Source organism: Alosa pseudoharengus, unplaced genomic scaffold, assembly GCF_046254945.1.
Source record: "Alosa pseudoharengus isolate Yale_2024_CS ecotype anadromous, Long Island Sound unplaced genomic scaffold, YU_APseudo_1.1 YU_APseudo_1.1_scf_7, whole genome shotgun sequence".
NCBI classification, from domain to species: domain Eukaryota; kingdom Metazoa; phylum Chordata; class Actinopteri; order Clupeiformes; family Clupeidae; genus Alosa; species Alosa pseudoharengus.
In genome coordinates this window covers 5,597,939-5,670,027 of record NW_027468859.1, presented here as the reverse complement: position 1 = coordinate 5,670,027, position 72,089 = coordinate 5,597,939, and the positions used below count along the sequence as shown (strand labels likewise).

The window sequence follows — 72,089 nt, the reverse complement described above, 5'->3', positions numbered from 1 at the left end:
CACTGTTATACAAAATAAAATAAATGATAATCAAGAGTGATTTTTGTCATTTTATGTAATTGTAATTGTAAATGTAAGTGTTGCAACTATCCCTCAAGACTGTTGCAACCGTCACCTTGTGTGGGGGCAGTTGCAACGTTTCACTCTCTCAATTAAAATGTAATTTAGTTCAATATTATAATATTTACACATGTTGCATAATTATACATGGATAGGTGGCAGATGTGGGCTAAATACAAATTTGGCCTTTCTATTGAAAACAGTCTCTGAGATATACAAGGAAAGGTAAAAAGTGGAGCAACTGTCCCCACTCTCCCCTACTCGCGTTTAGCCTCCACTACATCCTAATTTGCGATCATAGGCCTATTTCCAGCTTCGTAACAGAAAGGTAATAGATAGCTATAGATATTTTATATCATATATAGCCTACACAACCAAGGGACGGAAGTTATCCTCTGAAAGCAGGGCATCTTCATATTTAGTGTTGCGTCGGAGTTGTGCAAAGAGGCGCAGAGCGTGCACCTGCGACGCAACACTAAATATGAAGATGTCCTGCTTTCAGAGGATACCTTCCGTCCCTTGGTTGTTTAGGCTATGATATAAAATATCTATAGCCTACATTTTATAGCTTACATTCAAATATTTCCTTTCTGTTACGAAGCTGGGAATAGGCCTATGAGCGCAAATTAGAATGTAGTGGAGGCTAAACGCGAGTAAACGCAGTTTATCCACCTCTGACATTTCAGAAATAGAGTTTAGGCCTACCCACCTCTTATTAGAGTTTATCCACCTCTCAAAAGAGTCTATTCACGTTACATTCAAAACTGTATTATCCAATACGATCCTATACTACTGCACAATAACTTCCACCATTATCAAACATGTTTGAATGCCTTTTTTAAAAATCCGATACCGCATGGCGCAGTCCACCTCACCGAGATTGCAGAATTCATAGTTCACCCACCTCTTATTTTACCACTACATCCCTGGCACGAATGTACTTTTCCTCTCCTAAACGAGGGCAATTGGACATTTTATGGTCAATATTAGATTGGTGAGAACACTAAATATACTAGATCACCTGTAAGAATGTTTCAATCATTCTATCGTAGGTCTTGGTGGTTTTTTTTTTTTTATATAGATATTATGAAATAAGTAAGCTATATGTTTTTCACTTTCTTAAGTGGGCTATAGTTCTCATTAGCAGTTTTATGCCAAACCATGAAACATTAAGCTGCGTCCAAAAACGTCTTTAAAAATCTTCTGATATTGATCATGCATAGGCTATGGCAAAGAAAGACATGAGATCGTTGGTCTTGGAATTTTGAAAATGCATCGCACTTAGACCTCAGATTACTTGCAGTACCCCACATTACCACAAGGAAATGGTTGTATGTCAAGTTTGAACCTGACGTGGAGATAAGCAGGGATGGATTACTGCACGGGCCTACCAAGCCCAGGGGCCCAAGGGGTCAGGGGGCCCTGAAGCCAGTGGCTTAACTATAGTAGGTGCAGCAAGTGCAGTCGCACCAGGGCCCGTCGCTACTCTCGCCCTGCCTCCTTTCTTTTTTTTTTTTTAGAGAGAGTGAAGCGTCACTTTGACGAACTATCGGAAGATGAGCGCTTAACCGATGCAGAGAGATACTTCAAAGTGCAGGTATTTAATGCAACTCTGGACATCATAATCAGTCAGCTCTCCCAAAGATTAGCAAGTATGGGGGAAACTTGTCATGTGTTTGAGTCTTTACGTCCTATGACCCTTCAACTCGCAGGTGATGATGAACTGCTTGAAAAGGCAAGACGTTTGTCAGAACATTATAGCATGGACATTGCACCGACATTCCCAACACAACTCCTCTCATTCAGGTCTTGCTTTAAAGCAGAGATTTCACAGAAGTCATCTATTTTTCAACTTGCCAAAATACTGGTGGTAGATTATGACAGTGTAACATCCACATTCGGGGAAGTGTGTACTGCTCTCATGTTGTTTCTGACATTGCCTGGTGACTGTGGCAACAGCTGAGCGATCTTTCTCCAAACTCAAACTTATTAAGACCTACCTAAGGAGCAGCATGGGGCAGGAGAGGCTCAGTGGGTTAGCTATCCTGTCCATTGAAAATACGAGCGCCAGAGCATTAAATATTGGGAACATCGTTGACGATTTTGCACAACGAAAGGCTAGATGGCCTAATTCACGCATATTGGGGATTGTATGCATATGAATGATTTTATTTGGTTTCTGCACGGTTAAATAAGTTAGGCTACATTAAGTTTTGTTTCTGCGAAGTACGAGATATAAGCAAGCAATCTACGCTTGCAGTTTCAGCAGAGGGTTGAAGAGGCGCATTGAGCGCATTTTGTGTTCCCATAATTCCATGCGAGTTGATGTTAATGCAGTAATATTAGATTACCCTGGCCTGCAGGCTGTTAATAAAATTATTTTTAATGTTTTCACATGTAATGGATCCTATGTAGTCGTGTGTTTTTTATTTGAAATTGTAATCTGTAACTACTAAACTACTTCGGTGCCTCAGGCCCTTTGCATAAACAATTGAAGTCACCCTTAATGTGTATTGCATGTATCAGAGCTAATTCATCCTGGGCCACAGTGTGTCGGTATGGGGCCCTCGCATAGGGGGCCCTCGTAGCACTCTCGCACCTGGGCCCACCATTGAGTTGTTACGCCACTGCCTGAAGCCAAAGCCTTGCATGGAATCATTGCCTCAATATCAACAAATCAGGATGTAGGCTATGAATCTGATTGAATGTAGTATATTGGCCATTCCCAAAATGCACCAGAAAACAGGAAATCACATCAAACTAATCAAAAAAATTCTGAGGGAGGACCCCCAAACCCCCCCTCCCACATATACGACAATTAGTGGGGGGGCCTTAATACATCTGGGCCCAGGGGCCTAAAAGTTCATAATCAGCCGATGCACATAGTTTAATACAATATATGCATTATAAACCACACCAAAAACTGCAGATAATCACACACTCTGTTATCCTATTTTGCTACTCACATCCCTCTTCAGGGTCATACCATAATGAATAGGCTTTGAGTTCCTTCTTTTTATTTTAGTGTGGTAAACTACCTTGCACCTAACAAATTTATTGTTTGGTTCTGAGCACAAGTAAAACTTTTGAGGCGAGTGTTTTATTTTGCAAGAACTGTCAGACATTCTGTGAATGTAGTTTGACAATGGAGAAAAGGGTGGAAGGTTTCAAAAAATGTGTTTTAACAATTGTGGAAAACTGTAAGTGTTCCCTTACATTTTTTAAGCAGTATATTATGGCTATTATAATTCTCTTCCTTTCATTTCTGTGTGGTACAGTTAGCCATTACTGAATCCATACACATCTATTTACCCCAAATGCTCCCCAACAGAACACCTGGGGGTGGTGAAGGTTTTGTTTTGTGTACCAAAATACACCATTTGCAGTGTGGTCTGACACCAGTTGTGCCTCCAGGATGGAATTGGGCCTGATCTCAAGATCCACTCTAGAACACTATACCTCTGATCAGGTCCTTGCTGGATGATGCTCCTGCAGATATTTGTGTGTGGTGCAGTGCAGCTGCACTGTGCTACTTTCAGAGAAATCATAATCAGTTTTCAACAAGTTAAATGTAAGACTTTTTAAGAGCATTTTAAGACTTATGAATTAAATGTAACAGATTGTATACCCATACAGGGAACACAATTAGTTAAGTATTCTTTTTTTTGTCTGAAAATCTATATAAGCTAGTCTTTTTAAGATTTATGTGGAACTTAACTGACAATTTTATTATATCCGTACGTTATCAAAACAACTTCAATCAATGCATGCTAAAAAAAAGACCTCTGTTGAAGTCATGTAAAATTAATGACCATAATTGGTTAAGGTGTTTTGTCCAAAGTGACTTATATTATTATGACCACATTTGTTAAAAAAATAGTTGAAAAGCCTACATAGTAGTACAAACCAAAACTCTGTAAGAGAATGAAATAATTAGGTGCAAGGTGGAGCAGATGAGTTTAAAAGCACTTCTTGAAAATCTCCAAACTACCACAAGGATACTCATTCCACCACTGAGGAGTCTTGATTGTGACCAGAGCAATGTTCATTAGTACAAACTGATACTGTTGTGCTTGGTGCAGAGTGGAGCTGTCCAACCACTACTTTGCCACTTTAATTGTCTACACAGTAATGCCATGTAACGGCAAACCTATACTGACAAATGTAAAACCATAATATTGTTAGACTTAAGAATCCCTATGATTAGCAGATTTGGAATGCACATATTCTAAGTCAACCCTAATTAGTCAGACTAGATTTCTATACCCTATAAAATGTGCAATCGTATTAGATAAGCAGTTTGATTCCTAGGGCTTTTGCAGGGCCTTATAGTCCACAAATGTACAAGTCCGCATAAGAGACTCCATCATAAGTGTGCCAATCAAGCATGTACACACATAGATGACAATGCAAACTTCCTACCTTTTTTTTAAATTTCTTAATCCAACTTGCATCAGAGATACAAGCTATTTTTCAAAACAAGCTTCCACTTGGGTTAAGGGATACAAGCTACCAGGCTATAATCCAACTTGCACCTAAGATAAGCTATTTTTCAAAACAAGCTTCCAGTAATGGGTACAAGCAACCAGGCTTGTAAAAACTGCTATAGGCCTGTATGAAATTTAAGTCCATCAAGTTAAGCCTTTTCAGTGTAAATTGAAATCCCCACAAGCAGAAAGGACGATACAATTTGATTCCATACAGAAAAAAACAATCTATTTATTGAACAGAATGATTATTTCAGATCTCCTTTGTCGTCAACAATGAGGACATGAGGCAAGTATCCCAGGTTACTGCATCAATGACCCCACTCCAGACTCCAGATCTCTGCATTCAGTCCAGCTGAAAAAAGCACACACACAATTACTTCTCCACAAGGTACACAAACAAAGAGCCTATGTGAGCTAAAACACAGCTGCCTGTGAATGACTAATAAGTCTTTCACTTTTGTTTCACATCAGTCGCAATTTATTCAAACATGATTAAGAACATTAATGCATTAGGAAGCTTATTCCTTACCTTGACGAAGCCAATGTCCTTCGCATACTGCCTGAAGCACTGACGGCACATATTAAGACCGTATTTCCGGATCAAACCGTGCCTGTTCGAGCATACGCGGCTGCAAAGCAAAACATAACGTTACATTAGAATCGCCAGTCGGCACTTCTACAAAAGATAAGACAAGGAACTAGCCGCAATTTCCTTACAATTTAAGTAATTGGTAGCCGACAGTACTAAGTTACTACATCTCGAGGTCAAACATTCTTTGCATCCCTTTCGATTCCACCCTCCCGCTCTAACGTTGAGAACAACACTGCCAGACTAGCAATGGCCATAGTAATTTCTATTATTCTTTTTGAAAAATAAATAACATTAATACATAATTGGTTGCCGTTACTGGTATTACAATATTTTTTTCAAACATCATGCTTTGCATCTCATTCGAGCTCACCCTCCCGGTGCAATGCTAAGATTAACGTTATCTGACTAGCAAGTAGTCAAACGAAGCCCAACAATAACCGCGATCCAAGGCCACTGTTAGTTGACTTAACTTCTTAAAATATTTAGTTTAAATTAGTCAGCGTCAATTCTGACTACAACCCATAAGACAGTACCCAATGCGTTCAAGGCATTCCCGATCCACACGTTAAATCTAAAAGGCACGGACTTCACATCCGCCATGTTAACTAGCCTCATTCGCTCCATGTGGCCCGAGCCGAACACAAACTAAAATCTGACCCATTCGGGACGCTAAGCCAGAATTAAACATAGAAATAGAATAATACAACATTCTGCAACGAAAAGTGAAATACTGACCAGGAACGAGATCCCTGGCCGTATTTTCTTGGATGACTCCAATAGAGCTGCTGATGGCCCATCTTGTCTCTCTAGCTTAGGATATCGAAAAGGAAGGAAAAGTTGCACGCATGCGCAAATAAAACAGCTTCCTTACACTAAACGTGATAGATCGAGCAAAATGGTCGACTGACATCTACTGGTTTGGAAGAATTGTTGCGTACCTAACTCGGAGATGCACCTTTTTGAAATGACTAGGCCTGTAAAAATAAGAAGCAAGTTGTTAAAAAAAAAGCATTTTAATGCAATAACATATATGTTATATAGGCTACTTTTTTTCTTTCTATTGCACTTTTTTCGGTCGGCATGTTTAATTCAAATGTTCGCCCTACAATGGAGACACTGTATCTAAGGACAAACTTAATAGAAGCATTACATTTCATACATGAGCACGTCTTTCTTTGGCTTAGAATCAGACAAGTGAGTCTTTAGAGCATGCAAGTATAGCCTACGTTGCATCTGCCTTTGAGACAATTTTGCAATGATAGGTCTACAACACATTGACAAACGTAGAGGACTTAAAACATGATTTAGAAAAACGTGGATTTTTCTAAATCAAGGACATTACAATAGTCCTTGCACTGGCTTCTAATTCACAGCACTATCGTTTGTTTATAGCCTAAATAACTAAAATCAGACATAATTACCTAGATCATGCTTCAGCAGTAGCCTACACGTCCAGACCTCTCATGTCTCAGGAGAAATACTAAAAGCCTGTTGTCAGAACTGCAGCGAAATGTATATTTAGAAATGTATAAATATTTATTTGCTATTATTATTTGCTTTTGTTTAGCCTATGTAAAGAACATTGACTTATCCCTGTATATGCAATGTGCTATTTGAATAAACTTGCCTAGCCTTGCCTTCATACTAATTTTCATGCTGACTAACATTTTGGCTTCAATAAGTGGCTTGTCTGGTTTTTAGTCAGCCAAAAAAGTACAACTCTCTACTCTCAATTGGCTTCATATGTGATCAAAATTAAACTCAAATCCCTCCCTCTGGCCTACAAAGGCCCTTGGATCTGCATGTCATCTTAGTCTATGATCCAGCTTTATTCCCCATCTTGCCCACTACAGTCCTCTGATGAGTGTCTGCTGTATCAGCCTTCTGTCAACGCTGGAAGTCAGAGTCACGACTCTGTGATTCTTTGTTGGTGGAATGATGGTGGGATTTAAAGCACTATAGACGCTGTTTACCTTGGAGCTTACTAATTAATTCTCCTTATTTGTATGGTTATCAATTATTATTATGAAGATTTACAATTGTTATTATTCTGTTAAATTGGTCTATTACTATTTGCATTGTTTTAATTTAGGATATTTGACTTTGATTACTTTAAACTATGAAATGTCTGTAGTAGCCTAAGTCATTTGGACAAAAGCATCTGCAAATAACCAAGATAAACATATTGAAGAGGCACAAATTGTGGGCCTATTGAATATTTGCTTTGCATGTAACAAACAAAAAATTACAGTCTATCAAACATATTGACATAGTAAAATTAGTGAATATTCAACAAGACCCTGCCTACTTCTTCAGAGCGTTCTGCTCTGCCTCCACCTAGTGCAGGTTTACATTTTCACGAAGTGTTTGCAAGTGAGACAATATAACGGATATCGCTGAAACGATCACCAGTGTATGTCTAATACATGTCTGTTTAAGCATTATCCACACAAATATGATACATACTGAATGAATGGAAAAAAATAAAACTAGCGATCTAGCTGGGATTTGAACCATGCATGGACAAGAAAGTTGATCAGATAAGCTTCTACATCGTCTATACCAGTGGTTTTCAAAGTGGGGGCCGTGGGGGGGTGCCAGGGGGGCCTTAGCAAGTTGGAAGGAAAAATAAAAGCAACAAATAAATACATTTGAAAAATGGAAAATATACCTTTTACTATGAGGGTTGTTATACAATGCCATTATAATAATGTGAGGCATATCTGAACATTATATTTCCCATGATAATGACTGGGAATAATAGTAGAGTGATAGCTCTCATATAACAGAAAGCCCCAAATACAATTTTTACACACTGTATGCTCCATAGCGAAGTGCTTATGGCTAAAATAATTATTAGGAATAGCTTAATGTATTTTTACATTTGCCGTAGTATTGTCGATGGGTTTAATAACACATCAAGGGGGTCCTTGGCCAGAACCTAGTGGTATTTGGGGGGCCTTGTCGTGGAAAAGTTTGGGAACCCCTGGTCTATACCACTACACTACGAGCCGCTGAAATTGATGTCAGATTTCTATTGAACTTTTAGTCAAAGTTAACACAGGTTAACATATGTGAAAAATATACGCCCATGTTAACTGGTGCTATCACAATTTAGCATGGGCATATGCAAGCCTCAAAACAACAAAGTAGGTTCATCTTGGATGACTCCAATTCATGACTAATTGGATGACTAATTCACATACCAAAACTTAACTGATGTAGGCTACAACAAACTGTCATGTCCCCATGGGCAGATTATGAACTAACCCCTGGGCCCAGATGTATTAAGGCCCCCTCACTAATTGTCGTATATGTGGGAGGGGGGGTTTGGGGGCCCTTCCCCTAGAACATTTTTAATTAGTTTGATGTGATTTCCTGTATTCTGGTGCATTTTGGGGATGGCCAATATACTAAATTCAATCAGATTCATAGCCTACATCCTGATTTGTTGATATTGAGGCAATGATTCCATGCAAGGCTTGGGCTTCAGGGCCCCCTGACCCCTTGGGCCTCTGGGCCTGGGCCCGGTAGGCCCGTGCAGTAATCCATCCCTGCATGTCCCCACTAACACTTTATTCCGTTTTGGGGGTTAATAATAAGCGCTTTCAGACATACGTGTAAGACCGGAGGTTCTGCCGATGTTAAACGGTGGGGCCGTATATCTGAACGACATAACCGGTCATATGGAAGTCCGAATTCACCCGGTGTTTATACTACCCCCGACCTAGTATTTCCTCCGGACATTATGTAAATGTGCTGTGTCTGAACGAGGCGTAGAACATGCGGTTAAAATTCACACCTAGTGAGAGGGCGTGTTGGTGACGTTTCTTTCGTGCGTCCATGTGGTTAAATCTGACTTAAATGCCAGTGTTATGATGGAGTGGCATAGTGCTGTCCAGAAAATCTCCGACATGGAAAGATGCAGACATCACGGAGCTACTGTCCATGAGGGCATACAACATTTTGATAAAACACATGAAGGGAATGGCACGTTGTAGCCTACAACTGCATGGCAAGGCCAAACGAATTCAAAAGACTGAATCATCATAAGCAGAAGGCGCTGAAAAGGCAGTAGCACAGCGACGTCGTTGACGACAATAACAGGAGTATTTAATAAATTGTTAGCCAACACGGTTTTCTGTTCATTGATTGCCTTAGGCAGAATTAGACTACAGAAAAGAATACAGGATTTTTTTCTCTCCCGGCAGTAAAGACAGTAGATTCGTGTTTAAAATTAAATGAACACTAAAGGTAGGCTATAGGCTAATTATGCATATGACCATCCAGAGGAGGCTGGTGATCTGTCAAGAATGATGAAGATCACAGATGGTTTTATTGTTGCTGTCATTATTACCACAAACACGAATTGACAACGAAACCATGGCGATCGTGGGTTATATCTTGCCTGTTTATTAGGCCATGCACAGCCCTGTCAGAACTCCGTGTAGCATGCATACTGGCAGTTTTCATAAACCATCACCAGCTAGTTCGCACTTTGGATATATCGTTGGATTGTGAAAAGCCCAATTTCGAATAACTACAGTACAACAGATGAGGTAGGCTGCATCTTTTGCAATTAGAATTTCGTGTTGGTGAGACCTGCCTATCAGACATGTCATCTCGAGTTCCACGACAGCTTAGCTAGTGCCACCGAAATATGACACTGAAATCCTCTCACTATTGGAGTCGCTCAGATAGAAACAGCTGTAACGTGGTTAGGACACTTTTGCTGTGGAGTGGAGATGCCATAAGTTAGGTGTGGTTTTGACAATCAGAAAAGCAATATACTGAAATAGTTTAATGATGTAAAGTCAAGTGCTGGTCTGGTGTGTGTGCACGCAGTTTTTATTGATGAGTCGGAGTGGCAAGGGCATTATAAAACTTCTCGCTCTTAGGCCTACTCATACACCGCGTTGAAATGGCGTAGCTGTCTAAATTCAAATCATATCATGCTAGGGGAGAAATCGTGGGACATCCAGTATTTTGTTATTCAGCACCCATGGTCAAAAATATGTTTCCGCGCGCCTGCATTACGTTGAAAACAGATAAATGTGTTTACTCGAAGCACACATACAAATACTGTATGTGCGCACTTACGTGACTATCCTACTTCAAGTATTAGCCTACGCACAATAGATTTCTCTTCTTTAGCCTATAATACATAGGCTACACTTTGTAAACAAAAAGCAGCTGTGACAGGCAGCGGCTGCATATATTCTGCGTCATATATCTCGCATCTTGTGAACTCTGAGCCCCCACCCCTCACTCGACAACCACACGGAGATTCTGTAATGTGCGTGTCGTTCACACATACGTCCGTATAAGGTCAGTATTAGGTCCGCAGGTTAGGATCATATCTGAATCATCCGAAGGGTAGGACCTCCATTTGACAAACCTCCGCATGTACTCCGGAGGTTATATCTGAAAGCGCTTAATATGAAACACGTCAGTCATGTGCAAAAATTATCATAACTTAGTGTTATCTTAGTCTCGGTGAAGTTATGCAGTGAGCTGTCTAGTGATTTGAAGTGAACATATGAAACTTATTTTCTCTGAGTTAGACTTATAATTTGTTGGTCCTAATTTGACGACACAAAATGGTTATCATGGTAGCATATTTATGGATTAGACAACTTCGATGTAGCTAGAGAGTTTGATGACAGATGTTGCTGTTTCAGATTCCCACGTAGCCTAAATTAGTAAATATTTTAGCCTATTACTGCAGCCTTTTACTGCTCAGCAGCCTGTTGCAAAACATTCACGTAGCCTATGTTTGCTATAATGAATATCTTGATCGATTGACAAATAAGCTGTCACAAGACAACATAGACCTACACATTCGTTTAATTGGAACACCATGCTATTGTAGAGATACAAAATGACCAGTAGTGTAATTGGTTAAGCAGACATGCCTTATACATGAACTGGTGATTTCCGCGTGTTTTCGGCAAGATCTTGCTTCATATTCTGTCGCCACATAGCTTGTGGAAATGTGAATCTCCAGCACTGGAAGGGCGGGGGCAGAGCAAAGCATTGTTAACAAGTAGCCTAGGCAGGGTCTTGTTGAATATTCACGGATTTTATGCAAATATCACAAGTTGACCTGCTCACCATCTAAACTGGAACACCTGTTCTGTTCTGTTCTGTTCTGTTCCGGTTCTGCGGCTAACAGAAAATTAAAAATTGTAATGTTGATGCTATCCACGTCCAAATAAGCATCACATATGAATCATGGCGCGATGCCTTCAGCGATATGTGGATGGACCTCACTGATCTATCTAATTATTGTTTAGTAGCTACAGATAATCAGGCTGCAGGCTTTCTTAGTTGTTAGGCTACATCTTCTGAGAGAGTGCAAGAGATGGGAAGAGGATGGATGGAAGTTTCATTGTTTCTGACATCATGCCGATGGCTTTTATGTTTGCTGTACCCCTCCCCTTCCCCCCGCCCCCAGAGGTGTAGTGCATTGTGGGAAAGAGGTCGGCAGTGGTTCCAGAGCTGCTCCAGCATCATATATTAACTAGATACCGAAATAGTGCAAAGTAGAGACAAAATGAAGCTAAATGCATTTCTTATATTACAGCGTTGTTAAAGCTGGTGTCAAGAGCATTGCCACACGCCCACGACAGCGGTAAGTCATTTTGCAAGCTTTATTTTTCTTCTCCTGAACGAAATTATTGCGACACATCTTGCTGTCGATTATTATTTGTCAAGTATTAGCTATCGTGCACCGCTATGTCGTGATGATATCCACTCATTGATTAAGCTAACACTAGCCAGGAATGCACATAGCTAGCTAACGCTGTTTCTTTGCCGTAGCCTACACTAAGACTGTCTCATACCAGCCAATATAACGAACTGCAGGGCAACTGTTGTTAATGTCTATTTCACTGCTGCATGTCTTTACACACGCTATTCATAGATGTCTATTGAGCTAGCTGTCGTTCTGGAATACTCATAGTAATGTTTGTGGTGTAGTGTAGCCTAGTTGTGTAATGTAGCTATCATCATGGAGTAATTGTTTATCGTATGCTTGCGCTTGCTTGCTTGTGTCTGTGGGTGATAAATGACTTGTTAGCTGGTTGAAAATGCAAGTTAACCAAATTTTGCTTCGACTATTGGTGCTGTCGAACATTAAAGATTGGGTAAGATTGGGATCATCTGGACAACGTTGTCACTCATGAAAATCGACACAAGCGATTCGAGTAAAACGCGTCAACTCCCCAACATAGATTGTTGTTATTTAATTATTCACGTCTTTTTAACATCCGCCCAATGCACGAAGCTTTCAAGCTGTCACGGCTGGTAAGGCCCAGCAAAACATCAACAATATGCATTCAACTTCATTGTGGCAAAATTACAATTTAAATGATTCATGACCTTTTGTCGAAGACGGAAAAACCCATCCTAACCATATTTAGACAACCCTCTTATGAGTAAACAGGTTTTACGTAAATATTTGTGTTTCCATTGTACAACAAAAATACTATTTTCATGTTGTGAGTTGTTTAGGTTAGATTGTCAGAGTACTGGCATTTATTTTTGCTAGATATATATTGAATGCCATGTTCATGTGATGATGCAGCAATGATTGATGGCAGCAATTCTAGCTGTTCTAATGTTGTTTTAGTGGTGTGCTCTTGCTGGCATAATATAGCTCAATCCTAACCCTTAGTATGGTGATAATTTGGTTCATCTGGCATTATACTGTGTTTACAATATTTGATTAGGCTAATCCATCAATCTACATAGGTTGAGGCTGAGCAGTGTTGTGAATTGTGTTTGGTAGGACCGGACCAGACTGATAGTCCAGAGAGATGATTTTTCTTTTCTGTGTTGTTTTTCAGTGTGCAGAAGCCTCCTGTTGCCACAGAGTAACAGCAAAATGCCTTACTGGAGATTGGAGACTGGAAATCATCATTTGTGATACGCTAACAGTCCATGTTTACATTCCAAATGTGAAAGGAAACTTTTTTTAAGAAGAAAAATCAACAAAACAAGATTTCCATCCCAAAGCCTGCACACTGCACAGCAGACACCTTTAGGAAGCCAACCTGCCTAGCAACGCCTTCCTGTTTTTCTACCCTGGTCTTCTCTTCTCCCATCCTGTTGTGGGTGACTGCCTAACATGAGATTCCGAATCTACAAGAGGAAGGTGGTGATACTGACTCTGGTGGTGGTTGTGTGTGGCTTTGCTGTGTGGAGCAACGGGAGCAAGCAAAAGAAAGTGGCTGTCTTCCCCAAAGAGGCTGAGCCTGTGAAGAAAGGCAGCAGTAGTAGCAGCAGCAGCAGCAGCAGTAGTAGTAGTAGCAGCAGCAGCAGCAGCAGTAATAACAACAACAATCAGCCACAGCCACCAGTCCAGGTCCAGGTGCAGACCACGGTACCGGTGAGCCGAAAGCCGACCAACGAGACACACGTGGAGAAGGTGGCAAAGCCGGAGATCGACAACACCACGCTGGTGTACCGCAGCATCGTGTTCCAGCTCAACTTCGACCAGACCATCCGGAACGAGGAGAAGTTCCGGGCGGCGCGGCACAAGGACGACCTGGTGGTGGTGGTGCAGGTGCACAACCGGCCGGAGTATCTGCGCCTGCTGGTGGACAGTCTGAGGAAGGTGCGTGGTGTGGAGAGCATCCTGCTCATCTTCAGCCACGACTTCTGGTCGCCCGAGATCAACCAGGTGGTGGCCTCCATCGACTTCTGCTCCGTGCTCCAGATCTTCTTCCCCTTCAGCATGCAGCTCTACCCACAGGAGTTCCCGGGGAACGACCCCAAGGACTGCCCGCGGGACATCCCCAAGAAAGACGCCTTAAAGATGGGCTGCATTAACGCGGAGTACCCCGACTCCTTCGGCCACTACCGCGAGGCCAAGTTCTCCCAGACCAAGCACCACTGGTGGTGGAAGCTGCACTTTGTGTGGGACAGAGTCCGGGTCCTGAAGGACCACCAGGGGCTGGTCCTGCTCATCGAGGAGGACCACTATCTGGCCCCAGACTTCTACCACGTCCTAAAGATGATGGGTACTCTAAAGAGAGAGCAGTGTCCAGACTGCAACATCCTCTCGTTGGGCAGCTATGGACACATCGGCTACACCAGCAAGGCCAACCGTGTGGAGGTGAAGGCCTGGAAGTCTACCGAGCACAACATGGGCATGGCCCTCTACCGGCAGACCTACCAGCAGCTTATCCAATGCACGGACACCTTCTGCACCTACGATGACTACAACTGGGACTGGTCGCTGCAGCACCTGACCGTCACCTGCCTGCCTGCCTTCTGGAAGGTGATGGTGTGCGAGGCGCCGAGGATCTTCCATGCCGGCGACTGCGGCATGCACCACAAGAAGAGCACCTGCATGCCCTCCAGCCAGAAGACCAAGATCGATAACGTTCTCCAGAACAGTGGGAACCAGTTGTTCCCCAAGGGCCTGCTCATAACCAAGAGACTCCCGGCCAATGGAGCTGGCGCTGTGGCTCCCCATGTCAAGAACGGAGGCTGGGGAGACATCAGGGACCACGAACTCTGCAAGAGCTACTTGCGACTACAGTGACCTTATCTGACCTTTGGTTTGATTGTTTGTTTGTTTGTTTGTTTGTTTGACTGACTGTTTGTTTTTTGCATCCTCTTTAACAGAAAGCCTTTTAAAGAATCCTTTTATTCATATTGCCTGTTCCAAATAAAAAGTATGTGGGTTTGGGATGTTAGTCATGAATGTCTTTTAAAAGATCCAGTACTGATTGTCAGACTTGGCATGTCTCAATATAAGATCGTTGTGAGGGGCTTAACATAAGCCTGCTATAATCATCTATACTTGTCAAGAGTAACCTCAAGACACAGCAAAGACTTAAAAGTTTTGCACAGGTTCTGTAAATGTATTGAATTTGGTATCCTTGACACAAATGCAGATTTTGAGGATGAGCTTGGCAGGTCCCTCGGAATGATTGGGCTTAACATACACATCAATATTCCATTAAGAGTTGGGTCATTGGTTCAGTTAAAATTGCACAAGAATTGTACCAGGCCCCGTGGGAGAAGGCATATTTTTACATTTAAAATGAGCCCCTATCTCCTGTGAGGGCCTAGCGTGGGGCGTATAATTAATCCGGAGGTATTTAAATGACACAGATTTGCTGAGATCAAACATGCTCCACTGGGACGGTTGCTTTGGCCCGTTTGCACAAACGTGCTCTTGGTTCCGCAGTAGGTCCTCAATTCCTACAGTATCACACAGCAAGCAAGGAAGTGTGAAAAGGTAGGGGCCTGCCAATAAAAGTCCATTTAATTAGATGTAGACACTGTCGATACAAAGACTGTGTCAACCCTGCTGATCTCTGGTGTCAGAATGGAGTGGATCAGTAGTTTTTTAAACCCTTGTACATCTGAACACAGGGCTTCCCTTGACCACCATCCTGTGATGTGATGGTATCGATTCCCTTGTTTGTGGCTTTGTTTTTTCAAAGCAGATTGTAGCGCTGGGGTACATGTGCAGTTGGGGCCTTTCTATTGCCATTTGTTTATATACTATAGGCCATGCTGAATACATTTTTGATCATGTTATTCTAATTCAACATGGTTGAACGTTGTCACACACTGATATGACAGGTTGGCCCGTTTTCACACTTTCCTATACGCATGAGTGCCAGTGCATAATCTGCTCCTGACTGTGACAACTACTGTGACAAGTTAGTGTAAGATAATGCTATATTTTAAATCATTACCATATATCTCCATAAAATTGGCTAAGCTTGTATTAATAAGCTATGCAGCCATGTTTTCCTGTGTTTCACAGAAATCTCACAATCTTACTGAAGATGTCACATTGGTGAAAGAAGCGGTCCTGATTGAGTCAATAGGGGGACATTTCCTTCAAAGCCTTGTCTGGGGCTCTGTTCAACTCAGCTCTCTCTAAAACGTCTTAAGTGCATATGCCCTAGCCCTGCAGGCAGTTGGGTCCAGTGAAAGCTAGAGCAGGAGGAGGCATGTTATGGCCGAGGTATGCAGCGTTGGGAAATAATGGAATACAAAATAAGAGTCACTTTATTTACAATTGGAATAGGTGGTATGCAAAAGAGTATGCAACTCTAAAAATGTTAATATGTTTGTAACCAAATGAAGTATGCATCTCTTAGGTACCTCCCCCCCTCCCTCTGTGGTTATAGGTCTACTGGAAGCCTACATAAAACATCAAAGAATATCAATTTAGTTGCAGGCCTTTGCCAGCCACCATGTTTTTGGCCAGTCATAATAATAATGTTTCATAGCGCATACACAGCAATCTATCCCTACTGTAAGTCAGGGTGGTGGGTTGTTGTTGCCATTGGCTGTGGGTCTACGACCTCGCATAACCTGACATAACATTCATAGATAATAGAACAAGATAATGCTGATGTAATCCTAGTAGGCTATTCAGAATGCCTCACCAATCTATTCTATATATCTATATCTCAAAATACATTTTATGTGTATTCAGTAATGTATACATTTTAAAAGTAACCTCAACACTAGAGGTATGTTTAATGACTGACCCATAGATAGTAAAGGACTTCATGACTGGCCCCTTTAACCTGATTGATGGGCTGCGGTAGTTATGGTCACATGACCAACTTGTTGCCTAAACAAAATAGTTGTGCCTACAGACAAGTGTGATGACAAGCAGACTGTGCCTTCCTTGCACTGAGGTAAGAAAGTTGTTTCCTTTAGTTTTGATGATTTATAAATGTGTCAGCTGTGTGACACTTCATATGTGATACAGCCTGATATCTAAAAAATACAAATAAAACGCGCACATCCAGATTCAAACAGGTGCCGAATACTTCAGAAATAAAAAATGACGTTAGTCCGCACACTGAAAACTCCTTATAAAAAAAATTTAATCACCACATGTGACGTTTCGGGCTGAATGCCCTTCTTCAGATATGAAGACAGCAAGAAGACAAGGCACATACACACACCAATCAAAAAGTCACCTGACAAATCACCTGTTATTATCACAGGTTATTATCTTAAAGTGCAAAGTGTCCATTAAAGTGCAAGTGCAGACAAAGTCACATGACAATACTGTGTACTGTACATAGTGCCCCAGACAATCTTAAAGTGGTTATAAAATACAGGCACAGTTAAGCAAAAAAGCCACAGCTTATATCACAGTAACATGACCTAGTTTAAGAAGTCACAGTAACATGGCCTATCTTAACAGAGTAATGATAAAATACAAGTCCAGAAAAGCAAAAAACAAGCAAACAGGCCACAGCTTATACATCACAGTGATGTGACCTAGCTTAGGAAATCACAGTAACATGGCCTAGCTTGAGAGAGCAATGATCTGATACAGTTAGACACAATCAATGACATACAAACAATAAATAAATAAAACTACTACTAATAATAAAACAGCCTGATATCTAGCCTATAAACTTAGTAGGCTATAGTTTAGAATTTCCGTAGTTGTTTTCACAGCATGAAAATGTTGAATTATTTTCTGCATGGTAAACCCTATATAGGTAAGCTATTAAAATGACTATAATGTGACCCATCTGAAGAACCAATGGGTATTTTCACAATCAGGGTAAGAGTTTTGTCTCATGAGGCCTAAAAATTATCCTAAAACCTTCTTGAAATATTATGGGGGGTTTTTTCCTTCAATCTACATCCGTTGAAAGGTAAAACATGTTTCATGGCAATATCATTGACAATTCTTAAATATGCACTCCTAACACTCCCAAATGTGTGTTGGGGTGGACATCTGAAACAAATGCAGTTTTTCAGTAGCCTAGCTTACAAGCCTGTCTCCTCAGATCCTGGTGAACTTTTACCGCTGCACCATCCAGAGCAGGGGTTCCCAAACTTGTCCACGACAAGGCCCCCCAAATACCACTAGGTTCTGGCCAAGGCCCCCCAAATACCACTAGGTTCTGGCCAAGGACCCCCAAATACCACTAGGTTCTGGCCAAGGACCCCCAAATACCACTAGGTTCTGGCCAAGGACCCCCTTGATGTGTTATTAAACCCATCGACAATACTACGGCAAATGTAAAAATACATTAAGCTATTCCTAATAATTATTTTAGCCACAAGCACTTCGCTATGGAGCATACAGTGTGTAAAAATTGTATTTGGGGCTTTCTGTTATATGAGAGCTATCACTCTACTATTATTCCCAGTCATTATCATGGGAAATATAATGTTCAGATATGCCTCACATTATTATAATGGCATTGTATAACAACCCTCATAGTAAAAGGTATATTTTACATTTTCTTTGTTGCTTTTATTTTTCCTTCCAACTTGCTGAGGCCCCCCTGGCCCCCCCTCGCGGCCCCCACTTTGAAAACCTCTGATCCAGAGCATCCTCACCAACTGTGTCACAGGATACAAGGATACAAGGAAGTTTATTGTCACATGCATATAGTTACTGGAAGTAAGAAATGCAGTGAAATTATGTCTGGTGTCAGCCTATTTGTGCATTTATGGGGGTGGGGGTAAAAAGTGCAGTAGAAGAGGGGTTTAGTAGATTAAGTGGCAAGGGCTGCATAAGAAAGGTGGGGGAGGATTGGGATGGGGGGGGGGCACCAACAAGGAGCACCCAAGAGCAACAGGGGCAAGGAAAAACTCCCTTACCAAGGAAGAAACCTTGGGCAGATCCACGGCTCAAGGGGCTAACCCAACTGCCAGGTGTGTGTGTTGGGGGGATGACAGGGGAGATGGGATAGTGTGCTATGTGGGGAGAGGGCAGTGTGCAATATGTGTGTTGGAGAAGCTTCCTCATGAGACAATGTGCTGTGTATAGGCAATTGGGGGGGGGGGGGGGGGGGGGGGGGGGGGCAGTGTGCTGTAAGTATATTGGGGATATTCCTGATGAAATAATGTGCTGTGTATGTAGGGGAGAGGGGGGGCAGTGTACTGCAAGTATGGTGAAGGGACTTACTATTGCAAGCAGAGTCCTGTATGTATGATGTATGTGAGTGATGACAGTGAAGATGTGTGTGTGGGCGGGAGGGGAGTGGAGCAGTGACTGTGTGTGTGTGTGTGTAGTGTGTATTAGCATTGTACATTGTGTGTATCAGTATTGTATGGCAACTGCTCTGCCTCCGACCAGAAAGCACTGCAGAGGTTGGTGAAAACTGCCCAACGTATCACCGGTTCCTCACTCCCCTCTATTGAGGCCATCCAGGGCAAACAATGCTTGCGTAAGGCGCACAGCATCATCAAAGACTGTTCTCACCCCAACCACATACTTTTCACCCCACTCCCCTCCAAGAGGCATGACAGGTCTCTTCGCACCCGAACCAGCAGGTTCAGAGGAAGCTTCTTCCCTGCGGCTGCCACCCTACTGAATACTAGCTCTCCACTCTGATGACAACCAACCAACTAAGTGCCCTCCCCCCACATGCCTCCTTGCCTGTGCCTGCTGATGTGTCCACAACCATGGCAACCCTAACAGGGACAACAAGGAGCCATAAACCATACCACTTTCTTAACTATTGTCTACCCTGCACTATACATCTTTACTGTTTATACTGCACCACCTGTCTATACTGTGTATATCACATTGCACTTTTCTGCTTTTTTGCACTTCTGGTTAGACACAGACTGCATTTTGTTGTCTCTGCACAATGACAATAAAGTTGAAGCTACTCTAATATAATTAAATAAAGTGAAATATTTGCCTGCAATAGTTGTAGGCCTAGTATTTATTAATGTTCCTTGGGTTAACATCAGACAGCTAGTTGTATAATATAATGTACTTTTTATAGAATATTTATGTCAAATGTGTGTAGTTAAACTATATCAGTTTTTATGAATTGTATATATGTATTTTGTTGGTAGGCTGTTCCTTGGTTTGATGCATGGCCTAGTGAAATATTTCTTCTGCTAAATAAGTTCAAGTAGGTCAGCTATGTTTCTGTACTTATATTTAACAGAAATGTCCAATTTCCAATACCCGCCATTTACATTAACATTATGAAAATCCTCGATTTTCTTCAACATTACAATAAGGGCTGCATTATTTGGGGAAATATCTTGTTCTGTTTTTTTCTGACAGTATTGCGATTTGATTTGCTATAAAATATAGTCCCCTTAGAATTATAGGGTTCTATCTACGTTCTGAGTAGTTCTGAGATATTGAGCTTCAAAGTTTTAGAATTCCATAGAGTTATACTGCTAAGTGGAACAAACCTCTTCAAATATAATGTCCAAAAATGCATACAACTACAAGAAACACCTCACCTAATCTTCTTAAGGTGTCACAGAATAAGAATATGTCAATAACTCAATTTTGACAAAAATGTCAGATAGAACCTTATAATTCTAAGGGTACGATATTTGAAAATCAAGCTTAATTTCAGTTATTTCGATTTAAAGGTGCAGTCAGCGATTTGCCCAGCGTGTCGTGTTTGTTTATGTTTATATTTCAATTTCTTTGCAGTCACTTGTCCAAAACGACATACATTATATTTTAGCCAAGGATCAAACAAAACATACCAGAGAGGTAGCTCACCCTTCCCTTCAGTATCCCCAGAGAAACCCCACACAGGGCGTTGTTTTTGAGTCTGGACTGCCTTCAGAGACCAGGTTGGGGTTTTTTTTACAATGTGGGATGGGCAGCAAGCAGATTGTGAGGAGATGTCCACTGAATGTGACAAAAATATTTTGGACTTGAAATGGTGTACATTTGCTGACTGCACCTTTAACTTGGGGCAGTTCTGGTGAGCATGCTTAGTGTATGAGAAGCACAACACTCCTGTCAGGTGAGTTTCATTGTCCGTCACAGAAGGACAATTACATGAAAAAAAATTATATGTGACAAGATTTACCTTTGGGACTTGTTTGTGAGCTGCAAGATTAATTGCAACCTTTGTGATTAGCTAATTGTATTAGTTCAAATTGCAATTTAAATTAAAAAAAACAATTAATTATGCAGTCCTAATCATAATAACATATTACAATGATTTATCATTATAATATTTAATAGTATTATGTGTTGAAGTGGTGTTAAATGAAACATCCATTTGAGGATGAAAATCACTGAAATGTTACAAAATGTTACATTTGCAATTCTTTTTCAATTATCAAGGTGCACCTAAAAACAACATGCAGTTATCCAATATAACCACATTATTTTCAGGTATACAGAGATGTATGTGGAAAGTGTCAATCACTCACCCTAAACGTAAAACCACCCAAATAATAAACATTTAAATTACCTGTTATAGGCTAGTCCCAGACTGATCTTTGACAATTTTCAAACAAAAATCACCTTTTTTATTCTCAGTTTTAATTCTCTGATGTGATAGCCTATTTTTATTGTGTGGCAACTCGTCAACGAAATGGTATTCTGTGAGCACATCTGAGTTATGATTGGATAGACAAGGTGCTATACAAATTTAAATTGACTTGTTTTAGAACAATACTGATTTGTGAAAACAAATTAAGAGTCAAACAGTTCTTTTGTTTTACCTGTGCAGGTAAAATCCAAACAGAAAGACATTTCACTGAACTTTAAAACCAGGACTGAGAGAAGTCCCTCCAACAAGACAAGGCAAGGCCATTTTATTTGTATAGTGCATTTCTTACATCAAGCAGTTCAATGTGCTTTACAGAGAAGAGACAACAGTGTAGTTTATAGTAAAAAAGTACATGACAGCAATAAAAGACATTCAATAAAACCGCATATGTATTAAAAAAGAACAAAGAGAGAGAAAAAAGATAAAAAAATTAAATATTTAAAAAGATAAAAAATAAAATAAATATATACATACTAAAAGGAAACATTAGCAATGTTAATGATATGTATCACTGAAGAGCGTGGTCTTTAGTTTTGATTTAAAAATAGAAACTGTGGGAGCATTTTTAATCTCTTCTGGTAGTTTGTTCTATAGTTTAGCTGCATAAACACTAAAGGCTTACTCAGCACGTTTTGTTTTGGCAGTAGTTTGAACTAGTGCTGTCAAACAATTAACATTTTTAATCACGATTAATCGCTGAATTCCTATAGTTAATCACGATTAATCACAGATTTTATTATATGATTAAAATTCTATTATTTTGCATTTCTGAACTTTCCAGGAGTCCATATTAACAATAAAGTAATTCTTGTGTATCTTGATTGGGATTCAAATGAAAGCAAAGCAAGTTACTTTATTAACTGAACTTTAAGACGTAGGTCTATTTGATTATTTCAAATCAAATTTCAAAAGATGTGCAGCGGACCTGAGGCAACACAATATATTTTTCAGAAATAGCTGATATAAAATTAAATAAATGCTACCGCAGAAGTGCATGCACAAAATCTAGGCCTACACACATTATAAAGGGCATAACAAACAGAAAATATTATATTCATACTATATTCATTATCTTTGAGTTCAGTTGAAAATAAGGAACTTTTCAACATGAGTGCATTGCCAATTTATAGGCGTACAGTCTATAGTGCACTGTCACTTGCCACACACATCAACGGCGAAGTTTTTAACAGGCAAACACTGGATGAACAATGGATTTTATGAAGCAGCGTCGACCAAATATAACTGAATCGTGATTTACACGGCGGCAAAGTGTGATGCTGGTGTGCGGAGTTGTATTGAAAAGAATGGAATCTAATGTAAATGAATGTCGAAAGCAGAGTGCATCGCAAATAGTAGCAGCCAAATGTTGATAACAGAACAAGTGACGGTGAAAAAATCTTTGGTGGCACACAACTAATGCGTCAGCCTAGACTACTACTCTTTGACCAGCTCGTAAGCCCAACCAGAGCCCGTCTACGGTGTCTATTAGACATTCTCTGGCCCAACCAAGTGTGTGCAGCATGCCTTTAGCCTACTAACGGCGCATCATCATAAAGATACTGTAACGTTTAATGCACACGACACCAACGTTGTTCAATGGCAGCTTTATTGGCTCACAAACGAGGGCAGGGACTCAGACACAGATTACAATACACACAGGGCAAGTCAAGGAAACACACATACTACACCAACAGGGGAGGTCCAGCCCCCCACACGAAAAGGAACATACATGAGGGATAACTAAAAAGGGAAACAGGTTACGATAAAAACACCAACTTTACACTTCTAACTTAGGGGAATAACGACATAAACCCCCCGATTGTTCACCCTCGTGTCCCAGCATGCCTTTCGCTGGAGAACGCTAACACAGTCTTTATGCGCCGACGCTACATAGCTCCCCCAACAAGCCGTTGCCGTCCTCGGCAACGACCACGAGGTAGCCACATGCTAGCGTCGGCGCGCGTCGCCCGCCACTCAGTCCAGTGCGACAGTACCGCCAACTCACGTGGGGTGCACGCGCCGCAGGAGCTCACTCAACGGGGCGCCACGCTGCTAGCAATCCAGTTCGGGCGTGCTAGCAGCCACGTGGCCGACCCACTCGTCACCAGCTCCCTCTCAGCAGCCGCCCTCAGGCTGCACTTTCCGCGGCGTGTCACCACGGCACTCCTCCTCTCCAGACGGGGCCCTAGGTGGCCTTACAACTGTCGACACTGTACCAAGTACCGGGGTTCGAGGGGGGCCAGATGAAGCTGCACCAACGCCACTCCGCTCCGTCGAGTCGCCGACCGGGACAGACAGGCACCGACTCCACAGCAACCGGACCGCGCTGAGCTCTCCTGCTGCAGCTACCGTCTTCGGCGTCCCTCCTCGTGTTGCCATCTCGCAGAGCCGTACTGCTCTGTTCCCGGCCCGTTCCACTCCTTCGCGGCCTCGGCGAAGGCACGACCCCCGAGATGGTCGTGCTATCGAACTCCACACAACGAACTTTTTTCAAAAGGCGCCGGCCAACAGGCCAACTAGAACGGGCGCCCACACAGCACGGTGCCTCTCACACGCACCCAAAAGTTAAAATACACAAAAACAGTCACACTCTAGAGGGCCTTTCCGACGAAGCTGCCCCACCGACGTGAGTTCGCTGCCCTCAGCGGCTCCGCCAACCTTCCATCGTCTAGGAACCTCTTCCTCGCCGCACTCCCTCGGCTCTGCTCACGCGTCGCGGCTCGCAGTGGAGTCAGCGCCCAGGCCAGCGTTGTCTTCTCCGCGACCGCTTCTTCCGGCCAGATCTCCTCCCATGGCAGCAGGCAGGTCCCGGCGACAGCTCCTCTCCTCCGTCGGCGGTAACGATAGAAGGCCTCAAGCTCTTCAGTAGCCCTTACAAGGGCTCTCTCTGGATCCTCTTGCGTGGGCCTCCACCCAGTGGTATGGTCTTCCGCTCCCCACTTCTCTCGCTGGGCGGAGGCCATGTTCGAAAGTCGCTTCTGACACCAATGTAACATTTAACGCACACGACACCAACGATGTTCAATGGCAGCTTTATTGGCTCACGAACGAGGGCAGGGACTCAGACACATATTACAATACACACAGGGCAAGTCAAGGAAACACACATACTACACCAACAGGGGAGGTCCAGCCCCCCACACGAAAAGGAACATACATGAGGGATAACTAAAAAGGGAAACAGGTTACGATAAAAACACCAACTTTACACTTCTAACTTAGGGGAATAACGACATAAACCCCCCGATTGTTCACCCTCGTGTCCCAGCATGCCTTTCACTGGAGAACGCTAACACAGTCTTTATGCGCCGACGCTACAATACATTTAATCTGCATCACGCCCCATTTCAGCGGAAAACATATTAACATTATATCATGGGAAAGACAGCTAGTAATCACACGTTGACGTTACATCTAGTTATTAATTCACAGGACATTCAATCATTTTACTAACACGGCAGTTATGAAGAATTATGTTTATGGTACTTACTCATGTCGAAACGATGTACATTACCAACCTAATTCGTTTGCAATACCCCATGTATTGTACAAATTTAGCATGTAGCTACACTTACAATAATATCCCATGCAAAACGGTTTAGCTTGCTAGCTAGCTAACTGTGGAACTTCAATATAACATAGCCAATTATCTCAAGTAGTAGTAGGAAACGGGCTACGTTCATATTACAAGTGATAGAATGAATGTGTGACTTTTGTTTAGTTGATGTTATGACATGTAAAGTTAAGCTTGCTGAACTTAACTAGAAATGCAATTCCAAGGAATTACCAGTGCATGAAAATGCTAAAGTTGTGATGTAAAATATCATGTATAGTTAAAACAGATAATACAGAGATGGTTACTACGGTGATGCTAGGATAGACATGGTGGTTGCATAGCTTAATAAAAGTTGATAGTTTAAAAGTAGACTGTTTAAAAGCTGAATGTAGATAGTTTAAAAGTTGTTGATAGACAGTAGATAGTTTAAAAGTTGTTGATAGACAGCTAGTTTAATAGATAGTTTAATGATAGTTTAAAAGTAGACCGTTTAAAAGTTGAAGGTAAATAGTTTAAAAGTTACTGCTAGAAGTTATGCTAAGATTTTTAACTATGCTAACCATGCTACTTAGCTAATATTTTATAGCAGTGCTAGCAATGCTAACATGCTAACCATGCTACTTAGTTAACATTTTCTAGCAGTTTTGTAAACATACTAACAATAGTAACTATGCTAACCATGCTACTTAGCTAACTTAACTAATGTTTTGTAGCAGTTTTGTTAAACATGCTAACTATGTTAGCAATGCTAACCTGCTAACTATGTTAACCATGTGACTTAGCTAACTTAGCTTATCATTTTTAGTAGTTATGCTAACTATGCTAACTAACATGCTAACCATGTGACTTAGCTAACCTAACTAATCATTTTTAGTAGTTATGCTAACTATGCTAACTAACATGCTAACAATGCTAACCATGTGACTTAGCTAACCTAGCTAATCATTTTTAGTAGTTATGTTAACTATGCAAACTAGCATGCTAACAATGCTAACATGCTAACTATGCTAACCATTTGACTTAGCTAACCTAGCTAATCATCTTTAGTTGTTATGCTAACTATGCTAACTAGCATGCTAACCATGCTAACAATGCTAACCATGTGACTTAGCTAACCTAGCTAATCATTTTTATCAGTTTTGCTAAAAATGTTAACTATGTTAACCATTCTAACTAGCTACAGTGGGTAGGAGTCATAGTTGATGACAAGTGTTGACATAGTTGATGACAAGTTAAAAGTTGTTGATAGACAGCTAGTTTAATAGATAGTTTAATAATAGTTTAAAATTAGACTGTTTAAAAGTTGAATGTATATAGTTTAAAAGTTTAAAAGTTGAATGTAGATAGTTTAAAAGTTGTTGATAGACAGCTAGTTTAATAGATAGATAGTTTAATGATAGTTTAAAAGTAGACCGTTTAAAAGTTGAATGTAAAAAGTTCAGTAGTTTAATGGGTTACATTGTTTAACAGTGGATTATTGTAGTGAGGACTTTTATTTTGAAACAGTTTTGGGCAGAGGAAACAGTTGAATAGGATGTGTAGTCTTAATTGACCCAGATTGTATGCTTAAAGATGAACTGAACTGGAATTTGAAGTAAAGGTGATATAACAGATGTATTTTATTTCTTCTCATTGGTACAATGATTAAAATGGCTGAATTTATTAAAAGGGATAAAATTGTACGTTGAAAGTGGTGTTGTTGTTACACGGGCGCCGCCATGTTGGATTTCAACAATCGGCTACGTCACTGGCATGGTAAGCTACTCTGCACTAGCACTAGCAGCCATAGCAGATAATGAGTCTGAGGCTAGCTGACATGGCTGAGGAAACTAACATTAGGCCTAGCTGAGTTACATATTGGCCATAAGCCATTTATCATAGGCTAGCCTACATCACAAAATCTCATACAAAATGAAACCAAACTAGTGAAACAAAGGCGAACACTTTAACAGGGGAAATTAATTTGGCATGAATCATACTGAACGCTATTTTGTCAATGAGCAGAAACACACACGACATTCAAACTATTGATAAGATGTGCACTATGGAAACTGGTCTGTAACTTTGGACGAATAAATGCCATTGACTTGCCATATCCTGACTTAAAAAACCCTTTTCTTGCTTACTTTATCGCAAACTCGGTGGAACAGCTTGTAGTCTTTTTCAATTCATAGAAAGGCGAGCCCACAGTCTATGTGCCATGGAGCCTAAGTTTCAACTTCGGCTTCGTTCATTCAATGCAGTCACTGGTCGCAATTACAAAGTCTGGGAAGGTTCGTTCAATCGTTTAAAGTTTTAAGTGCAGTAGCCTATCTGTCTCCTTTGGAATAATATCTCAAAGTAGCCTCAGGTGAGGTCCAGTGTTAGATAGGCTACCATACGATCCAACCTAGGAAAGGGCTAGCAGCTAACACCTTGGAAACACTCTTATGTCAAACTCCACAAGCTAGCACTCCGACCATAGAGAGTAAACCATGACTCCGACGATATCACAGATCGATAATAATGCTTTTACTAGCTGGTAACTAAACCACAGCGGGTCTGTAAACAGAATCCAATGTCCCTTTCTACTCACCCTGAAGCCAGTTGTTCACCGTCTCAGGACAGATTGTTGATGCGAGGGAGTTTAACTCGCAGTACTGCTATCCAAGAGACTCGTGCAATATCAACATCCACAAGGTAAAAATCTGCAAACTCTCCACTAACGTTAGCCTAAAATAAACGGCAAACTCGTGTATCCTCCGTGTATCTGGGGTCAACTTGGGGTAACGAAGTTTTTAACAGTTTCAAGGGAGGGAGAGAGAGAGCCCGTGTGAGTTGCTGTTACTAGTGCCAGTAGTCCATACTGCGTTAGCCTACATTGACGTGACAATGCGTGTTATATAGCTTATTTGTATATGCACGTAGCCTTCGCATAGGCCTAATGTAGTGGTGGTGAGTGAGTATGCAGTTGTGTGGAGGATGTACAGTAGGCAATGTATGTGTGTGAGGGATGGAGGGAGACAGAGAGACAGCGTGCGTGTTGCTGTCTCAAGCGCCCCTCGTCCAGTTTTCTACATGACCTAGGCTAGGTCTACAGTAGCCTATGTTGTGCCGCACAAAATGTATCTATGTTGTACATTGCACAAAATGTATACCCCCCGAAATAAACACATACATAAATAAACACATTTTCCCCGTCACTTTGGCTTCCTTGAACATTTTCCCTACGTTTCGCCACTGCTTTGCAACAGATAGATTCCAGTGTCCATGCTCCGGCAGCGCCCACACAGTCATTTTCACCCAAATGATCCTACTGAAGGTTGAGCTGGAGCCTGAAACCCATCTAGTGGTAGTCAAGACACTACAGGCCTGTCCCTCACAGGCTCAAATTTGTAACCCATGCCATTAAAATTACAAATTTTCGTGTATACATAATATGCTGCAGCTGTTGCCTATAGAACTTCTCAGGTCCTACCATGCCAGTGACGTCATTGAACCTGGCAGCGTTCTAATACTAACAAACGCAATTTTGGTGTTGCTTAAAAAAGGCTACGTATTGATTTTTTTAAATTATTTTTTTAGTGTCATTTATTTTTAATTGTCATAATCAACACATTATCAATGTTGATTCTTTCAGTTCAGTTCATCTTTAAAGCCTGAGGCTGCAGGTGGCCTGAACACCTGCCATAGGATTCTAATTGCTTAAAGGCCGTATTATGATGTCATAATCGGCAATGTTAAGTCTATGGGGATTTTTAAAAAGTTTTTCTTTAATAGTTTAAAAAGTATAAAAGTTTCAAAGTACATAGCATCCCGATCTGTTTGAAGACCTACGTTACAAAGTTTGAATGAAGTTTCTAAGTTAAACTGTTCAAGAGAAATTGCGTATGGAAAAAGTGGTAAGCGGAATAATAATAAGAAGCCTAGGAAGAACAGTACAGTGCATTTTCATGCACTGTAATTATAGTCAGCCACGAGCAGTTTGACTGTGCCTATCAATACATTCATGACACTCCTGTTAGAAAACTGGAAATAGCAAAACATAGGAACATGGTCACATCCCATAAACACACAGATAACTCTTACACCAACCTTATTTTGTGCCTTTTATTCATGTTTGTTTCAAGATTTAGTAAGTTTACCTGTAAGCCCTTTTCGCTCCCCACTTTGATGCAGCAGCATAGATTTCCTTTATATCAGTCATCTTTCACCTAAAAGGGGGCGTGTACGTGCAGCACATACAACATTCCATTCGTCAGTGCATATTGTTTAGTTTCCGGTCTAGCTAGATCCAGTGTGGTTTTGTAGTTGTTTTGTAGTTGTTCTAACCATAGACTGTATATATAGAACTAGTGAAGTAATGCAACAGGGACAAGATCACTGTCACTGCCGAAGTCCGCACTGGTGCTGTTGGTGCTGCTACGGACACCATTTCAGTAGCAGAAGCTTTGGGTGCAAACAAAACCAGTAACGTGAGTAGCCCTAACACGATACCTAGCACTACAGTCATCAGTGACGACCCTGCGTTATGGCCAGACACCGTAAGAGATGCAGAGCGAGTTGAAATCGTTAAAAAAGGCCCCGTGCAAATTAATAACTTTGAATTCCCCAAAAATGCAGATAAACCACCCAGAAGATTCACGGTTGAACATTATTACATGACCATGAAAAATGGAGAAAAAATAAACAGAAAATGGCTAGTTTATTCGTGCATACGCTGTTTATTGTTTTGGATGTTGGCTTTTTGGAAGATCGAACACCTCATTTAGTTCGCACGCACACACTCACTCTCTCTCTCCCTCTCTTCTACACATAGCCTACACGGACAGACTCTCATACAGTACATAGCTACATAGAGTATATTTTACACACAGAGACGCCAAACCCCTAGCCTACACTTTCTCTCTCTCTCTGTCTTTCTCTCACACACACACACACAGACAGACACACACACCATTCATAGTAATACTTTCAAAGGTTTTTACTAATGTTTCTTGATTGTCATCTATGGCAAAAAAATATTTGTTGTATTTGAGTATGCCTCAGCGTCCCATTATTACAGAATAAAGTGTGTTTTAGTTTTAGGGTTGTGGTGTGTGTGTGTGTGTGTGGGGGGGGGGGATCGGAGGGGCCTCGGAATCCTTTGCCTTGGGCCTCAAAGTGTCCAGGTCCGCCCCTGGTTCTAACGTTACTAGTTGTTGCAACAGCATGTGAAAAAACTACAAAGTTTGTTACATCAAAAAGAACGTTAATCTCGCGATAAAAAAATTGACGCCGTTAAAATAGGTTTACGTTAACGCCGTTAATAATGCCAGCACTAGTTTGAACCAAAAGATTTTTGTTTTGAGACCTCAGTTATCTGGCTGGGATGTGCTGTATGAACATGTCATGTATATATTTTGGTCCAATGCCATTTAGTGCTTTAAAAACAAGAAGTAAAACTTTAAAATCAATTCTATAGATGACAGGAAGCCAGTGTAAGGACCTTAGGATGGGGGTGATGTGCTCATTTCTTTTAGTGCTAGTCCTCAACAGTAGAGAAGAGCACACGGGCATTATTTATGTTCCTGCTAATAATCTCAGAGAAAAAGGTCTCCCTTGCCTTGCAGATTTCATAATTATACAACCTTAGCATGTTTTTATAAATTTGGTGGTAAATGTGTAGTTTGGATTTGCGCCATTTTCTCTCGGCTTTCCTGCATTCCTTTTTTTTTGTTTAACCATTTTGTCTCCAAGAAGCACTTTGCTTGTTTATGACTTTTTTTTAACTTTTATTGGAGCAACGTCATATGATTTGTCTCATCCTTGATGTGAAATTGTTCATCAAGTCATCTACCGAGTCACAGATTTGAGGTAGGTTTCGGGAGAGTGCTTGTTAAAAAAGGGCAGTGGTGTTCTCATTTATGACTCTCTTTCCAACAGTCCTAGACACATTCTCTAAATAGGGTGACATGTACACATCAAAGAAAATGCAAAAGTGATCAGATACAGCCAAGTCCATAACATTAGTGGACACAGTGAGACCTTTGGTGATGACAAGGTCAAGATAGATAGATAGATAGATAGATAGATACTTTATTGATCCCCAAGGGGAAATTCAAGAGTATGACCATGCGAGTGTGTTGGCCCCTTTACATGCTGTGTTAAACTAAAAGTATCCATGAGCATAAGAAAATCCCTTGCATTGGTGTTCTCTGAATGATATATATGCAAGTTAAAGTCCCCTGCGATGATAATAGAGTCAAATTCTATGCAAATAGTTGACAGTAGTTCACAAAATTCTTCTAGAAATACTTTAACTGACTGTCTTGGAGGCCTGTAAATGGTTAATAGTAGAATGTTGGGAGAACACTTAATAAGTGAACATAGGTATTCAAAAGATGTAAAATGCCCAAAAAGTAATTGCTTGGACCTGAAAAGATGCTTTGTATATTGCAGCAATTCCACCCTCCCTCTTCATTTCACGGGTAGTGCTCATGAAATTAAAGTTTGGGAGAGCAGATTCAATCAGGGTAGGGGCTTAGCATGATCTAGCCATGTCTCAGTCAGTAGCATAAAATCAAGTGAGTGTGTGCAAATCAGATCATTAATTAGAAATGACTTATTTGAGAGTGATCTGACATTCAGCAGAGCTAGTTTTACAGTTGTAGCTGTGGGGATCCTTTCCACTGGTGTATCTAGAATTTGTTTTGGAACTGGTTTTAGGTTCGACTGGTTTACCCCACTGTGTAGTCGTCATCCTTTATGTTTTGTTGATATACAACTTATCAGTACATAAGTGATGGGGAATTTGGAGGTGGGTGATACCTGGACGGAACAGAAGGGGGGGGGGGCTACCGATATTGGCTGCCTTCTTGGCCGGATCCAGTTTGGCATCAGAAGCAGGAAACTCTGCTGCTGCATTCATTCAATCGTTTCTGAAACAGCATGGGGTCATCTGAACCGTGTATAGAATATTTGCTGCCAGCAGACGTGCACGCATACGGTTGGGTGAGTTCCGTCAGGCTTAAAAAGACTGTAGACAAGCCTAACATTTCAAAAGAAGTCGCTAAAACAATTAGAAATAGGATGTGGTTACATCAATGTAGTCTTTAATTGATACAAGATGTGTTTGTAAAAAACTCTACATAAGAAGAGAATAGCAATCAGCAGTCACAAAACAATGGTGTATTAATGACATTCAGGCAATATGATATTGCCGTCTACACACACCGGTCGCATGTCAAAACTATCACTCTTTTGCTTTCTCCACATTTTGCACACAAATGAAATGTGATCATTATGTCTGAGATACTTTAGATTTCGTATCGGGTATCTAAACTGAATATTTCTGTCATCCATGTCCTTTTGTGTCACTACGCAGGGTTCTGAAATAAATCACAGAACACATCATCACTCAATGAACAAATCTGGTTTTAAGTACATGTCAGTTTTCACAATAGAAGTAACTTCTCATCACGTTACACACTCAATATTGAGGAACCCCTCAATTCAGGTATGGAGAGAAAATGTGCACCAGAGAGCCTGCCCACCAAACACAGTTACGTTGTGGTTATGTACCGCTTTGGTCTCGGTTACGTCGTGGAATAACGTGATGGATATGTCATCTTGTGAATCGCCTATACGTCGTGACTACGTCTTTTTTATGACCAAAAGTTACATGCCCAGGACGTATCGGTGACCTATTTGCAACGTCTCTAATGGTCTTGTGTTCGTCATATACTTTTTTTTTACATTTAAATCTTATTTTGGGTCCCTCTACTGTTAGCCTAGAAATCAAGACGCGCCCCTAGCGGCCAGGGCTAGTCTAGCAACTCTCCGTTGGCTTGTAAGCTCCAGAAATCGAAATTCAATCAGGCCAATGAAATCGTGTATAGAGTCGTTAGGTGGGCTTAACATAATGATTGATGGCAGAGTTGCAACGGTTTGGGTTGAATTCCCTGCTACTTGAAAACAAATAAGATGGATGTTGCTGTTGGCGAACAGTGTGACACGAGTTAAGCTTTTATTAAGTTGACAAACGTTTGAACTAGCCAACTAGCTCCGCTGGTGGGAAACACATCATAGCGCTGCCGCTGTCCTATTGCGTGCAGAGGGAATTTGAAAGACAACTGATTATCCCGCCCCTCGGACTGAGCACTGTGAACGGTGAGTGCCCAGACCCTACATTTTAATGTGGGTCTGGCTCGTCAGGCTACTCTACTGTGTCTTTATGAGCAAAAAAACGAGGACAGGACAGTTAGATAGATAACTAATGTTTTAAAATGGTTTTGTACTTTGTTAGCAAGTGTGTTGTTCTCTGTAGAAACATGTTGCGACTGATCCTGCTCCATCTCCAAAAGTGGTTTCCTGATCAACCTGCTCAGCTTCGGCACATGAAATTCAAGTGGATGCCATCCATTCTGTGTTCTTGAACATACTGCCTCCATGGACAACCAGAGATGCCTCCTTTCTAGCATACATGTCACTCATTCTTGTACTGAGTTATGTTCTAGCACATTTCACAAATTTGCACCTTTGTAGCCAGCGGGTGTTGACCTAACCAGGAATTTCAGACTCATGTTATGTTCATTGCACATAGCACAGTGGTTGATGATTGGGGGCCGCGAGGGGGTGCCAGGGGGGCCTCAGCAAGTTGGAAGGAAAAATAAAAGCAATAAATAAATACATTTAAAAAAAAAATATATATACCTATTACTATGAGGGAAGGCTGTTATACAATGGCATTATAATAATTTGTCGCATATCTGAACATTATATTTTTCATGATAATGACTGGGAATAATAGTAGAGTGATAGCTCTCATATAGCAGAAAGCCCCAAATGCAATTTTTACACACTGTAAAAACTGCTCCATCGCGAAATGCTTGTGGCTAAAATAATTATTACTGTAGGATTAAGTATAGTATAAGTATAAGTATATATACTCTTTTGATCCCGTGAGGGAAATTTGGTCTCTGCATTTATCCCAATCCATGAATTAGTGAAGCACACTCAGCACACAGTGAGGTGAAGCACACACTAATCCCGGCGCAGTGAGCTGCCTGCAACAACAGCGGTGCTCGGGGAGCAGTGAGGGGTTAGGTGCCTTGCTCAAGGGCACTTCAGCCGTGCCTACTGGTCGGGGTTCGAACCGGCAACCCTCCGGTTACAAGTCCGAAGCGCTAACCAGTAGGCCAAGGCTGTCCCTATTTAGGATTAGGTTAATGTATTTTTACATTTGCCGTAGTATTGTGGATAGGTTTAATAACACATAAAGGGGGTCCTTGGCTAGAACCTAGTGGTATTTGGGGGGCCTTGTTGTGGAAAAGTTTGGGAACCCCTGCTGTAGCATATAGCTGTATTCATGTTCTTATTCTCTCTCATTTGTGTTTGATATTGTTATTGACTATTATTGAAACTGTTATTGAAATAGTACATAAATTGTATTTTAAATCAGTTACTCTGTTCTCTCTTGATTTAATGTTCATTCACCCAAGTAACATTTATTTTATGTCCATGGACTGTAATGTGCCAGCTAATTTTTAATTAAAAATGTGTAATGATCACTTTTCTAAACCTTGATGTTGATTATTTCAGGCACTTAAATGTTTCTACATATCATGTTCTGATGGCCATGTCTCCAGTATTCTTGTGAATGAAGTGATTATCAGTATATCAGAATAGGAAACTGGTCACCCACATGCAATGTCCTAGTTCATGTATGTATATATACTGCTCAAAAAAATTCAGGGAACACTTAGGTTTTCCACAATTGTTAAAACACATTTTTTGAAACCTTCCACCCTTTTCTCCATTCTCAAACTACATTCACAGAATGTGTGACAGTTCTTGCGAAATAAAACACTCGCCTCAAAAGTTTTACTTGTGCTCAGAACCAAACAGTGTCAGAGTACCGATCCACTGTATGATTGAAGTGTTCCCTTAAAAAATGTTTTGAACAGTATATATTACACATGCATATACACACACTGTTGCTCAATTATGAAGTTAAGTCGAGGCTGGTATCCTCAATTGTGCAAGCTCATATATTTTTTACTGTATCTGTTTGATGCAGAATGTTTGTAGATATATATATATATGTTGGGGAAATTCAAATTGCGCATATACAGTATGCATGTTTATTTAACAATTTTAATGTGAACTTGGGAATTTGCCTTTTTTTTGTCTCTTTAAAATTGCTTCACAAACGTGTTACACAATATCTTTAAGCAAATACAGTTTATTTAAGATTAGTGAGCATAGCCTATGCTTTCACCTGTAGCATCCATGTTTTCCACACATTCCAATGGTAAAGCACATAATGAACACTAGCAGTGGGGAAAACAACGGCATAACAGGTGGTGGGCAATTCCATGGAAAATTAAGCTTTTTGTAACATCCATAACGCCAATAAAATGTGATGGTATGGTATAATGTGAAAGATTACATGACATTTGAGCATTTGCTATTTTTGGCTGAAGAATGTCCATGATAAAAAATGCACAAAAAATGAATGTTATCATTCACATCATACAAATGCCAAAGCATTTCACTGGCGTTATGGATGTGACAAAAAGTCAATTTTCCGTGGAATTGCCCTGGTATAACAATATTCCCAGGTGGCATTAACGGACCTTATGAGTAGGACCAGGTGATGACGTAGCAGCTCAGTAATTCACGTTACGAACTGACAACGTAATCACGGGACAAGATAGCGACATCGTGACAACATAATTCACGGCACGAAATGGCAACATTGTCTCCACCATGTAACTGTCACGTAGCAACGACGGCGACGCCAAATGATAGTCTCGTCGCAGTGACCAAACCACGACCAACTAGATAGATAGATAGATAGATAGATACTTTATTGATCCCCAGGGGAAATTCAAGGTCTCAGCAGCATACATAACACACAACCACATTCTTTAACATCAGAAAGAGTAATAAAGTATATAATATAAAAACACAACTAAGCAATAAGGACATTAGAAGATAAAGAATGCTAAATATACTAAAAATACTAAAATACAAATTATATAACTAACACTTAATGCAATATATAAAAATATACTAAAATACAAATTACAAAAATACAAATTATACTAACTAACACTTAATCTAAGTCATTCTAGAGACAGTATCCACATAGTGGTGACTAATCAATCAGAGGCGCTTTCAATGACTGAGGCAGGGACTGAGCCTGTGATTCTTTGTGCATAGTTAAGATATGGTAAGGTGCTCTAAGGTGCTCTGTGCGAATGGGTGTCATGGTGGTAGTGCAATGGTGATAGTGGTAGTGGTCATGGTGATAGTGCAAATGGGTAAGTAAGTCCAACAGTGCAGCAGTGCAGAAGTAAAGTAAGGTAAAATCTATATATCTATATATTTAACTATTTAAGAAAATGTATAAGTGTGGCCACAGTTTGGCTGTGGCATAGAGGGGGGGGGGGGGTTATGCATATGTGCTAATGTGCTAATATAGCACGCAAACAGTGCGGCATAAAGACAGTGATACAAGTGGCTAGTGGACAGACAGTACCAAACATGGAGGGGGTGAAGAGGCAGACAGACTATGCAGAGAAGTCTATCTCTCCTCTTCCCTTAAGTGAGGCATTAAATAGTTCAATGGCCCTGGGGACAAATGACTTTCTCAGTCTGTCTGTTGTGCAAGGCAGTGACCGAAGTCTCCAGCTGATCAGGCTCTTCTGCTTAACAATGGTGCTGTGGAGTGGGTGACACTCATTGTCCAAGATGTTGATCAGTTTGTTCAGGGTCCTTTTGTCAGACATAGTTACGTAGTCACTACGTCCTGTGTTTGGAGGGTGCAAGCTAGCCCACATTTACCTCGCCCTCCGTTCGTCTTTTAAAGTTATTGCGCTATCAATATCTTGTATAACAAATGCAAAAGGGAAATCTATCTCAGTTCTCCATCACTGTATAAGGCCCAATTGGCCTGAACAAACACATCTTAACCGGGCTTAATTCAAAGACTTTTCGAGGACTCCTATCTCAGTCCTGTTGCCAAGCAACACAAAATGCCACTTGTCAGCCAAGTTCAGAAAAGCTACTGTATGTAGGCCTACACAATAATTTGTATACTTGCTTGTTTACATGTTACATGTTATATTGCACACTCACTTTACTCCATTTTGTTCTCACTCAATAATGACAAATGTTACTTTATGTAGTCGCTACTGAATGATTGAAATGTTCACCTTGAACCATTCAAAGCAAAGTGCGAAGTGATTAGTCCCAGTGAAGATGTCTTGGTATATCCCCACTTGTGGAATGCCTCTCGTCCAATCACATATTAATAAATAGTGTGGCCGGATGTAACTGTTGTAGGCTATAATGTAGGCCTAAACTGTGGTTCTAACTATTGTAGTGATTCTAAATACTGTATTGTGTTCAGTTAGAGCTAATTATTGTGTTTTAACAGAGCTAATTTATTTCAGTGATACAAAAACAAAATATGGCAATATTTTCTTTTGAATGTTGACGGATACTTCTCTCTGCACTTTATTTGAATTTGTATAAGTTTCCAGGTTTCATACAAATTCTATAGGGTAACTTCTGAAGCTTGGATGCTGAGGCTCCCCACTAAATTAGACAGAATGTTGGGCACATTTCTGAGATTATTACTAACTAGTGCAGTGCCCGTTCAAACATGCCATTCCTGAAGAAAACCTGTAGCTCAATTACATGCCCACAGGTATGTCTGCTTTAAAAATAGGATGATAGGGAAACATCATTCCAGCTAAGCATTTAATAATGAATACTGAATATTATATAATATATTAGCCTATAATTAATGTGGCCTCTAATACAGTACATGTGTAATACATTTAGGCATGGCTGCATGTGACATTTCTACAGATCAGAATTAATTAAGCCTAACAACTGTTTTGAGTTAAGTGTGTATAGCTTACTGAATAACTTCCTAATGCTATTCGAAGCATCAGTTTATTGCACATACTTTTATTTTGAGTGGTCACTACATCCCCGTGTTTGATGGTGTGATAAGTGCCGTTGCTCAGTCTGCAACTTGTCTAACGTTAGCTATGTGGCATTAGCCTATCGCTCGTTTCAATTTGGGACCTTGCAGTCGGAATTGTGGTTTGTTTAGTCAAAGTCTCAAGTCCAAAGTAGCCTGGGCTATTCGAAGCGTCAGTTTATTGCACATACTTTTATTATGAGTGGTCACTACATACCCCTGTTTGTTGGCGTGTTGTTGCAAAATCCGCATAATCATTTTATGCAAGCAAACTGCATACAGGGAGTCTTTATTGTTGAGGTCAGACATGATAATCATCTTGCATCTTAACCCACAAGCGGTTCCCGAGTAATCCGTTTAAATTGCGACTGACTATCATCAAAGTGAGACCTAGCAGAGCCCGTTCTCTGGACCTAGCAACTGTCAGTACACGATCCATGGGGTGGAGCTCCCCTGAAACTGGTCCCCTTGAAAATAGTGCAGTGGAGCAATAAACGTCCTACGTAAATAATAATTCAAAAATCGAGAGTGCACACCTTTGTGCCACGCGCGAGCAACATACAAAATCTTAGGTCAGTCTGACAAACGGTCAGCGAGATATGCGTGCCACAGACACACAAACACACAGACGCTTCTTGCTTTATAGATAGCCACTACCTTTTAGTTTATAAGACTCAATTTACCATTTAAAATTTCTAGGGCGAGAACTTCAATCGAGACACATGGCATTAAGACGAATCAGTGTACTTACTATAACATCTCATTGGAAAGACCCATTGTCCATTATGGCATACATTCTGTATCGTTTTTTCTTCATGGCTTTCCTGAAAACTATAGAAGGCTGGGCACTGGAAAGTCACCTGGGTTCCAGAAGGATAGACTTGCTCTTGGGTGTCGATTGCTTGTATGAAACTTTCCACTAGAGGTGGAACACATGAACCTTGAGACACTATTAAAAAAAATACAGAGGAAAGAAGGGTCAAAGGGAATACACAATTTGTGTGTGATTATTACATTTTCTTGTTTCTTGTTGTACTGTATATCATTACCTAAACTAAATTAGTAAAATAGAGAATAGAGAATACCTACCTACATTTAGTAAAATAGAGAACAGTCAAGGTACAATACTGTAAGTACTACCTTTTATAACAAATAGATTGACAGTTCAGAGACATGTTAATTCAGAGATAAGAGGGATAGACAGGTTTAAGAAGAAAAAAATACAGAGGAAAGAAGCGTCAAAGGGAATACACAATTTGTAAAGAATTATGAATGGTCAAAATATGTATTCAGTGTTGTTATTACATTTTCTAGCTTCTTGTTGTATATCGTTACCTAACATTTAGTAAAATAGAGAACAGTCAAGGTACAATACTGTAATAATAAGTACTACCTTTTATAACAAATAGATTGACAGTTCAGAGACATGTTAATTCAGGGATGTAGATAAGAGGGATAGACAGGTTAAAGAAGGATGTCATGGTAAGTGCAAGTTAGGTCTGTTGGAAGAGCTGGGTCTTCCAGAGACTTCTGAATACAGAGAGGGAGGCCCCTGCTCCGGCAGGAACTGGTAATTGGTGCTTCACCATCAGGGAACAAGAAATGAGAACAGTTTGGATTGTTGTGAGCTTGCAGGTGTCAGTGTCAGATGGTTTTCTTTGGAGGAGAGCAGTGGTAGCATATTGGAGCATTCAAGTAAGTGGGTGAGGAACCGGAAATCACTCTATAGGCCAGCATCAGTGATTTGATTTTATTGCCAGCAGCAGGGGCGTCACTAGACCTACAGTAGTCTGACCAACATTTTAAATTGTTCCCTGTTAAATTTAAGTATTATATTGTTTTGTATTTGTATGTCCTTTTGGACAAAAGCGTCTGCCAAATCTCATAACCATAACCATAGACCTACGGGGCACAAGCCCCAATAGGGCTGTGGGGGTATGCTCCCCGGAAGAAAACATTGTATATTTTAACGTTTAAATGCATCAATCTATTAGCCTGGGTGCCAGCCAAACTTAGTCCCGCCCACAACATTTGAGGTCGGAAGTTCGGTCTGGCCGTTGGGGAGCAACTATGCTCACCCTAGATCTGGCGGACCAATCAAATTGGGGTTTACGATGATGGACAGGTGAGTAACAGAGCCTCGCGTCATCTGAGCACGCTTAGATTAGGTCTATGTTTGCAACAAAAATGCTGTGGCTAGAAGGAGACATGGCTTTTAAGACCCCATATGGAAAATGCATATTATTTAATGAGGTTTTATCACTGAAAATGATTATTTCTGAAAACGTTGGCCAAAGTTGAGATGTGGGATAACTCATGGTTTCACTCTCTTCAAGGGAAAACAGCGTGTTGCATTGTGATATGTTCTTCCCTCGTTCGTTTGAAATATGATTGACCGCCTGTTCGAGGGATTTACAACAGCTTTTCCCAGCTGTTTATAACATGTTTGTAGCATATCAGTGTTTAACAGAATTATTTTTAAAAGCGGAGTGGATATAGGCTATCAGTTTTTTCCTAATAGCCTACCCTACTACGTTATCTCTTAGATTTCGCTAATGAGTGTTGTAGAGGATATTGACGGCACAATAACTTTTACGAAAGAACAGAAAACAAAGGCATTTGTGGAGAAGGATGGTTCGTGTGTTCTTCCTACACCTCACGGTAAGCTATTTCGTTGCTCTGATTGGTTAGGTCTATCCAATTGAGTGCAGCCCCCTGTATCGGTTTAAACACACCTCATAATTACAGCCCAATGGAGCAGTATCAGACTCATATTCTGACTAGAATTGAGTATGGCTACGTCAGGCTATCAATCTATTGCACTTTGAAAAGAAATTCAGAGGTTAGACTTGATTATTTTTATTTATGAATGGAAATATTTGTGCTGTAGCCTATACTATTTTGTGCTTCAATTTGAACCATGCACACACAAGTGGATTAGTTATGATGATACTGCAATGAGTTCACAACCACAAAGCGAGTTTCACAATTCAGAAATGGTCAAAAATAGCGTACATTTAAGCATTCCATGAAATTATGCAGTAGCCTAGTGGTCACCTGTGTTGTTCAGCTAATCTAAGACAAGCTAGTTATATTGGTCATTGAGTTATATTGGTCATTGTAATGTCCATCTATACAGTACATGCTATATCTTCCTTTTTCAGGACAGTCTGGGTTACCCATATCCAGTGTTGTAATGTAACGGAGTACAAATACTTCGTTACTGTACTTAAGTAGAAATTTCACGTATCTGTACTTTACGTCGCTATTTAAATTTATGTCAACTTTCACTTTTACTCCACTACATTTCCTAGATAAAATGTATACTTTTACTCCGTTATATTTCCACTAAGCATCTTCATTACTCGTTACTAAAACATAAAATTAGAAGAAATGTGTGCGACTGCAATAAGGGAGGTTTGGCGAATCACTGCTCCTAGATTGCATTACGCACGCTCCGCACGCTGTGCGCTCTATTTCAGCGCTTGTTTGTTGCTAAAGGAGGACGCACAACTGAAACCGTCATGGAAGCACGAGTACCTACTGGAGGACCTCCCGTTATCATAGACGACCACCCCGACGATAGTGGTGAACTTGGTGAACAGGGTAGTGGTGAAGATAACGTCATACACCCGTGGCCGTATTTGCAAGAAATGTTTCTGTACATTGGGAGCTTTCTGTGAAGCTGAACACTCCGCTACCTGCCTTAGCGGCCTGTGAAAGGCTATTTAGCATCGCAGGACTTGTCTTCAGTCCAAGAAGAGTAAGACTGAATCAGGCCCGGGGTGGGGAATCGTGAGAATTCCCGGTGGGCCGCTTCAGGTTTGGGCCGGTCGAGGAAAAAAATATTGACATTTGTCACGTTAGTCTATCTTTTCTTAAAGTAGGACACGTTCCGCATTATGTGCATGACACCAATGCAATGCCTCTGCATGGGTTGTAGCCTATGTGAGGAGTTCTCCCCTCTCAAAAAGAGTTGGTTGGGTCCATATAGCCCGTCTTTTCCAAAAAGTTTTCTCAGATACGGATAGCCGAGCCGGCCCTACAGTAGACAAGCGTCAGGAAGGATGGAGGGTAGAAAGAGGCCAGGAGAGACTGAGCAGCAGATCAACCAGTCGACCACTGAAAATGATGAGCCCGAAATTAGTGATGAGGAGGCCATGATTACAGGGACAAGTAGAGAGGATAAATTAAAGTTATTTAATTTAAGAAAGAGCAATTACCCACATGATAAACCTATATGCCTTGTTTGCTCAGAAGAGGGTGTAGTAAAGGAGTAGGCTAAATCACCAAACAACAATATAGCCTACCCATGCAAAAAACATGTAGCCTAAACATTAGTTCAATATGCCTCTTTGTGGAAGCGTGGGATAGGCTTTCTTTCTTTCTTTCTTTCTATCCAATTTCCACTACTATGGAAAATGTGGGCCGGTCTTGGGCCTGAAACTCCCGGGCACTAGCCTAGAAATCTAGACGCACCCTAGCGGCAGCAAATTACATTTTAATGTGGGTCTGGCTCGTCAGGCTACCCGGGCACTGAATTCTGGCAACTTTGAAAACCAGCTTCTTTTGAAGATGAACAGACACCTTTTCAGTTTCAACTAATAACTGGCATAGTAGCTGCTGGACATAGGTGGCCTGTGTGTGTGTGTGTGTGTGTGTGTGTGTGTGAGAGTGAGATGGTGACCTGGGGAGTAAGCCCTAGAAATGCTCATACCACATGACCAAAATGTTCTCCCTACCAGCAGGTCATTTTTTAAAAATAAATAAGTTATTTACTTTTCATTTTTTACCTGAAGTTCATACAAAAGTGAAATTTCTGTTTCTTTCTTTGAAATAAGATATGGGAACCCTGAATATGCTTTATGCTTTACTATAAGAAAGCCAAAATAAAGTTCACAATAAAAATTCTAAATAAAACCGCTTGCTTTTTACTTTTACTTCAAATACTTAAGTACATTAAATATCAGAAAATTACTTTTGATACTTAAGTACAGTATATATCAGATACTTTAAGACTTTTACTTAAGTACTATTCTAAAAGGTAACTTTCACTTCTACCAAAGTCTTTTTCTAGTACGATACTTGTACTTTCACTCAAGTATTGCTTTTTAGTACTTTCTACAACACTGCCCATATCTGGGAAGTATGATGTGATAATATTTGTCTTATGTAATATGTATGTCAGCCTTTATATCAAGAAAAAAATATTTGCAAATCATGATTTTTTTCTACATATTTTACGTGCCCCAGTAAAAAGGTCTAGTGACGCTCCTGATCCACCACAAACTATAGTTTTTGAAATTTTGCCAGAAATGTTATCATTCAAAATAACACACTTTCCATGAAATGAAAAATATAATCACTTAGAGTCTTAGACTATTTAATTTATTCCCACTTGACTGTGTTCAATGAGAGAGCACAAAACTGGAGGCACCACTAAGCATTATGTCGAGGTCAATTTGAACATACAGTACATTCATACAGTATACATCAGAGTTAGACCATCATACACCAGTAACATACATGCTTTCCCATAAAAATGTAATTGCAAAAACATAAACCAAATTACAACCATTTTGGAAGTTTTTATCAAGATAATTTCTGAACTAATGAATACTTACCCATGCATTCCACTTTACCATTCCACTGGCCATCCATACAGCTCAATTCTTGACCTGGTTTTGCAGTGTATGGGGACTTGCATATGTACCTCACAGAGCTTCCATCATCATACTCAGCCAAATCTGGATTTAACTCCATATGTTCGCCATCAGGCTTACCACAGCTTGCTGCATGGAACATAGAATAATAACGTAGAAATATCAAAGTATGTGGTTTTTCAATGTTAGCCATAGACCGGGGGTCCTCAAAATAATTAGCTACAAATTAAACTAGATGTACCGCATAGCAGTACAAAATATGACCGCCGCTCAGTCCTGTACATCTGTTCCGCGAAAGTAAATCACACTTGTCAATGTGTCCATCTTCTACTCCATCCCCCACTCTTTTGTGTATGCTTGTATGTGCATTCCTGTGTGTGTGTGCGTGCATGTGTGTGGATTTGTGTGTGTGCATGCGTGTGTGTATGTCAATTTGTCTCCATCTCTATAGAACCTGACCGATATGAGATTTTGAGGGCCGATTTCAACGTTTGAGTTTTTCAAAAACTGATAACCGATATATCGGCCGATAGTCATTTTTAACAAACACAATGTAAACATGTTCGGTTACACTTTACTTGACAGTGTCGACATAAGAGTGACATGCCACTGTCATGAACATGTCATAAACAAGTCATAATCGTTTATGACATAACGCTTCTGTTATTAAGTGACATTCGGTTTTTGTCATAACAAGGATTAGGATTAGGTTTAGAATTAGTTAGGGTTAAGATTAGGGTTAGAGGTTAGGATTAAGGTTAGGTTTCACGTGTCATGACAGTGTCATGTCACTCTTATGTCGATACTGTCAAGTAAAGTGTTACCACATGTTCTCCCATAGCAAGGTTCTAATCAAGATTGACAAGAGAAAGGACGAATTAAACAAAATGGTCGTTTGAACGTGAACGGTTTTGTTCAGAGCTGAAAATGCAATTGTGTTTGACAGAGGGTAGATGTAAATTGCTTGTGACAAAATATTAGCTTTCAGTGTGGCACGATGTATTTGTAAATTAGCCTACATTTAATTAAAAAAGTGTTTAATTCTTCCTGCTTCTCCCTACAACCAGACAGTTTTGCAAATTGTGTGTTTCCGTCACTCTGTCTCTTTCAATGCTCTGATTGGTTTTTGGCCTCGTTGCGTCCGAGGCATTTTGATTGGCGTCCGTTTGGGAATGCCCTTTGGAAATGGGTTGTAAACGAACCTTCCCCAGACCCACTCTCAGTTACGACTGAGGCCCCGTCCACACGGAGACGCTTTTTGGGTTAAACGCACCGGTTTTGCTTTGTCTTGCCGATCATCCAAACGAATCCTGTAAACGAAACTGTACATTTTGAAACCTGGTCCCAGGGTGGAAAAATCTGAAACCGTAGCCCTTGTGAGTTCGTTTGGACGGCAAAACCGTATACTTGCGTATTGATGATGTCATCGCCACACCTCAGCTGCCCTGGACTTGACACTTATAGTATTGCCTAACAATAGTAGTTTGCATACATGACTACCTACGATTACACTCAGTAGCAGGGGCGGAGTGGCAATCGGGACGATCGGGAGTTTTCCCGGTCGGCCGGCCTAGGAATGTGCGCGGTGCGGGCCGGCCCATAGAGCCTTTATCGCGGCCGTGAGGCGTAAGCGGCCATGGAAATGATAGATTTTATAATGAATTTTCCGCGAAAATCTCCAAGATCTATACCTTAGAGTTTAAGAAGTCCAACTAATATTTATACCACTCGCTCACTGTCTCTGCCGGTGCCGTCAGAATTTTCCAGGTGGATTTTAGTGCCCCACTCCGCCCCTGCTCAGTAGGATAAATATCACAACTGGTGCTGCGCAGCGCCAATAGCTTATGACTTGGTGGACTGAACACCAAGTGTTTTTCCCGGTGTTTTTTTGATGCATTCTAGCTACTGTCAGTGACGCGAGAGAACTAGTCAGAAGTTATTAGGGAAGTGCGGTGTAAGTTTAAATTAATTAGTGCGTAGTGCCGGTGTCATTCATTTATTTTACATGTCTTACAACATAAATAAATGCATTCATAGTCTAGTGAAGTCAGATATTAGCATACAAAGATGCTTAAAACACATGTTAAGCCTATGGTAGATGCGCACTAAATGCGAATGCGCGATTTGATGCAGGCAAAAGTATTGACTGTTGCTAACGAAGGTATTATAGCAATATTATAAATGTGGCGACGGAATAGCCTAGAACTTGGGTAGGCCTAGCGTTTAGTAGCCTATGCACTTGCGGTGATAGCCAAAACTAATGTGAATCGCGGACTATCCTACAACCAAAGAAAGTAAAGAAGATTATTTGTCCCTGCGTTAGCCAAAAAAAGGACGGGACTGCACCCTTCACAAACCGTAAAAATGAAGTTTATTAGTTTTACAGTTAACAGTTCACTTTCAGTCCACACAAACAATTCTGGTTTCCTTGCACTAGCCATTTTCGTCGTAGCCTACTCTGTTTGTATAGCCTACAGCGCGCAAGCTGGTCAATTTTTGTAACAAACAGTGCCACCTATAGGCCTGGGATATGAAGTAACGTGTTGAGATGAATCCGTTTGGACGCAAATATTCTTGATACGGTTCCAGGGAAGACAGAGGAAAAAAAGATCGGTTTGGTACGTGTGGACTAGCCCTGAGAAGGGTCTGGTTTCAACCGGGCTACTAACTATCAAGTTTCCTAATGAAAGGTTCTTCATATACAGTAATTCATTTTGTTGTATAGAATAGAAAGAATAGTAAGAATAAAAAAAGGTCTTTCTTCTGTGATAACAAAGCACTGACAGGGCCAGGACTCTGAGCAAGTCAACAGCAGAAAAAACGATTTAGCAAGCGGAAATGTCCCAGCCCAGTGTTTAGGATGTCTTCCATTAGCAAACCATCGCATTAGCGAACGTTAGCGTTGTGGCTAACTAACTTAGCTCCTGTCAATATGGTCAGAAAAGAATGAGATGACAGTCGAAAAGAGACAATTACAGTGCTGTTATCAATTTGCTTGGTATAACCGAGTTTATGTTTCACAAATACACCAACAATCAAACTATCCTCCATCAGTCAACCAATAACGGTAACATTATTTTACCTATGGATATAACATTAAGCTGGTAAACATGCAGTAAAAACCAATGTCCAATAAACATAATGTCCAATAAACATAAACATTTTGCTAAGGGAACACAACTTCACGGAAGCTGGGATACATACATTTGATGCATAATGGTGGATCAGTCCAGTTTCCCAGGCTGCATGTAATTGTGTCTTTGCCATCAAGTTTATAAAGCTCATCACATGAATATTTCACTTTAGATCCATCTGGATATTTGTTTTGTACTTTGGAGACAATCATTCCATTTTCAATTGTTGGTGGAGCTGTACACTCATTTAGGCCTACTCCTGCTTGAAAACAGAAAACAGCTCATAATATTGAGGGCAGACTGTCCATATGTGACTTATGTGTAAGCAAATACTGATTATATGTCAGTTACTGCCTTTTGCCTTTGCACGACTCCTTATTTTTAGTACATAATACAAAGGCAGAGTACAGTATCTGACAAATAAGGGTTAAAGATCAACTTTGAGCACAAGATTTTTTATATACACACATTTCTTCATCAGGGCAACAAGTCACCAGAATTTCATTGCTCTACCTATAATACATTTGTGTAGACAAAACAAAAAACTTTGAAGTAATTTTTCTTCGGCTGACAATAGAGAATATTGTGTATATATATATATATATATATATATATATATATATATATATATATATATATATATATATATATATATATATGGCGGTCTCTAAAACCCCTCGCCCTGCGAAGAGAGCCCCTCACGATTTGCGCTCCAATGTCGTATGGATCATCCAGGTACGCCAACATTGTCTCGAATTGTTAGTGGAGGGGTGGTACTTATAAAGGGTGTGGTTAACGGAAACCTCGGGTTAACCAAGAACATAACCTGCTCGGAGCAGGTTTGAGATGCAGCGTAAATTGCCATGGCAGCATACCTCGGTTGAAACATATCCACCTTTCGTAGTACGGGTTAATCGGGAAGTTATGCCACACGTAATCAAGTTACTCTCGAAGTTACCCAGATAAGCCAGTAACCCCGCTTCATAGTACAGGCCCTAGGTTTGTATTCAAATTCCAGAACTTCTCCACCCTAAGTAAATTGCTCTTCAGACTTCCCTATGCTGTATACCATTTGTCCTCCTAAGTCGTTTTCCTGAGTTTCAAACAGGAAGTTGCAAATGAATGCCTCCTGAAGTCATATCTTGACTCATCAGCTTGTTTGAACTCTGACTACCCCGAGTTCGAATTTTCCAAAATGGCAGTGCCACTAACAGTAAATGAGAGCAATAGATGTGTCTCATTAATTCAGTCGTATAGAAACAATAGTGTCCGACCTCTGTCTGTCACCATGTTGCCAGGACATTTGTTTGTGTAAATGCTTTGTAACTATTGTTATATGTGTGGTAACAATCACTAACAACAAACAAATAGAAGCATTTTGTTCTCACGACGTGTTGACAACTGGAACACAACCTGAGTTTTTACACGGATGTGTTCATCATTCCGAATTAGTCGTTTTACAAGACAACTGGAACGCAGCATTAGCCTCCTTGCTTGCACGCCCACGTCCCCTCCGTGCTACTGCGAGTTAACAGTGCAAGTCTACCTGCACGAGTCCACTGAGCATGGCCACTGAATAAGTCAAACCTTTCCTTTTTTTCCCCATAGTCCCCAGTTCCCTCCCACTTTTCTAAACAATATATTGCTGTCCTATTCCTGTTATCTCCGGATCACTTTGAAGGTTTTGATATGCCCAAAGCTGTCGCAACCTGGCTAACCTCGCCCACAGGAACCGCCTTCTCCCTTGGGTTGTGGAACTTCCAATCTGCAATGAACAACCCTTATTTCATTGCTGCCTATGCTAACCACCTATACCTCTGGAGGTCTTGGCTCTCTCACTGAGACATGGATAAAACTAGTCTTTTTTTACCTATACAACACATCTAAGCGCAGGAATCATCTTATGACGGGGCCCACGTGTGATTTGTGAAGAGTTCGCATCACTCCAATTCCAGCGTAAGACAAATGTGTGTTGGTAAATATGGCGGCTGAAAACAAGCATGATTTAAAAATCACGCCCCTGTATGCTCATTTTAAAGGCCTGGCCCATAGAATTTATGACATGAAGGTGCATAATACATCCAGAAGAGACCTTTTTGACCTGAATATAGCCACAGTGATGTTGCAAGTCCAGCTGAACCTTGTTTGACAGTTAGAAAAGTGTCAAGAAAGGCGGGAAACTTTATTTTCGCAGTGAGAACGCAACCTGCCATTTGTCCCTTGAAAAAAAATATTTATGACTGTTCTTTCCACATATGGCTGTGGTACTCAAGACATGCATGCTTCTGGATAACACTTCAGTTGGCAACGGCTTCAGCATTTTTAGCTCGGTTAGCAAGCTACCTAAGCCTTATGCCACAATGCTACATACTCATAAGTTGCACCTTCTTTCATACGAATTAACATCCCCCAGAATGTCTATACAAAAAAATGTAAACAAGTAATGTCAATATAACTATTTTACACTGATGATGCAGTTTGCTAGTTAGCAAGCTAATGAAGCTAATATGGAATGTTTCGGTGTTTTTGTATTTGTGAAGAGAAAGGGGAGCATATCGCCATCTAGCGTATAGCGGAATAAGACATTAGGTGGATTTACATGGACAGTTTTTTTGTCATTCCGATTAAAATATTCTGATTGAAAAATGTGTGCCGTCTGTTTACACGGGGTACGTTCTATTCCAATCAGGTGCTCTCAAGCACTTTAGAATCTTTGATCGGAATAGCCGCTGTTGCCTACTTTCCCATGAGAAGATACAGCAGGCAATCCGATTGGCTGTTCAATCGGAATAGGAACAGAATACACCACCTCCAAATGGGTTAAATGTGAAAAAATTCCTTCAAGGACAAATAAATAAAGTAACTTAAAAACATTACTATAATGTTTTATTTATTACTCTATCATTTATCATTTCAATCATTTTATTTCAATAACATAAATTAAATAACATTAATACACTTACCAATACACTTGGGTGTGAGAGACCATGAGCCTTTAGAGCAGCCAGTATGTAGTTTGAATCCATGATTGCATAAAAACATCACACTGTCCTCACGCTGGACTATAAACCCATTTTCAATTGTGAATGGGACACATGCATCACGCTGCACTGAAAGATAAATTATATTGTGCATCACATGATGCATTTCAACTGGACACAAAAATGGATGCAGAATCTTTAGAGACTGAGAATCACAACTTATTGCAATGGGGGGGTATCTGCAGCATGTGATCTCTGAAGACTGAAGAAGAGGCATGGTAATTGTAAGCCTGGATCATGTTCATATTATACATGTGTTGTAACAGGGGACATAGTGAGGTCCCTACTACAAAGAGAGGCTTTCTGGATTTTCACTCTAAACACAGTAGAACCTAATGGTCTTAATGAAGAACTTGGCCTCTCTTGTTTTTTATAATCCACACTTTGAGGTACCTGTATAAATGTTGAGTCTGTATGTACATTTATTATGACCGCCGCGCAGCGAAGCGGCGGTCATATAGGTTTAGTCAGATTTTTTTTTATTTTTTTCGCATGCCCAAATTTCCGTCAATGAGTCCCGGGACACTGAAAGACCGGGGTACACGAAACTTGGTGGGCATGTAACCCCACATGGATAGCATGGAACCATCGTTTTTCGTTTTGATCTGTTGCCCCCCCGCTGGACTGGACCCCCCGAAAGGAGGGTAGGGCAGACACAGTTTTCTGTGAATATCTCGAAAACCGTAGGGTTTAGGAGGTCCACCTTTTTTATGTATGTTGGTCTTAAGGGGGCATGTCAACCCATCCCATTACCACTTATTTCATAGCGCCACCTAGTTAAACACAAAAAAGTAAAAATGAGAGAAGAGTAGGATCATTATGACACCCTCTGAATGCACGCCAAGTTTCGTGGAATTCCGTTCATGGGGGGCCACACAATAAATTAATTTATGTTACTATACACCAACTGGCCTGTAGGTGGCCGGAGACAGTTTTCTGTGAATATCTCGAGAACCGTAGGGCCTAGGAGGTCCACCTTTTTATGTATGTTGGTCTTAAGGGGGCATGTCAACCCATCCCATTACCACTTATAGCGCCACCTAGTTAAAAATTAAAAAGCAACAAATTAGGTGTTTTCAATATCTCTGGCTGACAAGGTCAAAACTGCACGAAATGAAAAGTGTAGATCATTATCACACCCTCCAAATGCATGCCAAGTTTTGTGTACTTTCGTTCATGGGGGGGCCTTACAATAAAATAATTTATGTGTACATTTAGTGACGTACACCAACAAGGATTCCCGGGACACTGAAAGACCGGGGTACACAAAACTTGGTGGGCATGTACCCCCACATGGATAACATGGAACCGTCATTTTTCGTTCTGATCTGTAGCCCCCCCGCTGGACTGGACCCCCCAAAAGGAGGGTAGGGCAGACACAGTTCTCTGTGAATATCTTGAGAACTATAGGGCCTAGGATGACCATTTTTTTCCGTATGTTTGCCTCCAGGGGTCATGTTAACCCATTTCATGTGCACACATGTGCAGAAAAACAGATACACACACACACACATACATTCACAGTAATCATACGTATGACACATACTCACACAGTAGACATATACGCTTGCATGCACAGGCACATACGCAGGCACACACACAAGCACGCACACACACACACACACACACACATAACATAAACATAACACAAACAATCAAGAATTTCTCAGAATTATGAATAGGCAAGATGGAGGTGGGGTTGTATAAAATGAATTTTACATGTGAAATCTATGAACTAATAATGTTTTGGTACTTGTTGTCTAGCAGATACCAGTGAGAATTGAGTGTGGATAATGCAATTTAGTGAGACAGTTAGAATCATTTAGGCCTTTCAGCGTGATTTCTTTTTGTGGAAAAAATGTGCTGGACTGGGCGGCGGTCATATTTTGTACCGTTCTGCGGTACATCTAGTTATCTATACTTCTACATGTACTTCTTCTTTGAAGGTGTTGAATGTGTATATGTATTTTCCTTTTTTGTTTTCTTTTTGGTGATTGTTTTTTTTTTTCCTTTTCTGAGTGCTTACACAGGACTGGTTAATTGATGTACCACACCCACCTAGGCCAGTAACCAATGCCTAAGATGTTAGTATCTGACTCTTTAAAAACTGTACATCATTGCCATTGACTGTTTGACTCTGAAGAAGACGCATGGGCGTCGAAACATTAGTCAGTTTGCACTAATATTTTTTTTTTAAAGCATTGAGTGCTCCGGTCCTGCTCCTTGGCTCCTGTTAGACCTTGGATCTCCCTTCTTGACTTCTACGTCCTGTTCCGCGAGCACCAACCAGGCTGAAGCGCAAGTGACCCCCTTCTATTGACCTAAAGTGTGTTGAAACATGATACCGAGTGTGAACGTACAGTTGTGTATGTCTCATAGCTCACCTCGGCTTGTCCCCTGCACTCAGAAATCTGGCGCTAGTTAGCCAATGCTACCAACAGTTTTTCGTTGGGGGTGCCTCAGGCATCGGCCTAGCCATGCAAATAAATCACTGTTTTACACAATTTACGAGGCTCAAAGTAGCTCCATACTTCATTGGTAGACTTCCGAGGGCCTTGACATTTAAAGCGAGACATTGAATACTTTGAAAAAGCACTGGTAGTTTATTTACAAGACGATTTATACAGACAGTACTTTAAAGAATTTTACCGTTCAACGCCATCTTGAATTTAGTCATGATAAGTCGAGCGACAGGTACGAATGAACAGGTATGATAAGGGATCAGATTCCAAAAATAATTCTGTGGAAATGCATGGATTCCAGTTGCTGCTACTGGAAGCAACTGAATCCATGCATTTCCACTGAATTATTTTTGTTCACACTCGGTATCATGTTTCAACACACTTTAGGTCAAAACCACACTGGAATTCTCCTTTAACAAATGGTGATGACGATGGCAGCCCAGTCCTGCACATTCTCTCCTCAAAAATAAATCACGTTTGTCAATTTGTCTCCATCTTCTACTCCATCCCCTACTCTTGCAACTTTTGTGTATGTAAATGAGTATGTGCATGTGTGTGTTTGCTTCTGTGTATATGTGTGCTTTTCTCTGTATGTGTGTATGTGAGTGCTTCTGTGTCTGTGTATATGCCTGTGTGTGTGTGCCTGTGTGTGGCATGTGTGTGTGTCTTTAGGTGTGTGTGTGTGTGATTATACGTGTGTGTGTGTGTGTGTGTACAGTCCAGCCGGATTTTGTTTCTTACTATTACACCGGACAGGGAATCCGTATATGTGGCTAAGCGGCTGCCTCAGGTAAAACACGTTTAAATGGCTACAGCCCATAGATTTAAAAACAATCTATGAGAAACGATGCCTAAATGCAATGCTGTCGATGCCACTTTGAAAAGCTTGTTTAGATCCAGTAACATTGCTGGAAACGGAACGTCACTTTGGCCCATTGTAATCACAACGTAATCATACTGACTGGCTGTCCTTAGCTATGGTTAAGACTTGGGCTATGTTTACACGTGGCCGGCTATTTTCATAAACGGACATTTCACCCTCTCCGTTTTCAAAAATAACATTGTGCACACCTGTCAGTTTTCAGAAAAGTTTTCCTTTACACTAACCTGGGTATGCCTTCAAGAGCATGCCAAACCTGTACGTGGCAGTGTAACGAGAAGCTCATGCCCATGTTAGCCAATCAGAATCCAGAAAATATCAACAACAGCAATGAATCACTCCCTCTTTCTCTTTTGAACTGACTAAAAAATCTCCGCCTCGTCACATAAATCTCCGTTTGTACCTCTTTAGACGCAAACGAACAAACAGTTCTCCCAAAAAAACGATCAGCCCAGAGTTTTTAAAAACTCTGTTTGTGGGGAGATTTCCATTTGCGTCTAAATGACAGGGTCAAACGCAGAAAAACATCACCAGTTGCATCGTTTTCATTGTCGTCTAAACAGGGCCTTGATGAATCCAAATGATCTGGTCTTGCTTTTTTTGCAGCCTATACAAAGTGCAAAGATTTGACCTCCACATTGTCAAAATGAGAAAGTCTTCAAATCCATTAAATTTTTTAAAAAATAAATAAAATAAGCATTATAATTTTGTGCATTTTTTACATTATTTATATTGAAAGTAGATATAACAATACCAAAACAATTACTTACTTTGACATTTTCCCAAAGAGCATAGGCACATGAACAGGATAGAGGGTAGAAACACAGCTTGCATTTTAGATGCCGATCTTGCAGACCTCTCCCTCTTCTAGTGTGGCAGCAAGAATTATAGTAACTGTGGATTCTGTGTTAATAATTGACTGCTTGTCCTGATGTGTCTGTAAAGAGTAAAAGTTGCTAGGATGTACCAATCTTGAATTTCCCCTTGGGGATCAATAAAGTATCTATCTATCTATCTATCTATCTATCTATCTATCTATCTATCTATCTATTATCTATTATCTATCTATCTATCTCTATAACTAAAACAGCTCTGCAGTTGCTTATATGAAACAAATGTGGATAGTAAATGCTTTAAGGGCCAAGAACTGGGAGATGTCAACTTGTGGCATCCTTACAATATGTCACAGTAAAGAATATTGCATCTTAATGGTTTCTTTCCTTCTCAGTACATGTGGACTCCAGGCAACATGATATACATGGCATTTTTTCTATTATATTGCTAAAAGACACCATTTACCATGCAAGTTTGTATCAGTGCCAATTGTTATTTTTGGTTTTGGCAAGGTGTTTGCATGCCTTAGATAGTCAGTTTACTTGTTTTACATCAGAACTATCATTGTATTAACATATATAAACATTAAGGTTAGGTGGGCCTTGTGTGGCTTTGTGTTTTAGGGAAGTGAGTTAGACATTTTGGGATGAGGCTCTTGCCCTAATCACTGTTGGCCTGTTGATAGGTAAACAGTGGTGAATGAGGCAATCGTAATAGCTTTCACAATTATTACAACTATTACGCAAAATGTATTGAAGTTTGACATCATCCTAGTCCAAAACCAGCTCCTTTGTTGTGAAATGCTCCGAACACTGCAGACTTTCTTTCTAGGAAATCAACTCAAACCAATGATTGTCATTACAGTAACTCAAATTGTGATTATGAAAAACAAAACAAACAACCCACATTGTTATGAATATCAAAATCAACCTTGGGCAGCTCCATAGTTTTTATAGGAAATGGTCTTGGCAGTTAGTTTAAAGAGGGTATGTGTAGGATGCAAGTGGTCTTGAATGCACCATTACTTTTGTGAGGACAGTCCTCCATGGACCTTATGCACGGAAAGCGCTTTAGCCAGCTCATTTAATTCCGGTGGAGCCAGGTGTGTTATAACCGCTGCTATTTGGGCGGTCGTGTAGTGGTTAAAGAGCTGAGCTAGTGTGCAGTAGCCTGAAAGTTGTTGGTTCAATTCCTGGTTTCTACCGTTGCACTCTTGAGCAATCAAAGGCACTCACCCCCAAGTTGCTCTGGGGGACAAGGTAATCCCTTGTAATATAGACATATGTAAGTTACTTTAAACAACAGTGTCTGCTAAATTATATGCATTTGTTAATGTAATTAGTGTCTACATGGAACCGATTGGGCGTTGCACCTAGTGAATCAGCACGTGACGATGTAGAAGCATTTATGCGTGTGTTGCATGAGTGAACATGTAAGGAGCAGAATATAACACACAGCCGTTACAACACACGGCAACGCACCACCAGAAATAAATGAGCTGCATGCCCAAAGAGCCTCCCATGCATAAGGTCTTCTGACTTGCACTGTAATAAGGGTACAACGTATAGTATTACAAGAGCATGGCCACAGAGAGCATAGGCATTTTTGACATTACATTAAAATGTTTTTTTTTTTACATTATTTTGACATTTTTGAAAATTTAAACAAAAAACTCTATGATGCACCATTAAACTATGGGGTGCTGCAAATGAAAATTTAAGATGAGAACTGCCTACTTTCTGGTCCACACTTCATCTGAACCCTTCCTAAGATTGGAATAAGATGACAATATCAATGATTTAATGTAATATTACTAATGACAGTTTTGTTTAACACAATTATGCAATTACGGAATTTCAAGCCCATAATATTTTTTGTCACATTCAGCAATCATCTCCTCATGATCATCATATTCTGTGAGTGCACTGTAAACCAATGTTTTATACCAAAAACAGTCAAATGCTTAGGAGTGTTATATCAAGAATGTTGACAACTGTTACGGTGATAATGTTACTATGATGATATCAATGAAACTAATTGATCATGGAAACCTATATTATATGAAAGGGATAGGTTTTCCTTCCACTGGCCAGTTCAAACAATACTCATGACTTTATTTACTTCACCTTTTGCACTGCCACTGTTGATCATTGACCGACAATCAATAGCATGCTTGTGTCTTCCAGTCAACCACATGACCCAGACTATTTTGTAACAGCAAACACAATGTGGTGTATCAGACAGGATAGCCTACATGAAATCTGTGCGATACTAGGGTTGGTTGTTAACTTATTTTTGCATGTATCAGTGGTGCTGCAGAGGTGAATAGATTTGTAGCACCAGCCACAAGATCTGTAGCATCGGTATAAAACCTCTAAAATCTCAGTCAATTGTGGTTGGGAACTAGGCCTGCAACTGGAACCATACAAGGTCATGGAACATCTCACCAGGCTACAATGTATTTGGGAAGAGCAGAAGATATCCATCCGCATGAGGTTATTTTTTATTAAAGGGGTGGACTTTCAACCCTAATGAAAGTGTTGTGAAGGTTTTTTTCAAGAACTGATAGTGTTCTTGTATAGGCTAATTAAGCACTAATCCTAAGAGAGACTACAGTGTTATGATGCGCATAAAGCATGAAGTGAGTTCAAATTTGACAGATAGAAGCGAACGTTCCCAGTTGACTTTTTTCTTGGACGTTTTAAATCTTTGGTGTTGTGTGGGTTCTCAGTTGTTTATGAAATCCCATTCCCGCCACTGGAAAACAAAAAAGAGCCTCAAATGATGTCATAATTCTGAGATTTAAAGTTGAAATAATGAGATATAAAGTCATAATTATGAGTTTTAAAGTCGTAATTAAGAGATAGTCATAATTATGAGAAATAAAGTCGGAGATTAAAAGCCGAAATTTCGAGACTCTTAACCCAGGATGAAACCCAGAAGGTCTGACACTTGGCAAACATGGTGAGCATGTGGTAAAAAAATTGCACCTTTAGAGTGATGATGAGGTCAATTTATGTATTAAAACCTGAAAAATGTAAATGTCATTATGGAATTTATCGATGGGTGCAAGTAGATAGGTTATTGTATATGTTATTGTATAGGATAATCCATCATGACTTTTGTGACAAGCTTCATACTCAGAGAAATTTAGGGTGTCATCAATTCTGACACCCAAGTAATATGCCTTTTTAGCTGGGTTCGAGTGTAGATTAGCCAACCTGGATGCTGTTGGGGTTGAGGTTAGGGCTAGGGTTATAGTTAGAGTTAAGGTTAGGGAATACCAGAGACTGGTAATACCAGAGGCTCAGATTTAGAGAGATTGAAATGAAGGTGTTGGTCTCTCACCCAGACTGTAATATCTCTGAGGCATGCAGAAATCCGAGCAGAAATATTAATCCTCAGGTGGGAAAGATGGATAAGGTTTAATATCATCCGCATAGAAATATGACTTGATAAGTCCAAATAAGTCCCACCCAATTAGTGAAAACCTTCGCAGTTCACCTTTGAGGAGTGTTCACTCTTTAAAATGCTGAAGTCACGTACAGATAATGCACAAATAGGCCTTCCGTATGTAAGTGGTGAAAAAGAAGTATAAGCCTGCATAATTGAGTTCAAGTAGACGGATGCAGTCCCAGTAGTTGGCAAGCATTAGTGACTTTAATTTGATTTAGGCTATGTGTAGCCAGTGGAAATCAATGCGCACTGGAGTGATTTAATTAGGTGATTAAGTTGATTGAAAGCCAGATGCCTTATTGTGTTCTGGACCATCTGCAAGGGATTCACATAAAGTACCTACTGTAAGTGTGTGTGTCTGTGTCTTTATGTGTGTGTGTATGTATGTTCAGCAACCAATCCTTTCTGACCATATCATGTTTTACGATACCTGTGAACAGTTATTTTTGCTGCTGAGAGACAGTCTAGATGCATGGTGGATGCATGCAACCTACATCCATACATACAGTACATAGTGCGTATAATTTATGTGTGTGTGTGTGTGTGTATGTGTGTGTGTGTGTGTGTGTGTGTGTGTAAGTATTGAGTGATGGTGCACTAAATGATGGTGGTGGAGGGGAGGTTAATTTGTGAAGTGGTTGTGACAAATTATGTCTCGAAGGACTGTTCCATCCATCAAGAGCATCTGTTGGGTGGAGGGGACAGTCTTCATCATTCATTTGTATGGTGGGCTGTTGCTCTCCTTGCAATATTATGGAGAACAACACACCACAATAAGGTTGCATGCCCTCTCTGGGGTTACCTCGCGTCTATGTACACACTGGAACGTGGCTTTGAGCCTATGTCATCTCCACCTGGGCTCCGGCCCTGCAGAGCCACCTTGAACCTCTGTTGGGGTCCAGGTTCAGGGTCTAGATAAAGGGGTCAATGGCTGGCATGGGTTGCCCCTGTGCTTTACAATGTCATGCCTCACATTCATCCATTCACAGACATATACACCAATGGCGGAGGCTGCCATGCAAAGCACTAGCCAGCACATCGGGAGCACTTTGGGGTTCAGTGTGATGCTCACGGACCCTTTGACAGGGTAAGGACAGTCGGGGTCGAACCGACAGCCCTCTGGTTGCTGGACGACTCTTCTACCCCCTGAGCTACCTCTACCGACTGCTGCCCCGCCTCCTGTAATTATATACATATATTTTGAGTAAAATATTTTAGCAAGCCTTACACAATATACAATATTTTGGTAGTATTTATTGTTATTTAAAGTTTCCTTTGCAATGTAACTTGAATGTCTCTTTGATGACCCTCAGAGGATTGTGCCCAGGGAAGACAACAATAATGCAATGCAAAGAGTTTGCTAAGATGTAAAAGCATGACCCCAGTCTGAAACATTGTACTGGACAATGTTTTAGAGATAAGTGATTAACTGAGATGAAAATCAGTAATGCTCTAACAGGTATTCAGCAGGACATGACAGTATGTCCAATTGTGGTCAGATCATTTTCTCCAAATTATTTAAGTATGTATAATTAGTTCATATAAAATTAAGGCCTAGTCGGGCTTCTGCCTTTTGTGCATGTTGACTTTAAATTACACAGTGAATAGAGTGTTCCTGCTTAGCAGCTGTAGATCCTGTCAAGTTGGGGCACGGTTCTAGATTTACACAGACAGCTCCAAAGATACCAGTTTAACCAATTAGTGATGGGTTTTTATATTACCCAGCTAAATAAAAAAAATGGTTATAGAATAAATTATGGCCATTCTGTATTTACAACAGTGGCCATTCTAAGGGCTCTTCAGTGAGCAGAGCAGATAAGGCCCAAAAAGACTAATACTGTTTGCTCATTCAGACTCTTCTTCAGTTCTGCACTGTATAAATGAACGCACATCAAATGGAACACCAGACTTTCTTACTGAGTTATTTTACAAGCTTACGTTGTTTACATCATTTAGGATGTGTGATTTACTTTAAACAAAAGGCCAACTAAAACAACAACAACATGCACACTATGGCAACAAAAAATCCCATCCAAAACCAGTCTCCAGGCACACTGACCACAACATAAACATAAATCAGAACATAAATCAGAACATAAATCAGTATCTAAGGGCTCCATTAAATTAAAAGTATAACAAAGAGGAAATTGGGAGAAAAATTAGAATAATTTTGATGAGAAAAATGAGAGCATAAGAAATCAGCAAGGCCCAAAATGGCATGGTGGCCACCCATGTTCAAAACTCTCCCTGGACTTCTTCTGTTGAGTTTATAGGCAGTCTGCAATTTAACACCATCTGCTGGACTGAGGTGTGAATGCCTTATGAATGTCAAGGCTTTACCTTAAAAAATATATATATATTTTGCAAGCTGGGTTTAGCTCATAACAAAACAGCCTTAATAATTGATTGTGTTCCAGGTAAATTCAGGCTACGTACAGTACATTTTGCAGACTATGCTCTTTTGTACTTTGACTTCCGTTTTGAATGCTGTATAAATGTGTTCCTTTGTCTTCCTTATCCTCTACATTTTATTGGTAGGATCTTTAATGATTCTTTTTTATTTCTGTTCACATGGGTATAGCTTATTTTTCTAGTGCATCCGCTAATATCCTACAATGTGCAGCCCACATGTGCTGGAGCCCATGAACAATTCTGTGTCGATGTTTTGCTGATTCAGTCTGAAAATGAAAAGATCTACGAGGTCTGGCCTGCATGCAGATTTCCCACTCTGACAAAGAACAGAGTCATTCTGAGACTTCCTCTGCCCATTGTAAAGCTATACACTAGCCATCATTTCAAGAGACAAAAAACATGTCATGATGTCCTCTTTTTATACTATGTACCCACCTTCTTCTGTTTTTGGTTTCTTTTGAGACATTTGTGTATACCTACTGTATATTATATCATTGTGCATTAGTTAGTAGCCTGTTAAGTATTGTTGAACAATTTGATAAATACTTCTACATTTCACATGCAAAATAACCTAGTTTAAATGGTCCGATTTATTGTGTTACAATGCTAGCTATAACTATATCCATTTCATTTGCATATTTATTTCCATTTCTTCCGAAACTACAAATCTTGATGCAACCTGCAGAGGTTTTATTAGAAAATGCACCACCCACACAGAGTAGGACTCACCAGTGGATAATAAAGACAACCCAAACATACTAGCCTGGGTAAACCCAGACTAGATAGATAGATAGATAGATAGATAGATACTTTATCGATCCCCAAGGGGAAAGGTCTCAGTACCATACAGACATCATCACACACATGCACTTACAGCAGAAAAAGTAATATACATATAAAAAAAAACTCCACTGTACAATAGAGACAGTAGAAGCTAAACATGCTACTAAAATACTAAATATACTATAAAAACTAAATAAAATATCAACATAGTGTGCTTAAGGATGATCAAGCATGACAGGGCAGGGACTGAGCCTGTAATTTAGTGTGTAGCTGAGGATGATCGCTTCCTTGTTGTCCCTGTCAAGGGTGCCATGGTCGTGGACCCCTCAACAGACACAAGCAAGATGCAATATAAGGTACAGTTGATAGGGTGGGGATAGTAATATGGACATATAAGAGAATAATGTATAATGTATACAAGATAATATACTGTAACAAAACTATGTCAGTGCAAGAATAGGTTGAGGTAAAAGGGTTACAGCCATTGGTCAAGTATTGAGTAAGGTATTAAGCATCAAGTACTAACCTGTTAGCCAATTTTCCTCAAATACCAAAAAAGGCTGGTGGTCAGAAGTGCTTCCTCACTGATATGTCTTGAAAGCAGGTGCTCTTTGGTATCAAGGGGATACTTCACTTCTTAAGAGTTGGTTTGACTTGTAAAGCTTCATTAAGGAGTGTAGACTACGTCTAACCAAAAAAGACACACTGCTTTTCTTAGTTAAAAAGCCTTTAATTTAGGTCTTTATCAGAGCATCTTGGTCTGATGAAGACATTTTTTGTCGCAACGCGTAAGTATAAACTATAAAAAGTAAGTAATAACTATGAAAAGCAGTGTGCCTTTGGATTATTTTGCTTAGACATAGCCTACACTCCTTAATGCAGCTTTACAAGTCAAACCAACTCCTTAGATGAAGTAATTGATGGTAATAATATAATATTTCATTGTTGATTTTTTTTTGTGCATTGCCCCATGTTGTAGGCTACTTGTTTTTTGTTGGTACAATTGTATGTTGGTTATGCAATTCTACTAGCCTGACGAGCCAGACCAACATTAAAATGTAGGGTCTGGGCACTCACCGTTCGCAGTGCTCAGTCCGAGGGGCGGGATAATCAGTTGTCTTTCAAATTCCCTCTGCACGCAATAGGACAGCGGCAGCGCTAAGAGTCCCATGCGTTTCCCACCAGCGGAGCTAGTTGGCTAGTTCAAACGTTTGCCAACTTAGGCTAATAAAAGCTTAACTCGTGTCACACTGTTCGCCAGCAGCAACATCCATCTTATTTGTTTTCAAGTAGCAGGGAATTCAAGCCAAACCGTTGCAACTCTGCCATCAATCATTATGTTAAGCCCACCTAACGACTCTATACACGATTTCATTGGCCTGATTGAGTTTCGATTTCTGGAGCTCACAAGCCAACGGAGAGTTGCTAGACTAGCCCTGGCAGCAAATGTAATTCTCTCTAATAATAATACATAATCATCTCTCTCTCTAATAATAATAAATAATAATAATAATAATAATAGTAATATATACAGTTTATATAGGAAATAAATGTTTCCCTCAGCCACCAGGGTGGAGGCCAAATCAGTGACGAGAAGGATGATATTACATTAGTGTCTAAATCGAAAATGCCTGTGGTAGTAGCGGCGTCTACAAACATAAAAAAATGCAGTCAAAATATTTTTATACAGCAATGATAAATGCATTGTTTTCGGACTGCAGTGCGATGTGCTTTATCAACAGTTTAAGTTTAAGCTACACCTACAACAATGCCAGGGTTTAAAACATTTCCCAGTTGGAAGGTGCGATACTTCAAAATCCACATGTTTCTTTCCCATAGGAAAAATCTCAAGATACTGGATCTCCTTATACTGTATGGGCAAAGATGGTATCTTTTTTGTAGGCTAACTTCAGAGGTCTATTCTACCTGTTTCCACATCATGCACCTGGCCATTCACAGGGAGACCAAGCTCTTCCTGGATGTGGTGGAGTTTCCAGTGGCTGTTTAAACAATGCAGCCCACCAATCACGGGATGCTAGGCTATAGTAATTTAATAATAATTCAGTTGGTTACAAGTCAGTTGGTTTAACCCTGTTTTGTAACATTGAGGTGTAAATTTAGCATATTGATTTTGCATAGTTGTTCAATTATCTTCAGACTTAAGACTGCACTTTGCCCATCATTGAATATACGGCCCTAGTAATGTTTCACTTTAGCCACAGGGGGGCATTATTTTACCATTCGCTTGGATGTGTATAGGTCAACATCAATGACCTCAGATAATAGGTCTTCATCAATTATTATTTTTTACTCACTGTTGAGCATTATTGGTAAATCTACAGTTACATACTCTTGTTATTATTTGTTATGTGATGCTTGATATTGACTCTCACTAGGGACATACAATGTAGTTAGTTTAATTGAGTGGCTTCTGGACATGACATTGAAGACTGACAGGAAAGAGAATGAAGCCCGCCACATATGGCTGGCGATACAACAGTCAAACACACCGGTGGAATTCTGTTAATCGCTTTACTAGTACACACACTACAGGAGACGCGATCACCCATCGATTTAGTGGAGATGGTGCATTCATGGCACCTGGGAATGACAAGGACCGCCCCCGTGATTAGGCTACTTTGTTTTTCCCACAGCGAGTGTTCATGTGCTTTGTCGTCGGAATGTGTGACAAACACGGATGCCACAACAAAGGTTAAAACATACACTCACTAATCCTTAATAAACAACTGTATTTGCTTAGAATATAGTGTAAGATGCTTGTGAAAGAAAGATATGCAGCTTTCAAGTGACAAAAAACGGCAAATTCCCAAGTTCACATTAAAACTATTGGACATGAAAGGCCACATGGACTACAAACGAACTACAACGTGACGACAAAAGTGATGACGAGCCCCTAAACTCTGTTAGCAAAATCTAGCCCCAGTTTTCGACCTCTGACTCACAAATTACGTGACGTGAATGATGCGGAATGATGATGTTTTCATTGGGAAAAAGGTTACACTGACCATACAGCTGTTTAATTGTCTAATATGACGTATCAAAATCGCCCTGAAAAATAGAAAGGGGCCGATTACAGCGATGTGACTGCCGTGTCCTGTTGTGTGTGTAGGCCTTGAGAGTGGCATTGATTAAAACCACCCGCCCCTTACACACACACACCAACACACACACACACACACAAATGCCCTCTTCAACATATGCTTCTGTTGTATAAAATTATCACTATGGTTTGTAGACATAATGATGTGAGAGAACGAGTTTGAAACTGTAAAGCATGTATTCATATAACCTCAATCATAATCAAGTAATACACTGAAGTTATTCCTAGCTAACATACTTTTATAACATTTTAAATAACAAGTTTAACTATTACTAATAACATAACGAAGCCATCCTACCAGAATGTGCACTCTGTATTCCGATGCCTTTTTTTGCTGCCCTGTGTCTCATTTTGTTGCACTGTGTCTCATGCTGCCTTAGCCTGGGCCTTTTGAAGAAAAAAAAAGTCGGCCTTGAAGCTGCAAGATAACACGTACACAGGGCAAGCTCTACTCATAACAACCAGTAGGAGAGTGCAGGGGGGCGAACGATATTTAACCCATGCACAATGTATGACCTGTGATCACTCTATACTGTACACCCCTGAACTTTCCGTAAACTTAAGGTGAAAAGTTTGTACCCTTGGCAGCAATATTGCTGACTTGCGAAGATAAGAGCGAACAACGATCCTTTCATAACGCCATCTGTGGGTTCGGGGTAGTGTTGTGTCAGCATTTTGGAGGGGTATAAGTAAGAGAGTTCTACCTCATACTCCATGATGTGATATGATCCAGGCATACAGGCTAAAACATAAAAGCATGTGAGAAAACACAGAAAGCTTTAGAGAGAGAGAGAAATACACAGATGCAGTTATTTTGTAAGGACATAACGGCCCTGTGACTGGACTATGATACTCACGGAAATGACTATAGGGATTTAATTAACTTGAAAAATAAACAAGTATAATAAGCCAATGAAGACACTGGCGCTTGATGCAGTGTCCTTGCTTTCAACAAGGAAGTCAGTTTCAATTAATTCAAGGATAATCAATTCAGACTGTTTACATGCTTGGTCTTGAAGGGTTTATTTGGCACAAGTAATCAAATGTTTGCCTTGTGATTTGTCATTAATCATTTTTCATTACATTTTATTTTCTAAATAATTGAAACGTGCAATTAACTGACTTTGAATTACAGAAGCACATAGGGCTGTGTAGATAATCCATTTGTATTGGTTGTTTCTGGTTGCTGTTTTCAGATGCATATACCAGGAAATAAAAGTAATTGTGATCAGAAATGAATGTAATTAATTATTTTCCATGAGGTGAGTGATTTGATAATGACTTAATATAGGGGAGACCGGGGTTGGTTGTCACAATTTGTACTCATGTATGAATTGCTCATCTTCAAAAAATCTTTCAACAGTAATTCCTACATGAAATGAAAACTTGGGGTCTTGGCTTTAAATGTGTATACTTTTTACTTTTAGAATGTATTGTAACAGGAAGTAATTAACCATCAAAGACACTCTGACACAATGTGACAACCAACCCCATCACAGGGTTGGTTGTCACAGAGTATGGGGTTGGTTGTCCCTATAGAGATTCAATGGGATTTCAGTGATAAATTGGGATCTTAAAAGATGATGTGTAACTTTTTAGTTTTTAAGCTAGAAACTGCAAACAAGTTTTAATATGAATACCCCTATGATAGTTGTCATTAATGCCCCTTATGTTTAAACAATGGGATTAAAGTAGGTGATCAGTTACTTGAATTGTCTACTGTGTTGAGAAATACAATGAAATACATGTGATAACCAACCCCGCGAGCTATGAGACAACCATCCCCAACTGACTTCTTGACAAACATGTTAAGCTAGCTGCCACATGGCTTTAACTTGATAGCTAAAAGATGACTCAAAATAAAGGTACTACTCTTTGGCTTTTTTTTTGGCATGAAAATTATTTCAGTATATGCTGCTGTTAGAGTATATAAGCTATTAAATACATTCTCTCTCTCTCTCTCACTCTCTCTCTCACACACACACACACACACACAGAGACACTTATTTGTTGAAAGTTTCTTCATGACCACCTGCTTGTCTACTGTGCTATCAGAATAAATCAGTGCATGCACATACAAGAAACTTGAAATTTGAAACAGAACAGAGAAGCTGGATTACCTGGAATATTTTGTTGTGGTTTATCTGTGTGCAGAATTATGCAAAGACTACTGGCCTGATTCCATACTAGGTGAAACTTGGTGGAGAGGTGTATATGGGCCAATGATGAACCCAGTTTGAAGCAGATTTGACTCACAGGCCAACTTAGTTTAGCTTCCATTACTGTTGCACCATACGGCACGCATGCTTGATTTACCCTCTAGTGTTCAAAGCAAGGAAATGCATTTATTTTTGGATGGTTTTACCCAAATCACTGCCATTTTTGGATGGTTTCACCCAAATAATTTTAATATCAAACTGATTGTCTAAAAGAGATGCACATCTTAAGAATATCATTATTTAATAATGTTTATGTCAACATATAAAAGCCAATTACATACTGATATCTTGACTTGACATAACCTTGTGTCACTACTACCTGGCTCAAAGTAGCTGTGACATTAAATGGGAGACCACACTGTAGCGAAATGTTCAATAATATACGTTTATTTTAACATTAAAAAGATAAAGTCAGTATAGTGTATGGAATAGGATAGTGTAATGCAAAGTGTGTCTAGGGGTGATCAAACAAAAGTGTAAAACGCAACGTCGGTGTGAGGAGCGATGGCCTGAGGCTCTCCCCCGCGGAGCAGCCACGGACTGCAGGAACCAGGCAAGAGCGCAAAAGAGTCAGAGGGTCAGAGAGTGTCCATTACCCATGAGGTCTTCCTTATAGGACCACCCATTACTCCCAGCACCAATGGGCACACTCCATGATCTGCAGATTGATGAAAAGGCAGCACAGGCAAAAAGTGGCAGAGCCCCAACAGGCATTAGAAAAAGTGTGATACTGGGAATGACCAGCAGGGCCTTAACACTTGGCAGAGGTCTGCACTCTCTGAGTACCCTTCTAGTTATACTGAGTGCTTATTGAATAGTGACTGAAATAAAGCTGTCATAAAGAGCTATGTTCACAGAATCGTAATTATAATTTACATCTGTTTTCAAGTGCATTACCTTTCTCTTGGTCTGGTCATTAACCTAGCATTCCATGTAGTGCTTTCCATAAATTCAGTGCCTGTTGTTGAGGAGTAGAATAATAGCGCCCCCTTGTGGTCATCATCAACTAGTAGGGACTGAATGAGATGCTAAGCTGAGCTGATACTGGTATATAAGTATAAGTATATATACTCTTTTGAGGGAAATTTGGTCTCTGCATTTATCCCAATCCTTGAATTAGTGAAACACACATAGCGAGGTGAAGCACACACTAACCCCGACGCAGTGAGCTGCCTGCTACAGCGGCGCTCAGAGAGCAGTGAGGGGTTAGATGCCTTGTTTAAGGGCACTTCAGCCGTTCCTACTGGTTGGGGTTCGAACCGGCAACCCTCCAGTTACAAGTCCGAAGCACTAACCAGTAGGCCACGGCTGCCCCAAGTAGATGAGGAAAGCACAACACTGACTTTACCCACAGTCTTTTTACAGTTTAGTCAGGGAGCCAAAGTCTCAAAAGTGGGTTGGACCTGACATCGGCTGCCATACTTTTTATTTGTGTTTTTTCTGTTAACTTTGACCCTAACAAACACTAATTGGATGGTCTGCTCTACCGGAAATATCACAAAAAAAAATGTGGCCATTTTAGCCACTTTTTTATCAGAAAAATTTGAAAAATGTTTTTTTCCCCTCAACTCCTCAGTGGGTTGGGTAGGCTGTCAATAAATGCATTCCAGGTGCACAGAACACATGTGCTGATAACATCCACTGAAAACACATTTCTACATGATTTTGCATCAATTTAATGCAAAAAATAGGCATTTTCTCACTTTTTTCCAATATTTTCATCTTTACTTCATTGGCAATCAATTATTCCCCCAGGTTATGACATCAGCCAATATGCCATTCTTTTTACCTAACAGTATACTCATTCCACAGAAAAAATTATAAAAATCCAACGAAAATCTGTGATGATTACACTACTAGTTGGCGATCAACAGGTTCAGAAACTCCATAGAATTTTAGGTTACTCTCAAAATTCCGAAAGACATCATGGCCTAGGCTTTTTATGAAATGTCAACATAACCTTGTTCTCCCAATGGAAATGTGTCACACAAGAAATATAATACAGCAAAATTACTTTCATTATTTTATTGCCTCGGACAACTATTACAACTTTAATGGAACAAAATAATTTAACATAACCTAATTAACTACAGTAGGTGCAGGTCCCTGTTAGGTGGAATAATCAGGAGGGTGGCACATTGCAGATACAGGGAGGGACAGACCTTCACCCTCACCACCTGAGGAGACAGCAAACAAGACCGGCAGGGTGGGTTATACAGCAGCACAAAAAAAGCTGAAACCCCCCCCCCCCCCGCCTCTATCTCTCTCTCTCTCTCTCACACACACACACACACACATGAGTGCGCGGCATACTTACGTGTCCCTGTCTTCAAGAGCAAGTTCAATCCTTGAACATCTGTTGGGGTCCCCGGTGCAGAGACATGCAATGCCACACTTCTCATTGGCTCTTGCACAGGAGCATCCCCGGGCACACATGCTTTTCTTGCAGCGGCAGTATTTGCTGTGTTTGAGTTCAGAAGGTTTTGCCTCTTTCAGCATCATGGTTGCCACCAATTTGCCATTGACAAGTTTTCTCCCAAAATCAGTGGCAGCTGGGTAGGTTGGCTGAACCATGTGTGCCTGCTTACACACAGCCAGCTGATGCAGGGCTCGGCGAAGGTGTAATAGGAAGGCATCTTCAATTGGTGGAAGGCAACGCGTGTCTCCTTTGATGCTCACAAAGAGATGGGCTCGCAGTGCATCTAGAGTACCACCAAAGTCACTCCTGTCATAGAGTGACACCATGTATCGCCGTGCTGCTGTTATAACCTCTTCCTGAACATCCAGGCTTTCCTTAGGGTCACCGTACCTGCACAGTGGCAGAAGGTCTGTCAGGTGTTTAATAGCAGTTGTGTAGGCCCGCCTTTTCCCTCTTCTGTACAGATAGCTCACTGTGTCACATCCGGTAAGTATTTAGGTGCTGAGGAGAAGGGATGTAAGATCTGAAGCTGCAACATCATACTTCCCCGCCAGAGCTTCTGTGATGGCATGAACAGGTAGGAAGATATCCTTGAATTTTCTTGAATTTCCCCATGGGGATCAATAAAGTATCTATCTATCTATCTACAGTATCTATCCACCGTCTTCACCCACACTTCCTGCAGCCCATCCATGTGTGTGATGTAGTACATGCACATCATGATCACATCTGTGTCTGTCACAACCACTACAACCCATGTGTGGTGCAGAGTTTGTACTGAGTATGCAATGTGATGCCCATGCTTCCACCTTGTAGTTCAACAGATTAGCTTTATATAGTGGATTGTGAATGAAGCCTTTCCATTCAGGTATACGGAGAGTGTCATGTGGCAAATTCTGCACCACACACAGGCTGTAGTAGTTTCTTTACACTTCGAGATGTAAACAGATACGTGTTTATGTCTATTTGGAATCTTGTAAGGACATTCTTAGCCTAAGCAGAAGTGAAAAAGTGATTTACTGCATGCAGCGTTTTCTACTTGTCCTTTACACTTTCATTGTAGGGCCTTTTCAAGGTTAATGATTTTAGTGTTCTGAGTCCTCCTTTCATGTAAGATAGTGATGTCAAGCTATGATCTGAGGTTTATGTAGTAACAAAATTAGGTTATGTGTGGCATGAGAGAGAGAGAGAGAGAGAGAGAGAGAGAGAGAGAGAGAGAGAGAGAGAGAGAGAATGTATATACAGAAATAATCTTATGGCACCATCCAATACCATGTATATCAAGTCATTATCAAATCACTCAATTCGTGGAGCATTAATTTAATTCATTTCTGATCATAATTACTTTTAGGTATCCCGGTATCTGCTGAGAGCTGAGTGTCACAGCTCAGGTTTGCATTGGCCTAGCCTGAGCTCAACTCCTGCAGCATGAGCAGGGAAGGAGAACTCTCAGCACACTGCAGCACACAGAAGCCATTGGTGCCAGGCAGGCTGCTCAAGCAGAAGAAGTGATTTTCCACCGCATCTCCCAGACCAGCTGACTGTAAAGCCTCCTCTTTTCCACAGTATGCCTAAATATGACTTCTGTAACAAAATCCTAGTCATGCCCTGACTACTTGCCAAATGGTAGATGACATGCCAAGCCAATGGACTCTTGACAGGAAGGCTTTTTGAAACATGTGGTAAGTTTTATATTGCTTTTTGAAACGTGTTAAGTTTTATGTTTCTTGCCATTGTTAATGAATGTTTCATCTTTTATAGCTAAATTGTCATTTGTTTTCATGAAAGGGCCTAACTTCACTGTGTGCCATATTAGTTCTGAACAGGGGCAATATTTGGGGAACAATGTAGCCTACTGCTGTGTGCTCATGGCATAGAGACTTGTATGGCAGAACAAATACAACGTTCAGACATTTTGTTTCATCTTAGAATATAAAGAGCCTCTTTGTTCTCACACATGCTCACATTTGCTGCGAATTTCTCATCTAAAGAGGCAATTCCTTGCCCATACGCTTCACAGAATCTTTGTTGTTAGATTTTGAAACTAATTAGCCTAGCGTATCATTTCTTATTAAGGGGTGTTTTATGCTCATAATGTTTCCATTCCAAGAGATTCATGCCGCAGTATATGCATAGGCAGTGAGTTTGATGTTACATAATTTAGAGATAATTTTCCCATTCCTTGTTTGATTGAAACATCAGTCAGTGATAACCTTACCACAGCTCTGTCTTTATTCAGCATATTCAGCATCCATTTACAAAATAAGTGTTATTCTCGGCAAGATATATTCAAACTAAGGAACTGCAATTTTGCTGATGGGCTTTTGTGTGCTGTGTCTATTACCAGCTTTGTAGACCTCGCTAAAACAGTGAAACTGTCTCTTGGCTCTCACCATGAGCTAAACTTCACTGGGCCTACAAACAGCACATGGTACATATAATTGCAGGCTGAATTGCATCTCTTGTCACTATCCCTTCATAGAAATAAATGCTCCTATAGCTTTAGTGAATATGGTTTTGATATGGTTATGGTTTCTAAATATGGTTTCTATGGATGTTGCTCTGTGGAAGTTATTCTTATGACCTGACTCAATAGTATGTCATGAGCTTGACACTGTATGCCCTAGGAGACATGGTTTAATGAGAAATGGGATTGGGCCTTAGGCTACAGACTGAGTCTTCTCCAGATCTCTGGCACCTTTCAGAATAAAAATGTGGCAAAATCCCATGCAATTCAAATGCACCCAACCAGGGGCATTAGGGCACATAGTGGGCCACTTCTCAACCAGCTCTTTGACTCTTTTTGAGTCAATGCCTCAGAAGTCAACTGCAAACAAGAACATCAAAGCAGTGGCAGCAGCGTCGACAAACAGCAACAGCTCCATAAGATCTACACATGCCTAATTAATGGGCAGGCACATTACACACGCATATCTGATGCTCCTGGACCACCAACACAGCATCACTGGCGAAGAGAGCTCAGCGCCGCCTGTACTTCCTGCGGAAACTCAGGCGAGCAAGTGCTCCACCAGCCATCATGACCACATTCTACCGAGGCACCATTGAGAGCATCCTCTCCAGCTGTATCGCTGTGTGGGGCGGAAGCTGCACTGAATACAACAGGAAAGCCCTGCAGCGCATAGTGAACACAGCTGGAAGGATTATTGGTGCTTCACTCCCCTCCCTGAAGGACATTTACACCACCCACCTCACCCGCAAGGCGACCAAAATTGTGAGTGATGCAAGTCACCCCGCTAACAATCTGTTTGATCTACTGCCCTCTGGGAAGAGGTACAGAAGCCTGCGCTCCCGCACTACCAGACTCACCAACAGCTTCATACACCAAGCTGTTAGGATGCTGAACTCTCTCCCTCCTCTCCCCCCTCCACCCTCAGCTACATAACATCCTGGACATTGGACCCACAATGGCCGCCTGCACCACTCCACTTGCACACTTGTACACTTTGCAACTTGTTGCTGTTGTCCTGAAAACACAACACTTCTGCTGCTCTTACATAACTTGCACCACTATGCCACTTTATTTCTTACTTAGGTCAAACAGAACTACCTCAGCCTCTTATTGGCCTGACTTTGCACTAGTATTTTATTTTATTGACTGTCTATGCACAATTTCAACCAAATTTTGCTGCTCTTATTTTTTCATTATATGTGCCCTCTTATTTACTTATTTACTTACTTTTTTGTTTACTTGAATGT

At 40.5% G+C, this 72,089-nt stretch overlaps 3 protein-coding genes across 4 annotated transcripts; 1 reads left to right on the top strand and 2 right to left on the bottom strand.

The window, feature by feature from the left end:
* Window positions 1–4,759: 4,759 nt before the first annotated feature.
* Window positions 4,760–5,989, bottom strand: rps29 (ribosomal protein S29). The gene is made up of 3 exons (XM_076272103.1): window positions 5,878–5,989; window positions 5,080–5,179; window positions 4,760–4,902 (listed from the first exon to the last, which is right to left on the bottom strand). Exons 1-3 carry the CDS (start codon window positions 5,937–5,939, stop codon window positions 4,894–4,896), a joined length of 171 nt encoding a protein of 56 aa, XP_076128218.1. The 5' UTR covers window positions 5,940–5,989; the 3' UTR covers window positions 4,760–4,893.
* A 5,634-nt stretch (window positions 5,990–11,623) lies between these two features.
* Window positions 11,624–14,842, top strand: mgat2 (alpha-1,6-mannosyl-glycoprotein 2-beta-N-acetylglucosaminyltransferase). Its single transcript, XM_076272826.1, has 2 exons — window positions 11,624–11,776; window positions 12,993–14,842. Exon 2 carries the CDS (start codon window positions 13,274–13,276, stop codon window positions 14,693–14,695), a length of 1,422 nt encoding a protein of 473 aa, XP_076128941.1. The 5' UTR covers window positions 11,624–11,776; window positions 12,993–13,273; the 3' UTR covers window positions 14,696–14,842.
* A 17,222-nt stretch (window positions 14,843–32,064) lies between these two features.
* Window positions 32,065–53,974, bottom strand: LOC143110153 (complement factor H-like). Of its 2 annotated transcripts, none has more exons than XM_076273009.1 (6): window positions 53,899–53,974; window positions 49,709–49,855; window positions 46,816–47,007; window positions 43,573–43,740; window positions 38,700–38,897; window positions 32,065–32,336 (listed from the first exon to the last, which is right to left on the bottom strand). In XM_076273009.1, exons 1-6 carry the CDS (start codon window positions 53,960–53,962, stop codon window positions 32,140–32,142), a joined length of 966 nt encoding a protein of 321 aa, XP_076129124.1. In that variant the 5' UTR covers window positions 53,963–53,974; the 3' UTR covers window positions 32,065–32,139. The 2 variants fall into 2 exon arrangements, with proteins under 2 accessions (XP_076129124.1, XP_076129125.1); XM_076273010.1 differs by having other exon boundaries at window positions 46,816–47,004.
* Between the last annotated feature and the right edge of the window lie 18,115 nt (window positions 53,975–72,089).

Bases quoted from the DNA above. Each gene is read 5' to 3' on its own strand.
- rps29 (XM_076272103.1), bottom strand. From the start codon at position 5,939: ATGGGCCATCAGCAGCTCTATTGGAGTCATCCAAGAAAATACGGCCAG. The intron at 5,180-5,877 runs GTCAGTATTTCA...TTTGCTTTGCAG, and splicing joins GGCCAGGGATCTCGTTCCTG to CCGCGTATGCTCGAACAGGC.
- mgat2 (XM_076272826.1), top strand. From the start codon at position 13,274: ATGAGATTCCGAATCTACAAGAGGAAGGTGGTGATACTGACTCTGGTG.
- LOC143110153 (XM_076273009.1), bottom strand. From the start codon at position 53,962: ATGCAAGCTGTGTTTCTACCCTCTATCCTGTTCATGTGCCTATGCTCT. The intron at 43,741-46,815 runs GTATGTATCCCA...TGTTCCATGCAG, and splicing joins TCCACCATTATGCATCAAAT to CAAGCTGTGGTAAGCCTGAT. The intron at 38,898-43,572 runs GTAAGTATTCAT...TTTTTTTAATAG, and splicing joins TGGTAAAGTGGAATGCATGG to TGTCTCAAGGTTCATGTGTT.